This window comes from Acinonyx jubatus, chromosome B4, assembly GCF_027475565.1.
Source record: "Acinonyx jubatus isolate Ajub_Pintada_27869175 chromosome B4, VMU_Ajub_asm_v1.0, whole genome shotgun sequence".
Taxonomy (NCBI): domain Eukaryota; kingdom Metazoa; phylum Chordata; class Mammalia; order Carnivora; family Felidae; genus Acinonyx; species Acinonyx jubatus.
The window spans coordinates 10628672-10699948 of NC_069387.1; the positions used below are offsets into that span (position 1 = coordinate 10628672).

The following is a 71277-nucleotide window of genomic DNA, read 5'->3' on the forward strand; positions in this document are numbered from 1 at the left end:
ATATCCCCGGTCATAGAACACCGCCTAGTATATAGTAGGTGCTCAGTAGATATTCACTGAGTGGATGATCTTTGCAATCACTTACTGCTCACAGTGGGAAAGAAAACGACCTCAAGGAGGGGGATAGAAGCAGCAGAATCTCACTCTGGTGAACAGATAGAGGCTTTTCAGGAACGGAAGAGATGTTCACCGTGAGATGAGTTCCGGAAGCATGGCCCACTCCTAACAGAGACCCTTGGAGGTCTGCAGTCAATACCCTCCCCTTTTCTTCAGGGACGAGGGGTAGTAAGTAGGAGGGATCCTGAGACCCCAAGGAAGAAAGGCAAGGGCTGGGTGGGAGGGGCTGCCGTGCAAGCACACACCTGTTCTGGATCACCAGGCTGCATTCTGCACCATGACTGGAGGGACCCTCGAGAACACCTTCGGGACATCTCTGAACATATAAAAACTAGAATCCAGAGTGCACTTTTTAAAAAATGTTGATTTATTTAGTTTGAGAGAGAGAGAGAGAGCATAAACAGGTGAGGGGAAGAGAGGAGGAGGAGGAGGAGAGAGAGAGAGAGAGAGAGAGAGAGAGAGAGAGAGAGAGAGAGAATCCCAAGCAGGCTCCACGCTGTCAGCACAGAGCCCTACGTGGGCTCGATCCCACAATCCCACAAACTGACATCATGACCTGAGCCCAAATCAAGAGTCAGAGGCTAAACCGACGGAACTACCCGGAGACCCTGAGTGCGCTGTCTTCTCGCATCAGGCAGCCAATGGAACCACAGACGCCTGTATAGCCCGAGCAGAATAACCAGCACGCTAAGCTTTCCTCTGGACACCCATTGGTGGTCTATCGATTTCTTGTGCACTTGGTATCACTCCAAGGATATACAGGACACAGTCACGCCTGGGTATTTTTTTCAGTTCACCTCGAGGCATCTCTGGCCTCAAATCACTATAAACAGCTTATATTTTCTCTCCTGGTTAAAAGGCCCCTGAACAATCACAAAACCCTTGCTATATGTGTCCACTTTGAGAATTATCTGCTGTTTCAGGTGTCCCAAGGCGCCCAGCTGCCCTCAGAGACGTTGATTGCTGTGAAGGTGTCTGTGGGCCCAGAACACAAAGTCTGGTAAAGAGCTGGTGCAGGAGCAGGCGTGGAATCTGCATGAAGCCTGAACCAGCATTGAGTTTGTTCCAACTGTTACCCCTCCGGGTGTGCAAACACTAGTGGAGGAAAGCACGGCAGACATGGTGATCCAAATGAAAGGCTGCCCACGCATTCACACACACTAGCAAACACACACACGCCCATGACAGATGGGCAGGGTGTTCTCAAAGGGGGTCGGCGTGGACTAAGGCTTGGGCACCTCCTACCTGCCCCTCACCCTTCCAGACCTTCTGTACCCTCAACTGGAACTTGTTAAAAAAAAAATGTTTACTTATTTTGAGATAGAGGGTGTGGGTGGGGGAGGGGCAGAGAGAGGGAGAGAGAATCCCAAGTAGGCTCCGTGCCATCAGCACAGAGCCTGATGTGGGGCTTGAACCCACAAACCGTGAGATCATGACCTGAGCCGAAACCAAGAGTTGGACACTTAACCGAATGAGCCACCTAGGTGCCCCAACTGGAACGCTTTTTTATTCCTTCCCCACCCCCCCCCCCAGTAAGTTCTACACCCGATGTGGGCTTGAACTCACAACCCCCAGGTCAAGAGTTGCATGCTCTATCAGCTGAGCCAGCCAGGCACCCCTCCCTCATCTGGAACTTTTGTGAGAGTCACAGAATGGAGACATCTGTGTCTCCAATGGTACATCTATCATTGGAGGTGATGGAGAAACAATTTATGATCGCCTTTGAAAGACTTTCAGCTCTTGTTTGGAAAACATTCCCGTTGAGGTTTAAGTGGGAGCAGCTTGGGAGAGGGAGTTTGAGAAGCAAAGAGACAGGAGTGTTGCCACAACTGTGGCCTGTGTCCCAGCATCCGACCGGTATGCACTGATGCTTTCCTCTGACGTTACAACGTGACAGCCTTCTCGGGTATCCCGGGGGGCAGCCCGTGTGCAACACACAGCCGCAGGCCCCGAGGGGCAATGTCAGCCAAGCAGAAACCTGGGCTCTGTCCCTCGTCTCCCCGGCACATTTGCCTTAGATTTCATCGCCGACCACAGAGGTGATTACTTTGCACCACAGACGGGCCCCGGACCAAGAAGCACGGCCGAGGATGGGTGGAGTGGAAGCTGCATTTGGTCCCATGGAAAGAACGGTGCTTTCATAGACGGAGCTGGCATGGCGGGATGTGAGAGAAGGAAGGCCCAGCTGGCGGGCCGGGGAACAAGGAGGGAATGTCTGTGCTCCGGGCACCACCCACCAGAAGCCTGAAGCACTGCCTTTGTGTTGCGCCTCCCCCCCGGGGGCCCCGAACTCCAGTCAGAGCGGGACTGACCTTGTGCCAGATGGCATAGGAGCCAAAAGGAAAAGACTGTCCAGGACCTTGACCCAACCAACCTCACAACGGAAACGCCCTCTTTTCGCTCTGACACAAAGATGAATCAAGTCCTCTGCCTGACGCAGTGTGTCCAATCTCACAGAGAGAAAGGAGGCCAGAAAGAATGGACAAGAAGGGAAAATACACGAAGAGTCACTTTTTTTCTCCAACTGGCGTAGAAAGAGGGTGTTTGGAAGCAATAAACGATGAGTGGAGAGGGAGGCAATGCTAATGGGTGACCGCTGGCACATGAGCCAGGGAAGGACCCGTTGAGACCAAGGTGGGTCTCACTACAGAGGACACTGCAGAGGTCCCATGAGGGTGGAGAAGCCAGGCGGAGGGGTGAAGGGTTAGGTCCAGACCAGCCTGGGCAGCTGAGCTGACCCGAGCTGACCCGGGGGCCCAGCAGGGGCCTGGGGGATGAGGCCACCAGCTCAGAAAAAACAGCAGGATCCAGGATGGGGCTGGGCTTCTCTCTCAGCAGCGTGCCCGTGACCCATCCCACAAAAACCAGGAAAGCGCCTCTGGAGGGGGGAGAGGGAGGGGAGCAGCCTGTATCAGACACTGGAATTCACCCACCGGGCAGATTTTCCTGTTTAGGGAAAGCCACCCCAGGCCCCTGGAGTGCGCACTGCCGATATGTGACTCCTTGCTCTCGCGAGGCTGCAGTCACCTGAACGGGATGCTGTCCACTGAGAAGCTGACTCTTCGGTTTGGTGGCAAAAAATGTGTGTACAGAGTCATCTACGTTGTGGCAAACGGCGGGAGTTCCTTCTTTTACGGCTGAACAATATGCTAAGTGAAATAAGCCAGACACGGAAGGACGAATACTGCACCACGCCGCTTGTAGGAGGAATCTAAAATAGTCCAACGCAGAAGCAGAAGTGGAACGGAGGTTGCCAGGGGCTGGCGGGGGAGGGGATGAAAACGTAAGGCTCAAAGGTAGAAAGCTTCAGGAAGCTTCACATGCAGGAGGGACAAGTCCTGGAGAGCCAGCAGAGTACTGACAGCTGATGACATTGTATTGGGTACTCATTGCTATGAGGGTAGAGATCTTATGTTAAGTGTTTTTATCACCAAAAAAAAAAAAAAAAGAAAGAAAGAAAGAAAAAAGAGGGTAGGAGAGAATTTTGGAGATAGGGCCATGTTTACAGCATTGATTGTGGTGACAGTTTCACAGGTATACACTTATCTCCAAACTCAGCACGTTCTAGGCATTAAAAACGTTTACGTGTGGGGGCACCTGGGTGCCTCAGTCCGTGAAGTGTCTTGACTCTTGGTTTTGGCTCAAGTCATGATCTCACACTTCGTGGGTTCAAGCCCTGCGTCGAGCTCTGGGCTGACAGTGTGGAGCCTGCTTAGGATTCTTTCTCTCTCCCTCTCTCTCTGCCTCCCCTTCTCTCTTTCCTCTCTCTCTCTCTCTCTCTCTCCCAAAGTAAATAAATAAACATCTAAAAACAATGTTTACATTTGTGTGTACAACTTTTTGTATGTGAACCGTACCTCAATAAAGTGACTTTTCAAGAAATATGTATACACTTCACGGAAAGGCTTCAAGACCCTGAGACACCGCACGTCTTTGAGAGAAATGCTCCTTTTCTCTGCCTGGATTTAGAGGATGCTTTGCAGGAACTGTTGCTTATTCTTTTGGTTTGAATGTGGGGTGTCCTGTTGTTACCATGTTCTGTGAGTTGTTTCTTCTTAGATGTCCCCCTCCTATCTGAGAAGAGGCTGTGAAAGCCACCAGGTTGTCCAAGATTAAAGGATCTGGAAGGGCCTGGTTTGGACCACTGAGTCCCGGTGGAGATCGCTGGGCAAGACCACGCCCCCATGAGGGAGGGGTGGGCGTTCCCATCATCCATCTCCCTGGAAGGGGTCCGTCCTGGAGTGAGGAAACAAGGAGCAAGGAGAGGGCTGGGGTTACAGCTTCCTTCTGTTGGTCCCCTCAAGGCTGAAGTTGGGCTCGGCCTGCAAGGCTGGGATTGCTTCAAGTGTAAGTTGGTTCCCGCCTCATGGAACCTCACAGGCAAGGAGTCAACACGGTATAGGCCTGCGGGCTGTGGGCGAAGTTCATTTCTTCAGGGGATACGTATTCGGCACCTACCCTGGGCCCGTCACCACTGTGGTATTATTCTGTTTTGTATCCTCCTGAAAATAGAGTCTGGCCAAATTTACAACCTGACCTGAGCTGTCACATTGGGGGAGGGGAGCAAGGGAAGAGTCTGTGCCCACCTTGGGTGAAGGTGCCAGAACTAGGGGAGGTACCCCCACAGAAAGGGGAGGGAGCCACAGAAAGGGGAAGGACGGTGGCTAAGATCCCTCCTCAGGGTGCTGGCGAGGCTAGGGGTGGGGGGTGGGGAGTGGGGCGGGGGGGAAGCAACAGCCAGCCCACTGGCCCCCATGGGAAAGCCCCGGAAATGCTCAGGAGGAGACCCTAGCAAAGAAGCTGTTCTAGGAAAGCAAGATGAAAACGCGCCCATATTGCAGGGTAGGTATGAGCATATATATATGTAGGAGACCTTGCCAGGGGTGATGTTTGGGGCGTACAGGTTACAACAGGAAAAGGGCAGTCTGTTTCAGAAGGAATGTGAAAGAACAGCAGCACACACACACACACACACACACACACACACACACACACACACTCATTATGCCCTGACAAAGTTCACAAAATCTAAAACCTCCTATGAAGACCGATCACAGAGACGTCTGCCGCTCTCGAACCCATGAAAATGGGAAAGGGGTCTTCCCACGTGAGTGACGCAGATTCTAATGTGCACTGGGCCCCTTTCTGCAAGTCTCCTCTGCCGAGGAAGTGAGTCTGGGAAAGACCACGTAAAGAGAAGGAAGTGACAGCACCGTTACACTTGCAGGCAGATGGCTGAGCGCTCGGGGGCAACCCAGAAGCGGCACTATTTTGTTCTGGCAACATGTTCCCCTGTTTTCCTCTGGAGTGGGAGTCGTATGGCCACCGCCTCCAGTGTGCAGGTGGGGGTTGGCTACATTTTTCTATAACATCCTTTCTGTCTCCATAGCAGAAATTAATCTAGTCACTTCCACATCCATTCATTGATTTCCCAGTCATTCTGAGTCAGTCGGATGGGGCTTTCCTTGCCCTGCGCCTCTCCAGAGGGGAAGTCCACTGGCCAAGAGAGGTAGGAGGGGGAGGGACGGGGCCACGTCCTCTCTGCAGGCTTTGTAGAGATGTCACATGCTCTACCAGAGGTGAAATCTCTCCACAAGGCTTGCTGCCTCCTGGGGCTTTTCTAGAAAATCAAGGTGCAAGTCCTTTCTTGCCCGAGAGCCTTCCAAACCTATCTTTAGTTTTGTTTTACCTACTTGCTGAATTTTTTTAAATTGTCGTGAGATACAGGTAACATCAAAAATACCATCTTAACCATTTATTTTAGTAACTTCACTCTTTTTTAAATTTGTTTTTAATGTTTTTTTTTTTTTTTTTTTTGAGAAAGAGAGAGAGACAGAGAACAAGTGGAGGAGGGGCAGAGAGAGAGAAACACAGAATCTGAAGCAGGCTCCAGGCTCTGAGGTGTCAGCACAGGGCCCGACGTGGGGCTCGAACTCACAAACCGTGAGATCATGACCTGAGCCGAAGTCAGAGGCTTAACCGACTGAGCCATGCAAGCATCTTGACCATTTTCAAGCATACGGTTCAGTGGCACAAGGTACATTCACATGGTTGTGAAACCATCATGGCCATCTACCTCCAGAACCCTTTTCATTTTTTTTTTATTTTTTTTTAATGTTTATTTATTTTTGAGACAGAGAAAGACAGAGCATGAATGGGGGAGGGTCAGAGAGAGAGGGAGACACAGAATCTGAAACAGGCTCTGGACTCTGAGCTGTCAGCACAGAGCCTGACGTAGGGCTCGAACTCACGGACCGCGAGATCGTGACCTGGCTGAAGTCGGACGCTTAACCGACTGCGCCACCCAGGCGCCCCAACATTTCCTTCCTTTTTAAGGCTGAATAATATTCCATTGTATGGATAGACCACATTTTGTTTACCCATTCATCTGCTGACGGACGCCTGGTTTATCACCACCTTTTGGCTACTGCAAATCGTGCTGCTGTGAACATGGGCACACAAATATCTTTTCAAGTCCCTGCTTGCGATTCTTTTGGGCACACACCCCGAAGGGCAATTGTTGGGTTATATGGTAACTCATTGCTTCCTGTATGCGCTGTCCCATTTTTACAGTCCCACCCATAGCACACGGTTTCCAGTACATCCGATCCTCGCCAGCTCTGGACGGTAGCCATCCTAATGGGTATGCAGTGGTGTCTCACTGTGGTATTACCTTGAATTTTTAATTTTTTTTAATGTTTATTTATTTTTGAGAGAGAGAGGGGACGAGCAATCAGGAGAGGGGCAGAGAGAGAGGGCTCCGGGCTGTGAGCTGTCCGTCCAGGGCCTGATTCGGGACTTGAACTCGTGAACCGCAAGAGATCATGACCTGAGCCCAAGTCGGGTGCTTAACCGACTGAGCCACCCAGGGCCTCTTGAATTTTCAAATCTGCGCTTCTGATCCCCTCAAGACTCCACCAGGGGAGGTCAGGGTGTCCATATCAGAGTCACGGTCTCTTCTCCGATGTTGACACATCATTCTTGTCTCTTTCTGGGAAATTCACTCTGGCGTCATCGGGCTCCGTCCCAGCTCTCGTTTACTTGGCAGATCTGCCTGATGTCAGGCAGCAGCCAGAATGAGCGGGGTAAGAACGCCGATCCCTTCACCCCTCAGGTGGCCAGGGCGGCTGAGGCAGACAGTCACCCTGGGTTGCTGCCGGTGGTGTTGCCAATACTAATCCAGCTTTATCGTTTTCTGTGAAGGCCACGAGATGGATGGGCGGGAGAGCTCCGCCTTACGATGTAACCTCTGTTTGTTGTTCTTTGAGCTTTGCCTCCTAGTGTTCAACGTTACACTTTTGGAACTCTAGAATCCTTTCCCTTTCAAAAAAAGTCTCAGTCCTTGCAGATGAAGTGAGCCTGGGCTTTAAGTCCAGAACTACCGTGTTGAGTTGAAATGTTATTTGAAACTCAATTGACTGCTTCCTCGTCTCTGGGTTATTCTGTGAGGTCCCTTTTCAACGAAAGGCACTAGACTCTGTCAGGTGCTGTGGGTCAATAAGGGCAACCCTCCCTGACTGGCTCACCCTCCCGGGAGCCTGAGAAGGTGTGTCTTTTGACTGTGGCTCCGCCTTTCCAAGCCCAGAGGCTGCCTCGCTGGGCCCTGCAGCCAAACTGTACTGGCTGGTTTCCCAGAAGAAGATAAAAAGAGAGAAGCTCTCCGGGTGCCATCAAGAGATCAGAAAAGAGAAATGAGTCCCCTCACAGCAGGGTAGCGTTTAGCAAAAAGGGAACTGTTTTTAGGAAGCTCTGGTCCTTATTCACTCCCTCTGCTACACAGTGCGTGCTATTTGAGGTCAGTTGCTTATGCCTTCTGTGTTCCAGTTTCCTCTGCGGCAGAACAGGCACTAATCATACTACAGCATGTGTTGTGGAAATGGATGAATAATCAGGGCCTCCCACAGAGGATGAATGCCCTAAAATGCGAAGTCAGGAGCGGGGATGAATACTTATCCCTGAGAAGTGCGAGAGACGCGCTCAAATCCGCATCAATTTCAGCGTTGGCTATGAAAATGTGCTGAAAGGAAGGGTCTGTCCTTGAAGGGTATGCCTCTCACGAAAGGCAGACTGAGCATAGCAAGTTTCTGTAATTCATAAAAAGCCTCTGTCCCTCATGCAGAGTTCCTGAGACATCGGTTACGAAGAAAATTAAGCCCTTAGATTGCTGCAGGCTGGCTCAAAATCCTAAAATGCATCTGGAACTGTCTTCACACGTTTTCTGGTGTAATAGTCTTCATAGGTTGGGAAAAAAAGGTGCTTTTAAGTTTTTAAATTTATTTTTGGGAGCGTGCAAGAGGGGAAGGGGCAGAGAGAGGGGGACAGAGGACCCAAAGCAGCCTCTGCACTGACAGCATTGAGCCTGATGCTGGGCTTGAACTCACGGACTGCGAGATCATACCTGAGCCGAAGTCCGATGTTTAACCGACTGAGCCATCCAGGTGCCCCAGAACAAGAGGGTTCTACTGATTTAAAACAACCAACAAATTTTGGATAGAACCCAATATATCAGGCAGATAAGAGTGCAACTGTTAGGCTGGTGGTCAGGTTGGGGCCATTCATAGCCCCATGGTCCTCTGAGCACCACACCCTGGCCATCCGCAGTCCTAAGTCCCCTCCTTGAACCCCCAGGGCTTCTCACGACACAGTGTGAAAACATCCTGACAAATAGTCTCTCCTCAACCCCTCTCCCACCTGGCTTTAACTTTTGGAACCTTGTGTTTGTCTCTGCATTGTCCAGTTTTAACAAGCATCCTGCTAATTTGGTTCCGCCAGCATCCCTGTCCTTCATATCTAATCCCCCTCAGTGTCAGATCAGGTTCTGCATCCTCCAGCATGCCCCAGGTGACATCTGATCACCCTGGCCTGCCTTCAGCAAGAATCCAGTTAGGCCAGTTCACCCCTGATGTCTCTTCTTAGTAATTTTCCACCCACTGACCCTCACCCTGCTCCTTGGCTATCCCCCCTCCTTGTGCACGCTGTAGTCAGAATTGAGCACGGCCCCGAACTGAGGTCTCTCTCCCCCTATTGCAGTAGCCCCGAATGAAATGTGTTCTTCCTGTTTTAACAACGGTCCAGCTCTGACTATTCTTGAACCACCTCAATTAACATACTTCTCCCATTTGATAGATGAGTAGACAAGTCTACAGAGGTTAGGTTCCTAGAACCTGGATGTCTTTTTTTTTTTTTAATTTTTAAAAAATGCCTATTTATTTCTGAAGGAGAGTGAGACAGAATGTGAGCAGGGGAGGGGCAGAGAGAGAGGGAGACACAGAATCCAAAGCAGGCTCCAGGTTCTGAGCTGTCAGCACAGAGCCTGATGTGGGGCTCAAACTCATGAATGGTGAGACCATGACCTGAGCCAAAGTCAGATGCTTAACCAACTGAGCCACCCAGGCACCCCCAGAACCTAGATGTCTTGATTTCAGGCCCAGTTCGTGTCCCTTTATGCCACGCTGAGAATGGTGGAAGCCATTGCTAATGGTGTAATGGCATTGGTGATGGCGGCCACCAACTCATAGCAGAGAGGCAGAGGGAAGGGAGACAAAATGCAAAAGACAGATATGAGCAACATTTTTGCAACAACAGGAACAACAAAAATCAAGACGGCATATCTGATTGAAGGAGGTCAAAAGCAGTATCTTCATATGTAAAAGACAATGCCAAAAAAAAAAAAAAAAAAAGAAAAGAAAAGGAAAAGAGACCCCTTTCCCATGAAGTGGGGAGAGGGGAGATGATGATGCTTTGCTGTTTGTATCTGTCCCTTGGGCAAGACCATATCTCATATGACAAAGGGGCACAAATGACAGAAACTGCCAAATGACTGAAATAAGCATTTTGTAAAACACGGTTTCTTAAATCACTGATAATCTAATCTCAAAGTTACAACATTTGAGTCTTTTCCTGCAGTTTTTGCTGATCACTCTGTGAACTGTCTGGGATGGTCAAACAATACGGCAAAGTTGTAGTGATTCTTGATTTACCTGTTTGCCCTCTGCCCGTCCCATCATCTGCCCACTAAGCCATAATTTTCTGAGTTGTTATCAATGCGGAGGAAGTCTTTAAAATACCTACAAAACTGTTCATTCTGCAAAGCCATATGTACACGTCAGTGGAAGGCAAATGTGTATTTTATCATTGCGGAGCCAATTCAACCACATAGATAGGTGATTTCTAAGTCTAACCCAAGATCACACACTTTCTTTATAAAAACACCCAAGAGAAGAAGAACAATGTTTCTGGAGACACCATTAAATATGTTCATATCCTTTGATCCAACAAGTCAGCTTCTAGGAACTCATTCTAGAGAAATATCAGAGATGTGCAGAGAGAATATGCAAAAAGGTGTTCACTGTGATGTTACTTATAATATTAAAAATTGGGAACAATTTAAACACAGGTCAAGACAGATTGGTTCAATAAATTATGGTAAAACTACATGATAAAGTAGCATGGTGCTACTTAAGTCATTTCTAGGAGGATATTGTGCCACAGAAGTATTTATAATTTATTCAAGAAAAAAGTAAGTGGTAAAACACCACCCCGTTTTATGCCAAGTTTATGTTCTATGTTACAGAATATACACATTTTTTTATTTTTTAGTATTTTAAATTCTTTCATTTTTAAAGTTTATTTTATTTATTCTGAGAGAGACAGAGACAGCATGAGTGGGGTGGGGGTGGTGTCAGAGAGAAAGAGAGAGAGAGAAGGAGAGAATCCCAAGCAGGTTCCACACTGTCAGCACAAAGCCTGATGCGGGGCTCGAACTCATGAAGCCATGAGATCATGACCTGAGCCGAAACCAAGAGTCAGACACTTAACTGACTGAACCCCCAGGCACCCCAGAATATACACATTAAAAATATATATATAATATTACATATATATTACATATATCATATATATAAATATATATATGATATATATATATATATTTTTTATTTTAGAGGGGGTGGGGAACAGAGAAAAAGGGAGAGAGAGAATCCCAAGCAGGCTCCACCCTATCAGCTCCACCCTATCAGGCTCCACCCTATCAGACAGAGTCTGATAAGGGGGGGCTCCATCTCACAAACCATGAGATCATGACCTGAGCTGAAATCAAGAGTCGGATGCTTAACCACCTGAGCCATGCAGGTGCCCCTAGAATATACACATTAAGGAAAAACGTGTAACTTAGACGTTCCACTGGGACTTCTCTACTTCTCAGGATGCAGGTATAATTGGTTTGGTGCCTCCTCGTGAATTCTGTGGATTGTGAATGTTCGAAGGCTTCCCCGAGATCCCTCCAGTTTCCAAGTAGGAGGTGAGGGAGAAGACACGTGCTTTCATGGCTACATCATATTGACCCAGATGTGAAACTCAGCCCTATCCTTAATGTATGTACACGTACAATTCCACACAGACACCCCCACGCACACAGATATGCACACAGTAGCATGAAGCATGTGTGTGGGTGGAGGGAGGGAGGGAAGAAGAATGAAGGACAGGAAAGGAGAGGTTTCTGTTTCGGCTTGTAAACGCTTTAAATTCCACCTGAGACTTTTTTTTTTTTCTTAAGAGAACACGAGCTGGGGAGGAGCAGAGGAAGAGAGAGAGAATCGTAAGCAGGCTCCATGCCCAGCACAGAGCCTGACCTGGGGCTTGATCCCACAACCCTGGGATCATGACCTGAGCTGAAATCAAGAGTCAGACGTTCAACTGACTGAGCCACCCATGCCCCCTTGCACCTGAGACTTCTGTTCACTACATGCCTCTGAATTCTGCCAATGTTTTCAGCTTAGTCAGTTCAGTTTATCTAAATAAATAAACATGTAAAATTTAAAATGTAAAGGTCTTGGGGCGCCGGGATGGCCCAGTCAGTTAAGTGTTCAGCTTTGGCTCAAGTTATAATCTCGCGGTCCATGGGTTTGAGCCCCGTATCCGGCTCTGTTCTGACAGCTCAGAGCCTGGAGCCTGCTTCAGATTCTGTGTCTCCCTCTCTCTCTGCCCCTCCCCTGCTTGCTTTCTGTCTTTTTTAAAAATGAATAAACGTTAAAAAAAATTTTTTTTAAATAATAAAAATGTAAAGGTCTTTTTTTTAAATTTTTTTAACGTTTATTTATTGTTGAGACAGAGAGAGACAGAGCATGAATGGGGGAGGGTCAGAGAGAGGGAGACACAGAATCTGAAACAGGCTCCAGGCTCTGAGCTGTCAGCACAGAGCCCGATGCGGGGCTCGAACTCACGGACCGCAAGATCATGACCTGAGCCGAAGTCGGACCCTCAACCGACTGAGCCACCCAGGCGCCCCAACGTTCATTTATTGTTGAGACAGAGAGAGACAGAGCATGAACGGGGGAGGGTCAGAGAGAGGGAGACACAGAATCTGAAACGGGCTCCAGGCTCTGAGCTGTCAGCACAGAGCCCGACGCGGGGCTCGAACTCACGGACAATGAGATAGATCATGACCTGAGCCAAAGTCAGACGCTTAATCGACTGAGCCATTAGGTGCCCCCAAAATGTAAAGTTCTTACAGTAGAGGATAGTGATGAGAAATCAGGAAGACAATAGCTTGACACTTGTAAATCTAGGCATGACAAAGTGGCCCAGGTAGCAGTGAGGTGCTATTGAACTGACATTCCTGGATTAATTACGGTTGACCTTCCTATAGTATAGAAGTTAGGGGCACCGAGGCATTGTGCAGTCAAAAATCCACCTACTACTTTTGACTCCCCCCAAAACTTCGCTACTAATAGCCCACTGTTGACCGGAAGACTTACCAATACCATAAACGGTTCATGGACATATTTTGTATGCTATATGTATTACCTACTGTATTCTCACAGTAAAGTAAGCTAGAGAAGAGAAAACGGTATTAGGAAAATCATAAGGAAGAGAAAATACATTTATTTACAGTCCGGTGCTGTAAAAAATCCACACTCAAGTGAAGCCACACAATTCAAACTCGCATCGTTCAAGGGTCAACTGCATACTTAATGCTTTGCACATTTAGACCAACAGTGAGAGTGGGGAGCCAATTAGCCTGGGTGACGGAGCTCCCACCACCTATTTCCAATATAACATTCTGACATTAAGAATGAAAAAGATTACATTCAAAAATGGAAATAAAAGTCTGGTCCAAACAATCTAACAAAAGCGATCGGCCACTGACCTACTGTTATGAAAGAAGAGAAGACTGGTCCTTCTTTATAACATGGAAAATAGGTCTTCAAAGCATCACATATACAGTAAGGGAACAAAATCAGAGGCTCTGATAGGGGATTGAAAGCCTGTTGTCTGTTCCTAACAAATGTTTCAGCATTTTCTTTTTATTTCCTTTTTTTTTAAGATTATTTATTTATTTTGAGAGAGAGAGAGAGAGCATGAGCACGGGAGGGGCAGAGGGAGAGTGAGAGAGAGAGAATCCCCAGCAGACTCTGTGCTGTCTGCACAGAGCCCAACATGGGGCTCAAACTAACAAACTGTGAGATCATGACCTGAGCTGAAATCAAGAGTCTGATGCTTAACTGACTGAACCACCCAGGTGCCCCAGGATATACACATTTTTCTAAAACTTTTTATTTTTTATTTTAGAGGGGGTGGGAACAGAGAGAAAGGGAGAGAGAATCCCAAGCAGACTCCACGATATCAGCCCGTCGCTAGGCTCAAACTCACAAACCATGAGATAATGACCTGAGCCGAAATCAACAGTCCAATGCTTAACACCTGAGCCACGCAGGCGCGCTCAGCATTTCCTTACCTAAATACCAACCTCTTGGTTGAAAAGGCAAAGGGCATGGAAGTCAGCCCCTTCTGCACGCGGCCTCTGATAACCTGCTTGGGTTGTCCTAACGACCCGCCCCAGACTGGATGGCTTCAACCACAGAGATACATTTCTCACGGTCTGGAAGCTGGAAGTTGGAGACCAGGGTGCCAGCAGGGCCAGGCTCTTGGTGAGAGTTTCCCACCCCCCTCCAGTTTGCAGATGGCCACCTTCTCACTGTATTGCACATGGCACAGACCAGGTGCTGGTCTCTCTTCTTCTTGTAAGGACACCAATTCCACCATGCCTCATCTAAACCTAGTATCTCCTGGGGCGCCTGGGGGGGGGGGGGGGTTCAGTCGGTTAAGCCTCCGACTTCAGCTCAGGTCATGATCTCGCCATTCGTGAGTTCTAGCCCTGAGTTGGGCTCTGTGCTGACAGCTCAGAGCCCGGAGCCTGCTTCAGATTCTGTGTCTCCCTCTCTCTCTGCCCCTCCCCTGCTCTTGCTCTGTCTCTGTCTCTGTCTCTCTCTCTTAAAAATAAACAAACAAACATTAAAAAAAAATTTAAACCTAGTATCTCCCAAAGTCTCCAAATACCACCACACTTTGGGGTTAGGGCTTGAACTTATCTATTTTGAGGGGACACAGCACAACCCTCAGCCATTCCTTATTTGGAGGACAACCATATAATGTTATAGCCATAGTCTGTGATCATAGGACCCTTCACTCAGAGAAAGCAGATGTGTCCTGCCTTGTCTCTCTGACCAGATGTGGTCTTTGGATTTGATTTACTAACTCTTACTTGGCCCACTAAGTTGTCCGTTACCTTTCCTTCCTGTCCTCCACAGCTGATCAATATGACCCATGAGACAAAATTCAAAAGAAGCCCCATTGTTTTTAAAATAATTTAGAAATGAATCTGTCTTGAGCAGCATATAGTTTTGCTTGGCTAGGGCACCCCCACGTGTCTCCATAGGGAACTACCTGTAGAAGAATCTACCTTAGAAAAACTACTGTAGGAAAATCATCCTCCCTTTGACTCAATAATCCATAATAATTTTTTGTCTTCACTTACACTGAGCCCCTGCCACAGGCGAAGCATGACGGTGGCAGGTGCGAAAATGATTAGAACATGGACCTTGCCCTCAAGAAACTCACCGTGTAGTAGAAAATCAGACACGCAGAAAGAACCCGAAAGGAGAGATGCAATGTGACCAATTTCTTTAATGGCCACAGAGAAAGTGCCGTGGAGGGCTGGAAGAAGGAAAACTTCATTCCAGCAGGGGGTGTCTGAAAGGCTTCACGGCAGATGTGACATTTGATACCCTTGAAGACTGGGTATGATTTGGGGCCAGTCATTCATTCGTTCACTCATGAAATATTTTAAGTGGTGGTGAAATAAAGCCCCCAAGGCAGAAACGTGCAGGACTCGTGGAAGATTATAGCAAGGAGTTTTATGTTCCTGGCGTATGGACTCATGAAGGGTAATGATGTGAATTAGGACTAAACCAACTTGGGCTTCTCTGGGTGGTGTTGTGGGAGCCAGAGAAGGTTTTTGAGCAGAGGAGAGACACTCAGTTATTCTTTGATTTATCCGGTGGTCTCATTCAACAAATATTAGTGTGCCTATCTGCGCCAGGCACGAGGCGTTCGGTACCCGGAGGTAATAAAAGCACACATGGGCTCTGCTCTCACACAGCTTAGAGCAGACAGGTGACAAGGAGCATTCCCACAAGACACCCCTGAGTCAAGATCATGATAAGGCAGATAAAGAAGAACAAGCCCTTATTAGAGAATAATGAGGGTGGCTGGAAGCTTGATGACATGAAGGATGTTCAGGTGCCGGCCAGGTGAAGACTCAGGAAATGAACCTTCCAGACTCACGTAAAGGCCCTGAAGAAGTAAGGAGTCTGCTGAGCTCAGGAGACCGGGAACAGGCTGATATGAGTGGAGGGTCATAGCATATGAGGAGGGTGGCCTCAGGTGGCCGAGGAAAATGGGCGTTAGTCTGTGCTGACCTTGTAAGTCATGGCAGTGAGCCTGGATTTTAAGTGCCATGGACAGCTGAGGAGGACTCAAGCCCATCTGCATTTATAAACATCACTCTGGTACAGTGCGAAGAACGCACCAGAAGGGGGGTGTGGTCGGCTCTGGGACGGCAGCTGTAAGGCTTCTGCAGTTGCCCGTGTGTTGGCTGTGTCCAAGCGGCTGTCAATGGGGATGGGGAGAAGGGCTCCCGGAAGGCTGATCTGGCCCCAGGATGCATGTCGAGTGGAAAGGCAAGAGGCAGGGAGGCCATCACGGTTGTCTTACTGGGGAATAGGAGTGAGGCATGAGAGGGAGGATGGTCAGTGTGTGGTTTGGGAAAACCTCACCCAAACTTCCAGGGTGAGGAAGCCCCGGCCTAGGGGGAGAGCAGGGTACGAAAGGCCTTCAAGGAGGTGTGAAAGCTTTGAGTCTGCGCAGGAACAAAAGGAAGAAGTGGGGTCGGATGGGGCAGAGGATGAGTTTGAACCGGCATAGATGGTTCAGATATCCCAACTTGGGGGCAAGGATGACACCCAGTGGAGGTATCCAAGAAGCGGTGACAGATGAGGCAGAAGTGGTGGTTTAAAGGACTGTGGTTCTCTAACTTCTGACCCAGCTAAGTTTCCCTTGGGGACTAGGAGAGAAAATACCTGTTTGGGGATTGGGAGGGTGCAGTGGAAGGACTGTGAGGGCATCACTGTGGGGAGCGTCAGGGGCTCCGAGAAACACCACGTAAAGGCACCTGCAACGAAGAAATACTAGTGGAAGTTGCCTAAAATAATTCCCACCTATTGTGAAATTGTATTACATTGTTACATAAAAGCAATAGCAGCTAACCATCTACTGAGTTTCCCAAGCTCATACTACATCTACATGTACATAAACCCATGACATACGTATCACTTCACATAAAAATAGCAAACATTTAATATAGAGCTTGCCATGTGCCTGACGCCGGTCCAAACATTTTACCTGTATTCACTCCCGGGTGAGGCAGGGGGTATTGTCAGCACCGGGTTGCAGGCGGAGACACTGAGGCACAGAGGTTCAGTAAAATGCTCCAGGTCACCTAGCAAGCAGTGGCGAAGCCAGGATCTGAACCCAGGCCGTGTGGCTCCGAGTCCAGGCTCATCGACAATACTCCACACCACTTTTCATGTTGTGGGACACTCATGGCAGCTTTAGGCATAAGATGAGTTGTCCAGGGCAAAACACTCAGAGTCGTCCCTGACGTCTCTCTTTCTCTCACACCCATGCTGACGCATCAGCAAATCCTGTCCACTCCACCTTCAAAATACATCCAGACGCCACTGCTCACTTTCCCCACCACCGGCGCCCTGTCCAGGACCATCACTTCCTGTGTGGATTAGCGCCATTTCCTTCCAGCCTGTGACTTTCCACCTTGCTCAGAGTGAGAAAGCCAAGGGTTCACTGTCACCTAAATCAAAGGCCACTACGACCTGGTCCCGCCAGAGGTCCCACCTCTGCCTCTGCTTCCCTCCAAGCACCCCTGCCCCTGCCCCCAGCCTCTATGCTTGTCTCCCTCTTTGACACCTGCATAACTCACTCCCTCACTTCCTTCTGGGGTCTCTGCTCCAACATCATCTTGTCAAATGCTCCCTGACACACACATCCTCTTATAATGAACTAGCACCCCCTCTCTCTGCCTTCACCCTGCTTTATCTTGCCTCATGGCATTCATCACCACCTGCCACACTACCCATTAATCTGCTTATCTTCTGCTCGCCTGCACTGGAATTCAAGCCCTCTAGGAGTAAGGACTTAGATTTGTTCACTGCCCTCTCCCTGGAGCCCAGATCAATACCTGGCACACAGTAGGCTCAACGAATATTCTTTGAAAAGGATGAAAATTTTGTTTCCCCCGTTTTACAGATGAGGACGCAGGCTCCATGGTGATTTGCCAAACATCATCAAACTAGTAATCTAGTAACTACCAAAAAGCAGAACCTGCCCCATCCCTCCCCCAGGTAGGAAATCATCCCTCTTCTTCCAGCCAAGCAAACCCCCTCCTCCTCCCTGATCCCCCTCACCACCGCCCTGACTCTCTGCTGGGGCTATCTGGAATATTCAAACCATAGATCACTCCACACAGTGCCGTGTTCCCTTTGGCTGGAGGTTACCCTGTTTAATGCCAGGATGTCCACTGCCTTTCCTTTTTCTTTTTAAAGAACTGAAACATAAGGGCGCCTGGGTGGTGCAGTCGCTTGAGCTTCTAACTCTTGATTTCAGCTCTCTGAGTTCTTGAGTTCGAGCCCCGAGTCAGGCTCTGCCCTGACAGTGCAGAGCCTGCTTGGGATCCTCTCTCCCTCTCTCTCTCTCTGCCCCTCCCTTCTCTCTCTCAAAAATAAGTAAATAAACTTAAAAAAAAAATACTGAAACATAATGAAATGCAGGAGGTGCAGAAGACAGGAACCAAGGGCTCTCTCTAGCGATGGTTCGGTCTCCACATGGCTGTCTTTCTCTGGCACCATTTAATGAATCCAATGTTGAACATTCCTCTCCCAAATGACCTTGTGCCCTCCAGAAAGGTGCTATTTATGTGCTACCAGGATCCTTCAATTTAGCAAGCTCATTCAAAATGTTGCCTCTAGCCCGGAGGCCATGAAACATACCCATCTCCAGCAATCCATCCCAAGCTTCCATATCCCTCACCGGAAGTTACTGAGCTCGTCTGGTTTAAGGCACGTGAGCAAACTCAAGAATTTGTGCTGAGTGGGGATAAAAGGAACTTAATTTCATCCACGCGCTCCTCCTCACCTCCTATTTAGTTTCTAAATTAATTCTCACCCAACTTGTCTGGGTTTTTCACAAAGAAGTTTCAGGTTTGCAAAAGGCATCAGGATAATGACCGGTGGATTTTAAATGAAATACAAAATAGTAAGAACTGAGGCGTTTTGGACAGCATCTGTAGCTGTGTGAAACAAGGGAAGTCTGAGACATTTCTGGTTTGTGGGGGACTGGCCCCCTATGGCTTCTGCAGGGGTGCAGGTGTGTGGAGAATTGGGGGGGGAGGCAGCTGGGCCTGGGGAGTCAGCCGGGTGCCAGAGGGACCTTCACTGAAACTCGGCCCCGCTCTCGCATCATACCTCTGAACTGTGTCATTACATGCCTGCCTTAGAAGGGCCTGAAATCAATAAAAAGAAGAAGTTCAAAAACCACTCCATAAGCAGCAGAAAATCTGCCCTTCACTTTTCTTTCTCTGCACCCGGAGGAGTTCTAAATCTTCCTTCATTCCGACATCAAGTCTGAGACACCAGGCTCCCTAGAACTGTCTTTTATTCTGCATTATTTCTGCAGCATTCTGCCAAGCATCTGCGGGCCTTTAAAGGAAATGTGAAAAGGTAGCAAAGACACATCTGTGCAGCAAAGACATGTGGTGCGGAGAAGGAGCACACAAATCAAAGCCAGAGCTCTCTCTGCTAGCAACCTGGAAATCAAATCGTGTCAGGGAGAAGTCCCGTGTGGAAAATAGATTAGAAGGGCACCGAACAAGAGAGAAGAAAGACAAGCAGGCCCTACCAAAATTAATGAGAGGCAGAGGAGGCCTGGAGAAACAGCCTGAGCCAAAAGACGCTCGCGCTGCTTAAGGACGGGTGAGCGGTTCGGCAACTGTTCGAGTCCCACTTGGATAATACGATGGCCGTTCATCTCCCCTTCCCTGGGAGTGCCTCGCCACTCTCAACCTGGGGCTGCGGGGCTCTGCAGGAAATGGGGGGGGGGCAGGGGGAAGGACATGTGGAAAGGATGGGAGACCAGGCAGAGGAATTTAGATGAGCAGCACCACCCTTAAGGTGACCTTCAGCGTCCAGCCCCAACTTTGCAACCACTGCACTGAGTGAGAGTGAGGCCGGCGAAACCCCTCTGACCTGGGATGGTGATACCTGCCCTCACAAGTTATCCTGAGATGGTAGAAGGAGAGCAACAAGGGTAGGCATAGGCACCAAGTGGGAGGCTTCTCGAAGAGCCACTATTATTATTAAGTAAAATCTAGAAGAGCGGATGTTGGCTCTGGAAACTTCCATTTGCAGCTGTGACTCTTAGGCTCTGGGTGCCTTCCCAGTTCCTTCTTTTTCTCAGAACCCTAAACTCCAGATTGCTTCCTCTATTCCAACTCCTGTGTTAGGATACAGCCATCTCTTTGTCTCCCAACCAAACCTCCCATCCTGCCAGCAAAACCAACCTCAGGAAGAAGATGAGAAATGTCCTCCAGGGGTGGAATATGGTTTGTGGTGGTGACCATTCTGAGCTGGCTTTTTGATCCTGCGTGACCCACAGCCTCAGATAGCATTGCTCTGCCTTTTCTCCAGGACTTGGCAAGACTAAGGTGATAGGTACAAACCCCAGGGCACAAACTCAGTGTTCTAGAAATTTAACTTCACTTTATATCAGAGCTTAATTTCTATTTCAAACCTCCATTCTGCCTTGAGGGCAGAAATCTAATCTAAGCCAATTTGAAATTCTATCACGAATCCCTGAATAATAAGCATAAGTTAGGTTGTTTTTCTTAACGTTTATTAATTTTTCAGAGAGACAGAATGCAAGTGGGGGAGGGGCAGAGAGAGGGAGGCACAGAATCTGAAGCAGGCTCCAGGCTCTGAGCTGTCAGCACAGAGCCCGATGCAGGGTTCAAACTCATGAACTGTGAGATCGTGACCGGAGCTAAAGTCAGACACTTAACCAACTGAGCCACCCAGGTGCCCCATGCATAAGTTAGTTTATAACACCAAAGCTCTGTGCTTGGGCAGTCATTAGGCAGCTGGTGCTGGAGAAGATTCCAGCTCCTTTCTTTTCCCCTTAAGTTAAGGGTGGCCATGTGACTTGCTTTGGCAAATGAAACACGAGAGCAAGTGTCATTTCCAGAAGGAAGTCTGAAGTGCCAGTTCATGCTTCTCTCTATACAACCCCCCCCCCCCCCACCTCCCGCCACAGAAACTGGCAACTTTCCCCATAAAGACTGCTCCAGGAGATCCTGGGGTGAGGACAGTGCTGACCCAGCACCGAGCTTTCACCTGATCTTCCTTGGTCCTGTAGTGTGAGTGAGAAATGAGTCTTTGTGGTTTGAGCCACTTAGACTCGTTTTTGTTGTTGCTGTTTTTATTAACCTGGGCCTACCCTAGCCTACCTGAAGGGTACAGGTAGGGCATCCATCTGAGATGTCCTCATTCCCACCTTCAACTTGGCAGTCCCGCTTCCGGACCACCCTCCATCCCCCCACTCAGGGCCTCCTGGGGTCCAGACCTCTGTCAGCTGTTTCTGAGCCTTTCTCCGAGGGCAGGGACCCATCTGTTGTCACAGCATCAAACTGGGACGTGGGAAATTCCGTGAGTTGTTCAGGCCCATCTGCCCAGACATTCAGTGCCGCATGGAATCTCAGGACTCCCCAGGGGGGTTCTACCAGGGAAATAGAGCAAGCCCACCTCTGCCCCTGCTGGGGCTTCCGGCCATTCCCACTTCTCCTCCAGGAGGCTTCCACCCAACCCAACCCCGTCCCCAAATTCCACATTAGTTGCTTCTTCTGGCTTTGCTTACAAGTCCTGTGATCTAATCCAGCCTTGGGCTAGGGCTAGCGGCCTTATCTTACTCACCAGCACCACCCTCCCAAATCTATCAGGCCAATTTGGTGTTCTTTCCACCCCCCAAGTGCCGGCCTTTTATGACGCCGGAGCCAAAAATTGCTCCCTGTTTGTCTCTTGAGTTCTGCCAGGCCCCCTCTTCCTTCGAGACAATGAATGAGGAATATGCCAGCTGCCTCAGTGGATCAAGGACCAAGGAAATGGGGTGAGTGGGGGTACTGGAAATCTCAACTGATACTTCAGAATATTGTTCTGCACAATAAGAGTCCTGTGCAATTATGAGGCTGAGAGGTAAACCCGGTGTGTGACTAGTTGAAGCCACAGTACGGTCTCCAGGGCCTCATTTAAATATGCCTTCGTATAATTGTTATTCTTGCAAAACTTTCCACTGCAAAGGGTGTGGATGGTCCCGAGCACGGTGTCTCCCCTAGAGACTGTAAGATCCTTGAGGCTAAGACCATTTCTCCCGTGTGTCCTGCAAATCTCCAGACTTTGATCTGTTGTGTGCCTGGAGCGCGGAGAACAGCACGAGACAGGCTGAAGGAGCAGGGGCCCATGTTGCAGCAGGATGCAGGGAAGCGGCATGATCAGACGTATTTTGAAAAGATGATTTGGTTGACTAAAATACTTGGAACTGAACAATAATGGAAGACAGAATGTGTCCTAAGACCAGAGCAATCCCTGCAGAGGGTACCTACTGCTGAGAATGAGCATGTAGTCAATAAAAACAAAGTGTGTGAGAACATTTCTTAAAACCTACAGACCTTGCGGGGTGCATGGGTAGCTCAGACAGCCCTTGATTTCAGCTCAGGTCATACCTGGCAGCGTTGAGTGGGTGGGTACAAGCCCCGCATCCCAGAGCCTGCTTGGGATTCTCTCTCTCTGCCCCTCCCCTGCTCTTGTAGGCATACTCTCTCTCTCTCTCTCTCTCAAAAATAAATAAACTTAAAAAATTAAAAAAGAAAACCCTCCAGACTTTGAGAATTTAGCTAACAAATGACAGTGAGGATATTCTCATTATACTAAAGCTTTCGGCGACAGGGTAAGCTGTCTTCTCTAGTGCCACTCATTTAGACCCTGAGAAGGATCTCCCTTTCCCTCCCGGGTGCATTGGAAAATCCCAAGAGACAAATGTAAGGTTTTTGAGGAGAGGACACAAAGTCCTTCAAAAGTCAGTGCCTGTGTGGAATACACCTCAGGTTGTGGCCCGAGCGGGTTTGCAGTGGGTGGGGTGAAGTAACAAAGTGGCGTCCATATCGTACCACTTGCCACCTGTTGACACTCATTTTTCTAATCTAGGCAAACCAACACATTGGTGTCGGTGCAGAAGGGAACAAGCCAACCCTCTCCTTGCTTCCCCAGAACTCTTTATCTGGCCTTGCTAAAACAAACAATCCGCTGAATCCGCCTGTAGGGTTAGCGCACTACACCTCAGACTCCACTGCTCGGCCAGTCGGCGGAGGGGAGGAGGGAGCGGGAAACGGTGGCGGCGGGGGCGGGGCGGCGGCGGAGGGGAGGAGCCGGTGGTGGAGGGGCGGGGCGATGGCGCAGGGGCGGGGTCGGTGGCGGCGGGGGCGGGGCTGTGGCGGGGGGCGGGGTACGTGGTGGAGGGGCGGGGCGGGCCTGTGAGAGGAGGCAGATCTGGGCCCAGGCCTGAGGGTCCGATCCAGTTTTGCCCGCGGCTGGGGGCGGTCGAGGCGCCGCGGTCCGGCGGCTTGCACAGCGGCTCTCAGGGCGTCCGGCCCTCCGGGGTGTATTTCTGGCTGCCATGGCCGCCCTCGGCTTGCGGGCCTTCGGGACAAAGGGGCTCGGCTGGCTCCGGCGCAACCCGTGGGCCCCGCTCTCCGCCGGCTTCTGCAACAGGGGTCCCGGGCCGCGACCCACCAGCGCGCGGCAGCGGGAAGGCATCAGGTCAGCGGCGGGGCCACCGGGCGCCCAAGCCCTCCCGGACCGGCCCGCGGGCCGAGCGGGGCGGTTCCCAGGTGGGGGTGGGCGGCAGGGACACTGGCGTGGGCAGTCACCCCACACGGAGGCCAACGAGGGCTCGGCCTGGGGTCAGCTCCGCCCGCTAGGGACCGCAGTTTCTCCGTTACGGCTACATCTGGCCGGCGGTCCCGAAGGAACCCGCGGACACGGTGTTTCCTGAAGTCCCTTGCCTGGGCACGGTAGCATTTGGGACCCTGCAGGACACCGGAGAATTTCAAGTGCGACAGCCTCCAAAGGTCCCAGCGCTCAAACTCCCTAAACCGCCATGGCAACGGAGCCCAGTCTTCGTTGGACTTTAGGCGCGGGGTGGGCCGCTCGCCAGGTGGCCTTTGAGAAAGAGGGTTTTGTGCTTCTCACAAACTTGACCTAGTTCCGAGGCCAGGTTAGGCTTAGCGGAGCTGCTCCTTGGCCCTCCCCCAGAAGTGCCCGCGGCGGGGCAGGTAAATATGTAGGATGAAGGACACACTGTACTGAGCTCTGCCCTTTGGCTAAACAAACCTAAAACCGGTGCACAAACTGGAACCGGATGAAGTAGCAGCAGTAAAAGGTGAAGGGCCCCTAGCCCCATCCAGGCCTCACCCTGATGTTTGCCTGGCCAGGGCAAGGGTGCAAAGAGAGGCCTACCCAGCATGCTAAGCAGTTAGAAGTTACAAACCAAACTAACAGCTAAATGTTTTTTTCCTACCCTGACAAGTGTTATCTTTGTAAGACCTGGAAGACCATGCTTGAATGTGTAATCCTCCGGCTCCTAGGAGTTCCCCTGAAGCAGTGGAGAGCCAGCTGGTGGGCAGCTTTTTTCTTTTCTTCCCACCCGGTGCTTACCCCCTCTCACCTGTCCACCCCTCCTTCCTGCTGCTCTGCCTGGAGCTTGGTACACAGGTGTGCAGACACCCACCCAGCATGCCTGTATTCTCTCTATCCTGTCAACCCCTGTAAATAATTGCTCTTGGCCACCCGATGGGCTTAAGGGTGCCCACTGCAAAGCCAGAGAATTTCAGAGTCTCAGATAACTGCAGCAGGGTTTGGAAGGGGGTGGTGATTTCCAGGCAGGCACATCATACTGACTCCTTGCTCACCTGGCGGGCCACAGCTGGAAGAGGGCCAGAACAGGGTGCTCTAAAGGGCAGGGCCCAGGCAGGGGTCCTTCCTGCCCATTTTCAAGGGTGGTTCTGCTTCTGCAAATCTGGTTCCACCTGATCAGCAGCCTAACTTCTGGCATGGCAGCCAGTTGACCAAAGAAGGTCTGACTGAGTTCCCCGGAGCTAAACATGAATCAGAAAGGGAGATAATGGGGAGAACCAATCTATCATAAAATGCCTGACATTGTTTGGTAATTAGGAACTTCCAGATCCAGCACTAAAGCAGTAGTATGTTAAGCACTAAGTAGGTGAGATTGAACAACTCAAGTCACACTAAGCATTCCTTTTCAAAGCTGTTTCCCTCAGCAGTAGTACTGTCATGGAGTGAAACCAGCCAGGCATCGGGTACTGTGCTAGGTACTGTACGATCCTTACCCCTAATACCTAACAGCCTGTGAGGCAGATTATGTCGTCCCCACCCTACAGTGAGGACACAATTTCAGAGAGGTGGCAGCCTGTTCAAGGCCACACAGCCAGGAGGAAAGAAAGTTAAGGAGGCAGGAAAAGGTCCATGTGCCTCCAGTTGTTTCCACTCTGCTGTGTACCCCAGTGTACTCGCCACTGAGGTTTAAAAGAGGTGACAAGGGGCGTCTGGGTTGCTCTGTTGGTTAAGTGTCTGACTGTTGAATTTGGCACAGGTCATGATCCCCAGGTCGTGCGAGCCTGCTTAAGAGTCTCTCTCTCTCTCTCTCTCTCTCTCTCTCTCTCTCTCTCTCTCTCTCTCTCCCCGCCCCCGTTTAAAAAAAAAAAAAAAAAAAGGCAGCCAAACACTAGGCGAGGTGAAAATTTACAGGAATTTGGTGCAATTGGCTGTGAGAAATCGAAGTGCTCCTTGGGGTCATTAATTCAGTGAGCAGGTACCTGCAGAGTGTCTCCTCTGTGTGTAAACATGACCATGCCTCATCTCATGGACCTTCTGTTGGTTTACAATGATGTGATGGTCTCTAGACAGTTGCCGGGGGCATCTGCAGGGCCCATCACTTGCCTTGCACACACAAATAATTACACTTTTTGTCACATGCTGTGGCGGTGACCTCACTCTTAGTGATTCCCTCCCTCTTTCGAGCGGCGGCATTGGTGAAGCCGTAGGTGCAAGGCATCACGCGTTTTGACCCAAGAGAGCCATTGGGAGAATTCAGACTGGTAAAATTTTTAAGAGGGATTATCAACTAGGTTTGATGACCAGTTGAATAGGGAAGCAACAGCATGGCTATCAGTTTCTGGCTTGAGCAACCGAGTAGCAGCACTGAGATCAGGAAAGGAGGAGAGAGGAAGATGCCCAAGGGTACCTCAGTCCGGGAGACCCTGGACTGGATGTGCAGACCTGGAGCTCAGGAGGGAGGTCTGAGTGAGAGCAAAGATCGGGACTCATCGGCACAGAGGTACCAGTAGAAGCCACGGCCATGGTGAAGTGGACTCGGAAGCACATGGAACAAGGAGAGAGCAGGGGAGGGAGCTCTGAGGATCAGTTAGGGCATAGCAGAAGGCTAGGTGCCCCTCGAAGAAGTGGAGGGCAGGCTAGGGAAGCACTAAAGAGATGTGCTTCCAGAAGGAGAGCATGAGCCAAACGGCCATTGGATTCGGTTCTGGCAATTGGGAGATTCTCGGTGAGAACGGTTGCAGGGGAGTAGCAGGAACAGAGGCCTGGTTACACCGGGTTGAAAAGCGAACTCAGCAGTTTAGAGCACCCTGACAGGGCGTGGGACGTGCCAGCCAAAGGGTTAATGGCCACATAGGAACCGATGCTGCCACGCAGCCAGGGCATCTAGGGGCTGGCATCTCTGCACAATTTTGCCAGAGGCCTCAGAATTTAATTTAAGGCATATGTCACCTATGGGATGGCAGCGCTTAGCTTTGCTACAGAAAGCACGCTCATGATTTTACCGGAAGGTTCGTCAGCACTTGTTACCACACCCCAAGACGTGGGTGTCCTAGTCTACCAGCATTATCGGCTGCAAGTCCCTTGGTACTTCGGAGGGAATGTGTTCGTGAGAAACAGAACGGGTGAGTGTCACAGGCACCTGCAGATGGCAGCAAAGCTGGCATGGGGTTCCAAAGAAACCGGTTCTTCTTAACGCGCTGAAATAAAGTCCGTCACCAAAGTGGTTTTCCAGAAAACAGTGGCAGCAGAAGGCTATTACAGGAGGATCCAGGCTGACACACGGCAGTAGGAATATAAGATTCCAAAAAAGGACAAGAAAGGCAGAAAACATGTAGGTGGGGACCGATGGGAAACACGTCTTACATATAGGACAAATAGTCTGGTGCTTGGCTCCCTGCCCAGTCCTTATAACAGTAAAAATGAGACATTTTCTGTGTACGGGAAGCCAGATGACAATACCACTCATTTTAATCAGCATGTGGGATGCCTGAAAATAGCGGGAAGACCTTTGCGTGCCAGCTCTTTGTCGGATGACACGTGCAGAAGAGCCTTCTTGCTGCAAGCGCCTGCCCTTTTCTTCTTCACATATTGCCCATTCTCAGCATAAATTATTTTGCAGAATTACAGGATGCCACTGTAAGGAACAAAAAACAACAGGAAAATGCTGTCCCATACGCATATCGATAGCTATAACTGCACTGCTTCCTCTACGGGGTGGACGGGAGGAGACTTGGGGCCGTGTTTTCATTCTGGGCTCCTTCCCCGGCCTCATTCTTTTGAAGAAACAAGCCGAAGGTCACCACAATGTGGCAATTTCCCCTGGCGCCCACCCCTGTTATCTCACAAACCTCACCGCCTCTCAGTATGGGCAGTGGTTTGGGAACTGTCGCAACTGCCCTTTCTGTGGCGGCGACAGTCATGGGTCTGACAGCGAACGTAGAGAAAAAGAGAAACCAATCCAGGGAAGGAGGGAGAAAACCCGGCCCACATTTCAGCTGGTCTCCTTGTTTTGGCTTAGCTGTAACTCTAGAGGGCAGAGCCTCTCAATTGCCACCCATGGTTCTTTTACCTGGTGTTTTAAAAATAGCTCCCAGGTTAGAAAGGGATCACGGAGGTCCTCATTTGTTCTGACTCATGCTTGACCCAGTAAGTATAAAACGTTCTTCCCAGGAACATTGTCTTGAGTGATCCAAAGAAGAGGAACGCGCTGTCATTAGCGATGCTGAAATCTCTCCAAAGTGACCTTCTTCACGAAGCGGACAGCAAAGACCTCAAAGTCGTTATCATCTCAGGTATTTATCTGATATCCAACCTCAGTGCTCTGCAGTACCCAGAAGAGGTTTCTCAAAATTCTTTGGTTATCTGGGGCGTTCCCTCACTTAACGGGGTGATTGTTTTTGAAGCTCCTTTCAAGAACGTTGATTGTGGAAGACTCATGTGCAGTGGGGGCCTTGATCCTGACACTGTCAACCGTGGGAATTATAGCAAACATTACCGCGCAGTGAGAATGTGTGCCTTTTCCTTTTTGTCGGATACAAAACACCACTGCCACCATCCTTGGCTGTGCTGGTCTTCCCGTCAAAGTCAGAGAACGGATTTCTTCATGGACCTGATGAGATGGGTTTAATCACTGATCCTTTCGGTAGACAACCTAGTTGGCTAGGACAGGCTGCTTGGGGCACTTGGTTGGTTTGTCTTTTGGGTTCTTAACTAAGCTTTCAACCGAGATCTGTGGTCTTCTTCAGTGGTGCCAGAAAGCATGCTATATTGTGCTCATTTCTTTCCTTGCTCTTTTTCCAGGAAGAATTTTTGCCAGATCATCTAGTGAGGATGACAGTGGTATAAATAACAGCAATGCCAGCGTTTTAAAGCAACCACAGAAAAATAAAACACATGATGCCCTATGAGGCACTATTTTTTAAAAATTAAGAGTTGGTGTTTCTGGAGGCAGACACTCAGAACGTTACCTCCCTGTCTGTGGTTGAATATAAATTTTCAACGTTTTATACGACGAAGGGAAATTGTCCTGCAGCCATGGGGGTGTAACCTGGATGCAGCAAGGCAGCAAACTCTGAACCACACAATTTTTTCACTTGTTTAAAGGGAATAATGTCGTCTGTCCCAGCAGCCACAGCAAAAGGAAAATATAAGAAAGTGTTAGCAGCTTATCAGTGAGATTACACGTCACCATTGTTCCTAATGACAACAGTAAAATAAAACCACGTCCTCAGATCCCTCATAAAAATAAGGGGGTTCTCCTCACACTCTGCCCTTCCTGGATTCGAACCTGTGTGGGTGGCCATTGTCTGTAGACAAAGGACAGGGACACGTGGGAGGCATGCTGGATTTGACGGGCCTATATGAGTCTATACACTCAGGCCAGACCGAGTCTAGCAACAAAAGTGTGAAACCAGAGGGATAAATCTGGAAAGAGTACGTATACTCGCCTTGGTTCCTGAGCCTTCTCCTTGCTGGAATTACATGTTTCCGCTGGTCCCTCCAGAGACCTTTAGGAACAGATGCCTCACCTTACTCGGTTACTTTTCAAGCTAAATAGAATTATTCTTATCAAAATTGAGCCATTAACTTTCTCTGAGTGTCCACAGCATCCATACTATTGCTAGTTACCCGGTAGACAAGTAAGTCCCAGAGCTGGCCATTTACGTCTTCTTTTTCTTTTCTCAACTGGAAACATTTGTAGCGGAGGGGCCTGTATTTTCTTCTGGGCATGACTTAAAGGAGCTGACGGATGAGCAGAGCCCGGATTATCATGCCGAAGTATTTCAGACCTGTTCTGAGGTAAGCCAGGAGGACGGTTGGTCGGCATTGCAAGCCCGGAGATGTTAATTACGTGAACGATTGAATTAGGCTTCCAAGTTACAGATGAGGTTTTATCTGTGAGACCTAATCACTGCAAACCGGTCACTGGTGAATCCTTCATCCAAGCCACCGTTTGGTTTAGATTTTTAAGAAGGGACCATGGTTTGCGATTGATCTTGTTAGATGCCAGAGAAAGTAAAATACATCCTGGCACTGGAGGGTTCCACCTCTGGGTGGAACTCTGGGATTATGGGGTGTGTCCTGGTACACATGTCTTATGGAGGAGATACAGGGTGGGAATGTACATCTTTAGAGGGGAAGAACCTGAGAGGAGTATCATTTTTAAAAATTTTAAACTAAAACAACCCTGTTAATGGGAAAGAGGGAATATAGGTAAATGGAACAGCCATAACGATTTTAAAGATTCTTTTCAAACCCTTCTTCCAACTAACCTTTGTGATCCACTCCTCCAAGTGGGAAAATTAGCTCCTTCACGTTGATGTCTCTTTAACCATATGAAGGAGAGGAATTGCAGACAGAGAGGAGGAAGAGGAACAGAAAGTTTGGGATGATTTGTAAATATATTAAATCGGCCCCTGGATAATAACAAATTGAATACAGAATCCAACTTTAAGTAATACATTGTTCATTTCATGGCTATTTATTGAGCACTACTGTGTGCATAAGACTTATAAGGCACTGAGGGAAATAGAAGGAAAAACAAGTTTCCTGCCAAACTGAAACTGGAAATGTAGGTGAGAAGCAAGACACAAAACCGTTTCATAACCCCATCCTAAGATTACTTAACCTAATTTTTCATGCATTCGTTGACTTGTTCATTTATTTGGCCATTAATGATTCCACAAATATTTAATGATACCTTCTATACAGACAAAACAGAGGTGAGCAACAGGGAAGCAGACAGAGGTGATTGAGATACCTTCTCGACCACCATTTTTTTTCCCTGCCCTTCCAGAACGCCACAAGGAAATCCAATTATAGTTTTCTCCTGTCAAGGAGGGACAAGACAGAAAAGCAATTGATTTGAGGCTTCATAGAGAGGCAGAAGTGAGCCAGAGCGAAGTCTTAGGTCTTTTGTTTCACATTAATGATGTTTATGTAACATTCGAGCTCTTGTGTTCACCCAGGCTTGGTGCTTTAAAAGTTATTTTTCGACTAATATCCAGTGTGTTTCGCTAAAACAAAATCATCAAAGAGAACCACTAGACCCCTTCCATCCCCCCTAAAGGGCCTGCTTTTATCACTCTGCCGTGGTGTCTTCACGAACTAAGATCTAAACAGGTTGGCAAAAGGGCCACAGGGGGACCAGGGCTCCTTCAGAGGATAAAGGCCAGATTTCGTGGACGCTTGCAACCCATGGATGCCTCAGGCTTACCTTTCAGAACACAGTGCATAGCAGGACCTTGTCCTAACATAGGGAGATACAAGTGAAAGCGCACTGATTAACACTTTTTCTAAGAAAATCACAATGTCCTGGGTAAATACGAGCATCATGAACTTGGGCAAGGTTTCAATCTCCACATGTAATCAACAGACAGATTGGGACAGAGTGAGCTACATATTTCACTGTTTGGTTCATGCATGAGAAGACGTGGTTTTAGAGAGGAAGGCAGAGATTCCTGAACTGGCTCAGCATCTAAACTACAGCAGGTTCATTACAGAGCACAAGTACCACCCGATAGTTAATTATTTCCAAATCAGGAATAGGAGAAATCGAGAATGAGAAGGAGCGCTTGGCTCTGAGAGACCAAAAGTAACCCTCTGTGGAGCTGATTGGCAGATTTCACTGGACACCTATCCCTGCGTCTTTCCTGTTGAAGTTTGAAGGTGGAAACCCCAGTCCAGGAAGAGAATCTTCTATTCCTTATCACATCCTCACACTGAAATGGCAATGGAACAAGGCCTCTCACTTTTGGGCAGTAACACAGGGCCCTTGGCAGTGCTATTGAGTGAGGCTAAGGTAGAGTCAAGTTTATGTCACATTTTGGAGCAGGCACAGCCAGGAAAAATACTTGGTTCAAGAAAGTAAAGTAGGAGGGATAACCAAGTCCTGACTACCAAGGGATTCAATATCCCAGCTGATTTATTATCTAGCTTGTCTTTGTCTTTCCCGAATTTGCTCTCTAACTGTACTTAAAATACTTTTCAATTATAAAAATAATAAATGCTTATTATGGAAAAATTTGAAAATCTAGGAAAATGAGAGGAAGGAAAATAAACGATTGATACTAGACCATAATCATACCACCCAGAGTGAATGCTAATATTTGGTATATTTCTTCTGAATCTTTTCCCATGTGATCCTATTTGTCTGAGTAATCATACATACGTGCAATTATACCATATAATTGTATAACATGACTGTATCGTTGAATGCTTACCATGTGCCAGGTAATGTTTTGAGTACTTTAGACATAGTAATGTATGTAATTCTTGTGTTCTCTGAGATTGGTACTATTATAGGGCTCTTGGGTAGCTCAGTTGAGCATCTGACTCTTGATTTTGGCTCAGGTCATGATCTCGGAGTCATGGGATTGAGCCCGTGTTGGGCTCCATGCTGAGCATGGAACCTGCTTGGGATTCTCTCCCTCTTTCGCTCTGTCCCTTCTCCCCCCTGCCCCCCGCTCACACACACTCTAGAATAGAATAGAATACAATACAATGAAATATTGGTACTATTGTTATGCCCATTATTATCCCCAGATGTGAAGACTGAGGGATAAGCAGTGGCTAAGTGGTCAACTGGGCACCAAACCCCAGCAGCCTGCCTCCAGACCACTACACAGGGCCCAGCCCATCAGGCTAATGTGTCTTGTGGAAACTCTCATAATGAGAACACAGCATTCCTTTCAATGGACATTTAGTTTACATAGCCATTTTTCATTATTGATTGGTGTATATTTATGTTATTTATTAATTTTTTACAACATGTTATAAAATAATTTGTGAGCATCATTGTCCAGACAGCTTTTTACCCTATTTCAGGATTACTCCTTGGAAGTAATCCCTAGGGGTTCCTGGGTGGCTCAATCTGTTAAGCGCCAACTCTGGATTTTGGTTCAGGTCATGATCTCACAGTCTGTGAGTTTGAGCCCTGTCTCGGGCTCTGTGTTGACATTGCTCTCTCTCTCTCTGTCCCTCCACTGCTCACTTTCTCTCTCTCTCTCTCTCAAAATAAATAATTAACATTAAAAAAAAAGAGGTAATCCCTAGATGAAAGGCATGAATATTTTTAATACTGTCGGTACCTACTGTAAGTATTTTCCGACCAGGCTGTAGAAAATCTTAGCACATTGTAGATGGCAGGCAGGAGACACAGACTATTCTGTGCTAATCAGAGCCAAATAACTTTTCATAAGGAACCAGTTCTTAGGTGACAGATGACACTCAGCCAAAAAAAAAAAGTCTGTCTTTGCACAAGACATTGGAAGTTCTCACGCGTTTTTCTCCTTGCTACTGCATTTCACTGGGAACGAGTTTCATCCCCAACCATCCTAACCCTCACCGAGAGCACACGAATTCCACCATGAGCAGTCTGGGGTGCAGATGTAGATATGTGCATTCTTGTGAGGAGAGGATCATTAGCATTGATCAGGTTCTCAAAAGGTGACTCCCCCCTCAAAAAAAAGTCCAGAACGAGTACTATAGAATATATCATATACTTAAATATCCAATTGGTTATTTTATAATAAAACTGGCAAATATCAAATGTTTGTGAATGCAGAAGGCTAGGTTCCTTGGGCAGAATCTTCAAATCAATGAAGGTCATTTTTTCTGGGATGCCGCCATGGGAAACAAGTCCAGATGTGGTCCTTCCTTCCCGCCTGCCCTCCTTCCTGCCAAGGTTCAAAGTGCGACCATTTATACATTGAAGTCACCATAGCAACGCAGTCTGTTTAGAGCAGCAAGAAAAAATGGAGAAATAAGCCAAGTTATTTTGTAAGCTGCAAAAATAAGTTAAAGTTCTGGAGATTTATGAGGGGTGGGGTGTCACATGAGCAAGTTTTCGGCTCCTCTCTGTGCCAGTGGCCCTGTTTGGGGAATTTTATTTTGATGACAGCAGGGTGTCCCCTACCACTTTAGTAGAATTGAGAGAGTGTTCATAGTGGTAATTTGGGAAGTAATTACTAAGGAAATTGCCTTCCAGTTCCTTTCCACCTTAATTTTTCAAGGATGTACCAAATACCAGTTTCAGACTCAGGAGGAGGGCTCCACGCAGACACGGTTCCCTCCGGAGATCAAAATTGCTCTGTTCTTCAGCGGGGCTGCCGGGAGAGCAGTGGGGACTGTGGCCTCGCAGAGGCGCCCTGCCTGGGAGGGAAGACCCGGACCGTGGGGTCCGCCAGACGCGGGTTCAGACCCCTCTGCCCCTCGTGAGCATCTCCAGTGTTGGCCGCTTACTTCCCCCTAAGCTTTCACATCCTGGTTGTGGAACAGGGGCTCTTCCTTCTGTGGGTCTCGGGAAGACCAAATAGTACGGTCTGATTCACAGTCGGTATTTAATGCCAAGGTAGTTTTTGCGCCGCCTTTCACCCTTTTTTCCAGAGCCTGATACAATGATGCATCCGGAAAATGCTCTGAAAATGGTGCAGTCACATAACGTGATACACGCATTCACGTTGGACCTCACTCCTGGATGGAAATGATGTGGTGTGTCTGCTCCTTCAGGTCATGATGCTGATCCAGAACCACCCGGTCCCCGTCATCGCCATGGTGAACGGCTTGGCCACCGCCGCCGGCTGTCAGCTGGTTGCCAGCTGTGACATTGCCGTGGCGAGCGACAAGTCCTCTTTTGCCACTCCAGGTGTGAACATTGGGCTCTTCTGCTCCACCCCTGCGGTTGCCTTGGGGAGAACAGTGCCGAGAAAGGTAATGTAGCTCCCGGCATCCCCTCCAGCTGCGGTCCTCCCGTGCGTGTGATGGGTAGTTCGAGAATTCGCTTGTTATAAATACCGTTTGAGTCACAACATTCTGCCCAGCATGTAGCTGGCTGGATGTGCCACGATGTCCCTTCTGATGCCTTGTGCAGCGAGGGAGTGTCCCTTCTAATTAGTGCCTCTTCCTCTGAAGCTTCTCCCCGTGGGCTTGTCTGTGGGTCACCCCATTCCAATCTTGCCTGTCTCTCAGTACAACTAGTTAGGATTCTTATTTGTTTTCATAAAGGCACACATTTTTGCAATCTTTTTTTTTCAACGTTTATTTACTTTTGAGAGACAGAGAGACAGAGCGTGAGCAAGGGAACGGCAGAGAGAGAGGGAGACCCAGAATCCAAAGCAGGCTCCGGGTTCCGAGCTGTCAGCACAGAGCCCGACGCGGGGCTCAAACTCATGAACCACGAGATCATGACCTCAGCCGAAGTCAGATGCTTAACCGACTGAGCCACGCAGGCGCCCCTGCATTTTTGTAATCTTATTGGCAATGCAGTTGACGCTGAGTTTTGTTGTACCGTAAGGTTGCCCACGAGACGTAATGGCATGGTGACATACGCCAGTACCAAAAGGCTAGGATACTGGCATCACTGGCTTATTGTTTGCCAATAATCCGTCTTGTTCCAGAAAGGATGGAAAATCGCCGATAGATGGGGTGTGTCAGGTTTACGATGGTTACATTTCAGGAGCACGATTAGCCTGTGCTTGGTGTATTGGATCCGCCCCCGGAGGAGCCATGTTACAAGAGCGGTTTTGTTGGTGCTGACCATGGTGAAGTTCATTTTCTTCACAAAGCTTTCTTCCTTCCTATTACATGATAAACTAATATTTACTACACATCTCCCAAATGTAGACCAGTGGCTTCCTTGTTCTAGAAAAAAATACATCCTCATGCTCCACTGGAAATTGGTTTTTATTCTTTTAATTGATTTTTGAGAGGAAAGAGAGTGTGCGTGAGTAGGGGAGGGGCAGAGGTAGGGAGAGAGATTCCCAAACAGGCTCCACGCTGCCGGTGCGGAGCCTGACCCAGGACTTGAACCCACCAACCATAGGATCTTGACCTGAGCTGAGATCAAGAGTCAGGTGCTTAACCAACTGAACCACCCAGGCGCCCCTGGAAATCTGTTCTTAAAGAGGGAAGAGGGGGTGCGCCTGGGTGGCTCATTCAGTTGGGTGTCCAACTTTGGCTCAGGTTATGATCTCACAGCTAGTGAGTTCAAGCCCCACACAGGGCTCTGTGCTGACAGCTCAGAGCCTGGAGCCTGCTTCGGATTCTGTGTCTCCCTCTTGCTCTGCCCCTCCCCTGCTCTCTCTTTCGCTCGCTCTCTCTCCCTCTCTCTGAAAAATAAAAACTTTTTTTTTAATTTGGAAAAAAAAAGGGGGGAAGGGGGGCAAAGTCATATACCACAGCAGGCAGGGAACATAAATTGCTTCGATGTACACATACAGTAACTCAGCAAATACTTCTTAAGCCCCTACTCTGTGCCAGTGCATTAAAGTGTGTTTCAAATATCTCATCAGAGCTCGTTGATAAGCTCCCTTACAGTTGTGCAAATCAAATCATGAGGCTGGTGCATAGTAAAAGGCCATTGTACTGATTACCCTACCTGCAACTTTTTATCTCTTTAACACCTCATGTTCTAGAAGGGTCCACAGTGAGGCATTTGAGCCTTTGTGTCAGCCACACTGTCAGGATAAGAATCCATTCTTTCTTAACACAAACTTCTCATTTTTTAAAAAAATTCAGTCTTTAATTTAAAGGCTGGGATCTCCCCCCGACCCCCATTTTATTTATTTTAGAGTGAGAAAGCATGAACACAAGACAGGGACAGGGAGAAAGAATCTTAAGCAGGCTCCACACTCAGTGCAGAGCCCGACGTGGGGTTCAGTCCCACAGCCCTGGGATCATGTCCTAAGCTGAAATCGAGAGTCTGCTGCTCAACTGACTGAGCCACCCAGGAGCCCCCACCACAAGTAAACTTTTCAAATCAAGGCTTATAAGTGAGTCCTGAAAACTTAAACATTGTATCATAGTTGCTAAATTTTAAATTAGTTTTTGAGAAAAGAAAAATGTGGTAAATACAGGCTTTAAGTTTCCAGGAGGCAAGAAACCAAAATAGCTTTTACCTCCCAGAGACAGTTTTGGGAAGGGCCAGGCCTGCTCAGAAGATGAAGGCAGAGTCTCCGAAACTGTCCCACTCAGCTCCCTGGTCTGTGCTCCTTGTGATCTGACCCCCCGAGTTTCTTCCTTGTCAGCAGTCTGAAAGTGTAACGTTAAGAGCTGTCAGTAGACGTCCCTGCCCCATCGGGTTCATCACGACATGGAGGCCTGAAGCAGATACATGGCTTGGGGCCAACACTAATGAGCTGCAGTCACAGTACCGATAAAGGGAATTTAGTAGGAAAAAAAGTCGGTCAGACCTTAGGGCCTTTGCCAGGATTCTGGATCTGCAGGTCTCATCTGAGGGGTCCCCTTTAGGAGGCAACTAGGAATCCATAAAAATCTAAACCTAACCAAAAACTGTCCTTCCTCCCTGTCGTCGGTGCTTGAGTGCGCCCCTACGGACACATCCATACCCGGGCCTTAGGCTGTCGTGGGTGGTGGGCACACGCGCTCCCCCCCCCCCCCCCCCCCCCCCCCCCCCCCGTACCTGTCCACAGGGAAGCAAGCGTTTTTGCAAACCGGCCTGGCAGGGAAGCTCTACCCTTTTCCGCACCGCCAGGGCCACGTGTGTGGGTCGCCAGTGCCCTCTGCTGGTCGCTGTGGGAAACTGCTCGGTTGTGCCGGAAAATGGAGGGCTGCGGTTTGTCCGCTGGGAGCAGAAACGATGGAACGCAGCCCTTGTGTTCGAGCCAGACCGAAGCCGGGCATGAATAATTTCCTACGTTTGTAAAACGTTTCTCTCCTCTGGCAGGAGTTAAATAATGCATCTTCATTGCACCATATAAACAACCTGCTTGGTGCAGCTGCTCCCTTCCCCAGAGCTGGCCTCCTTCAGAAAAGCACGGCCAGTGCCTCCGGCAGTTGCTATCACAGGAGAGCAGAGGAAAGATCCGAACCCCCTCTCCCCCCGCCAGGCACTTCTCTGTGGTGGAAACGCTTGCTTCCTCCTATTTTTCCAGGGTAACTTGCTGTATCTGTGGAATCTGATTTCCTAATCGTCTAATTAGATCAGAGCAGAACTTCCAAGCCAGAAAGAGTGTTAATGCCTTGCTATCAGCCTGGTATGAAGACCACCAGAGGGTCTGAGAGATGCAGGGTCTCAGGCCTGCCCCAGACAGACCTCATCAGAATCTGCACTTTAACAAGGATTTGCACAGCCATCGGCCTTGGTGCCTTTGAGAAAATGTAGTTTAACCGCCACAATTTACAGGAGGGCTTGTGGGGAGGGGGGCGTGTCAGGGCCTTACCTGAAATTATACTAGCCCTGTGACCCTCTGTCAGCTCCCTTCTCCTCTGAGTTCTCTCTGCATTGCCAGCCCGTAATGCCGACAGCTGCAGGCCGGTTCTTGTCACAGATGTGACTTGGGGCCACCCAAAGAGCCCTCTGCTTTCAAGAGCCACCCCCTTTCAGGGCTGTGACACCTAAAAGCCAATTAGAGATTCATACAAACCTACAGTTGGGATGGGCATATTAATAGTGGTCAGTGCATTTATTAGGTGCCCGCTGAGTGCCTGGCACTGTAGCATAAGCTTTACACTTACTGTCTCTAATCTTCATAATTCCACAGGATGGAAGGCTTCTTCCCATTTTCAGATGAGGAAACAGACTCAGAGGGCTTATGTTGCATCCTAAGGTCCTGTGGTTAGTAAGTGGCCGATCTGGGAATGGACCTTGAGGGACCAGCTCCAGACCCAAGTCCTGCTGCTTCTGAGATTAGCTTTGGCCTCAAGTGCTTGTTGTTGTTTTTAATGCAAGTTCCCCAGGAAGAGGAAGTATTAAACCACCAGCTTGCTAGGGTGACCCAAGATGTGCCATCCTAAAAGGCAGCTTGAATTGACAAGAGACAAGGATAAGAGAATGTGTCTCCTCTCTCATCTAAAGTTCTGGGGGGCCCAACAGAGTCACTTCAATCATAAGCAAAGATTGTGCTGATTAGCTAGAAAATAAACAGACTTTTTTTTTCCTTAGAGAATACCACTTCTGTTACCCAACCTGCCTGGGTAAAATCCCTATAAATCAATACATGCTAACAGTATTACCCCAATGGGCAGATAAGGACACTGAGGCCCAAAGGAGAGGATGAACCAGGCAGGGCTGAGTTAGGAAGCCAAGACCTCTGGCTGCTGACCTCACTCCCACCGAGTGGTGTTAATCGCATTAAGACCTTCCTGGTCTTCTGGGATGAAAGAATCTCTAGGGCAGTGGCAGCGGGAGGGAGAGTGTGCTCCTCCTGGTCCAGGGTGACGCCGGCGTGCCAGTCTCTGGGCTGACCCAGGCCAGTGGTTTGCCTCCATCACTAAGAGCCGTGGGGCTGCTCTCCACCACACCTAGTCGGACGCGTCTGTGATTCACGGGGACAAAGCCACTCAGCCAGCCTCCTCGCCGCCATCCCGGTCCTTCGCCTTTTCTCTTGACTTCTTTGCTTTTAAAAACTGGTGTTCCTGGGAGGTGACGTGTCTGTGCTGCTGCCTGGGTTTGAGAGGATACTGAGAAGCGGAGCCCGTGTGCCACTGACTGCAAACCCGTGACCAAGCAGAGGCCACCCAAACCGCGTTCCCAAGCCTGACGAGACTCGGTGCGCCACGCCCCCTGGTGACCCCTCATTATCCCTTTTCACAGGAGAGTCGGTCACTTTATGTGAAGGCGGGACATGAGTAAACCTCCCACCACTTAACAATTTGGATTTTTAAAAAACTGTTAGTGAATCTGTATAAGCGATGAAAGAAGTTTGCGCCAACAATAAGCGGTGATGAATCCAAGAGTCGCAGGGACTGGTCCGGGGGGTGTGGTCCCTTCACCTATCTGCAGGCAAGGCCCCATTTAGAGTATCCCAGAAAGAGGAGTACCTCGTGTCTTCGAAAATGTTTCCACGTGAGGTGATTTCTGAATCGGGCGGTTCTCACACCCGCTACATAGCAGGCAGGAGGAGAGGCCGGGATGGTGTGTGCCCCATTTTGTTTCTGAGTGTGCCAGGAACAGAGCCCAGGACTTAGTAGCGGTCTCTTCAGATAGCTGTAAGTTCTGTCTCTCAAGGGTGTTCTGACCGTCTGTCTATCTGTGTCTTTCTCTGCTTGGCTGACTGACTCACTGACTGAAAGGGGAAATATCTTTTCTGTCCAATTAAAATGCTTCATGTTGTAGCTCAAGGTCACTTCCTTTTTGTTTATGAGTAGAGATCCTGAAATAACGTCAGGAACTGCTTGTCTGCAAGGGAACGTAAGAGGTCATTTATTCTCCTGTGGGCAGAACCGCCTGTGACCGACAGGCCCCCGCCCCCATTCACACATCCCCAGGGGTGAGGATTCCGCATTCTCCCAGAGTGATTCAGTTCAGGGACTGGGTGGTTTTGGAGGTGCTCCAGAATTAACACGTTACAAACACCCAGACTCTTCCTGGGCGTGGGTTAGTCGTCTGCGGCTGCCGTAGTGCATACGCGTGACTGAGCGGCTTAAACGACAGAAATCTATTTTCTCAGTTTTCGAGGCTGGGAGTCTCAGCTTCAGATGCCGGCAGATTTGACTCCTGGCCACCTTCCTACTGTGTCCTCATACGGCAGGGAGAGACAGACACAGAGACAGAGGTCTCTAACTGCTAAGGCCACCAATCCTAGCAAATCAGGGCCCCACTCTCCGACCTCATTTAATCTTAACTGCCACCCTAAAAGCCCCATCTCCCGATACACTTACATCGAAGCTTAGGGCTTCAACACCGGCATTTTGGGGCGATGTGATTCAGTGCCTGGCACTGCTCTGGGTGAATATACAAGAAAGTGAGTGAATATATAAGAAAAAGTCGTGCTCTGCTTTGAGTTCCTCCTTTGCGGAACCTGGTTACCATCCTCATTAAACACAAACTCCTGCCAGGTCCCTTGAGCAAGCAAAACCCTCACAGTTAACCCCCCTGCATCAGATGGACCGTTTCCCTGGCATCCCTGTTGCACTGGCTGTGACAGTGTGCCCTGCACTCATTGGGCAGCTGTCCGTCCCGCATCTCTGAGTCATCTGTGCCCAGGGGGCAGGGGGCAGGGGGCGGGGATGAGAGGCGATCCGGGAGGCCGGGGTCCTCGGGAGGAGCCACGTTCAGCAGGTGGGACAAGGCCGCCGCCCGCTCCCTGGCCTGTGCCCTGGCCTGCAGGAGCTTGGACTCTGAAGGACTCGCCTTGAGAACTTCTTGGAGCACTCGGGTCCTGTGCAGCGGCAGCTCCTGAGCCGGACGGGTGCTTTGCAGTCGTGTGATGGAAGCAGGGGAAGGAGGACGGAGACAAGGAGGCTCAGGAAGAGAAAGGGAGAAGGACGTGAGGGCCACAGAGATGCCGAAGAAGGCGTTCCCAAGGGGACTGTCCCGCGGACAGATCATGAGCTCGGATGGCAGGTGCTGACTGCAATGGACGAGTAAATGCCGGTCTGCTGAGCCGGCCGCGGGAGCACCCGCTGCTTTGACTGTGGGATGGCCTCCTCCGGACTCTGCTGCCATTCCTAACTACTCTTTGAAAGTCACATGAGGTCTTGACTGTTGCAAGTTGGGAAGGGAGTGATGGGCTTGTCCTCGGTGCATTTGGTTTTTAAGGTTGCTTTCGGGACTGGCCGCTTTCTGGTCTGTGGTCCGCATGGAATTCTGGAGAGCCGCCCACACGAACGGAGGGAACAACAGGCTGGAAGGCGCCGCCTCCACCTGGCTTCTGACCTGGGTCCCCGCTGACACGCGCTTCTCAGGCAGAGACAGAGCGGACACCGTCCCGGCCCTTTCGGGTGACTCACTGGGCGTCTTTGGCTGGGTCTTAGCGGCAGCCCTTAATCAGCAGGACCTGGTTCTCCGCTCCATGTTCAATCAGGGCTTCAAACCCACTTTGGAGCGATGACATTGTTCCCGGTCAACCAACACATGGTCTCCGGAGCAACCCACAGGCCTCGCCTTCCTGCTGCCTCCAACATGGAGCATTGCATTCCCCAAACTGGACAGCGCTGCAATCTAGTCCATCCCCTAAAGAGTTAGGGAAATCGGGGCCTGGCACCACTTGCCCCCGACTGCCAGTCCACTGTGTATTCCACTTGTACCCGTAGGCAGGAGTCCTCAAAGCTAGCCTTGTGACCCCTCCTCCCTTATCAAAGTTCCATCCCTCCCTGATACAATCCAGTGTCCTGATTTCAAAAACCTTCTAAATCGGTGGCTGTAAGCTGGGAGCAGTAGTGGCTCCAGGGGACATTTGGTGGTGCCTGGAGACATGTTTGATTGTCACAGTTGTTGGGGTGGGACCTGTAACTACCGGCACCTAGCAGACAGAGACCGGGGATGCTCTAAACATCCTACCGTGCGCAGGACAGCCCCACATAACAACATGTTATCCGGCCCAAAATACACAATGGCACCAAGGTTGAAAAACCTAGTCAGTAGCATGATCTAAATGCTAACGACTCCCAAATTTATATCTCAAGCTCGTCCAATTATCTATTACTGCACCGTGAACCACCCATAACTTAGTGGCTCAAAGCAACAACAGTAATTTGTCGAGCTCATGAATCTGCAATCTGGACAGGGCTCAGCGAGGAAGCTTATCTCTGCTCTGCAATGTGTGTGGCCTCAGCTGGGAAGAACTGACTCCAGGGGAGAGTGACGGCTGGGGGCGGTCATCCGAGTGGCTGTTAGGCTGCCTTGCCGCAGGGGCCCCAGCCGGGCAGGTCACTGGAACACTTCGCATGGCCACTCGTATGTCCTAGACTTTCCCACGCCATGGCAGGCCGGCTCCGAGACTCAGCAGCCCGAGCAAAAAAGCCAGGTGAGAGCTGGGTCACCTCTGGCCAAACCTCTAAAAGAATTGGAACATCATTTCTGCTGTGCTGTCTGCCTTCCTCCATCCATCCCTCAAGTCACTCATCAGCGAATATTTAGTAAGCTGCCTACTAGATGCAAAGTGCCCTTTCTGGTGCTGGCAGTACAGAAATAAACAGAGCAGCTAAAAAACAAACAAACAAACAAACAAAAAACCCTCAGGGGCACTTGGGTGGCTCAGTCTGTTGGGCGTCCGGCTCAGGTCACGATCTCACTCACAGTTTGTGAGTTTGAGCCCCATGGAGGCTCTGTGCTGACAGCTCAGAGCCCGGAGCTGTTTCAGATTCTGTGTCTCCCTCTCTCTCTGCCCCTCCCCTGCTCACGCTCTGTCTCTCAAAAAAAAATAAACATTAAAAAAAAACAAAAAAAAAAACTCTCACCTGGAGTTTCCACGCTAGGAAAGGAGATAATACAATAAACAAAACAAATGTGTCAAAATGTATAGTGTGTTAGATAGCAGAAGTACAAAGGATAAAAATACAGCCGGAAAGGGGGTCGGTGCTGGGGTCTGATTTGCAGTTTCGATAGCATGGTCATGGGGGACCTGCTGGATGAGATGTCATGTAAGCAGAGGCCCGAAGGGGACGAGGGCACCAGTCGTAAGGATACGTGGGGACAGAGCACTGCAGGCCAAGGGAACCGCACCCTGAGGTGACAGCATGCCTGGCAGGTTCAAGAAACAGCAGGGCCTCGGGGAGTGAGAGGAGGGACAGAAAAGGCACCTCCCTACCTGCGTAAAACCCTCTTTTAAATGGTCAATTTGAATTTCAAGAGGCCAGGCTTTGTCAGGCACAATAGCCACAGGCCTCAGAAGGGAGGAAGCCACAGAGAGTAAGGAGCTTAGGTCCCTTGGTCCCTTTTTCTGGGGGGTGGGGGGTGGGAAGGGGGGGCGGCGGCTCCAGGAAGGAAGGGGCGTCTTGCCAGTGCGGGGGCCTCACCTATTGGTAAAAGCCGCCTCATACAAGGCTCTTGCACCCCTGCCCTGGAAGGTGTCCCCTTTCCATCCCTCCTGCTGTGGTTCTGGGAGGCTGCTCTTTCAATCAGACCGAGGTGATGGATCCCTGAACATCTTTCTCCTTCTGGAAAGCAGCCACCACGTTGGTCTGCGGGAGGCCTGGGCCTCACCGGTTCAGTAGTGTCACCTTCCTCGCATCAGATGTGGCCGCTGCCCCATGCCTGGCCCTTGAATGAGGCAGAGGGAAGCTCCTGGCTCAGCAGGGGCCGGGAGATCCAATCTAGGGAAGGAGCAAGAGAACACGGAGAGTCCCCCCCCTTTCCCAGGCACCTGTATTCTCCTTGCTCCCGGAAAGACGCTGGGTGACCTGGCAGACGTCAGGTCTATGGACGACGTGTGATTTGAGGAAGCAGAAAACGGGGCTGAGGTTGTAGGGAAGTAGGGTGGGACGGAGAGGGTCACAAGCGGCGTGCCTTAATAACGCACACGTCTCCTCCCTCAGGTTGCCTTAGAAATGCTTTTTACTGGGGAGCCCATTTCCGCTCAGGAGGCCTTGCTGCACGGGCTGCTCAGCAAAGTAGTGCCAGAAGAGCAGCTGGAGGAAGAGACCATGAGAATCGCAAAGAAGATTGCCTCCTTGAGCCGTCCTGTGGTGTCTTTGGGCAAGGCCACCTTCTACAAGCAGCTGCCCCAGGACCTTAGAACAGCCTACTACCTCACCTCCCAGACCATGGTGGACAACGTGGCCCTGAGGGATGGGCAGGAGGGAATCAAGGCCTTCATCCAGAAGAGAAAACCCATCTGGTCACAGTAAGTGAAACGGAGGAGGAGTCCTGCACCCCTCACCCCCCCCCACCCCCCACCTTCTGAGGCCCAGACACCGCTGCTGCCTGGTGACCGTAGAAGAGACAGCCTGCTGTATCTTATAATGGTTTTGTCGCTTGTGGTCTGTGTGAAAAGCCGTGATTCCGCGGGGGAAGGGATGCGGTGGGGAATCGAATGGAGCGGAGGTTGGGACCTGTGCCGGCCAGCTCTGGCGGAAAGCTCATACTTGACGTACTCCTTCATGGGGACCACAGGTGAGGGGTCACCGGATGCAGGAGAAAGCGAGGACACGCAAGGCGTGAAAGAAGGATGCCAACCTAATTCCGCTTCCAGAAGCGTCCCCTGAGGCGGAGGCCCTTCTGTCCGCCCGAGAGCAGCGAGACATTTCAAATCTCCCCAAGATTCTCCACACTGAAAACCTTCTTGATTCCACTGAGAAATAATCACGCCTATGGCTTTGAACTAATCTTCTATGATTTAGAAAGATTACATATTTAGAGAGACTGGTAATTTTATCTTCCCAACCAGACTGTAAGCCATCTGAGAAAAGAAAGGAAAAAAAAAAATCCCTGACCTCTTTCTTTGGATGCCCACACTCGTGGGCGTACATCAGAGGCCTGGTGTTCCTGTAACGCACGTCCTGGCTATCCAACACCCTGAAACCAGGGTCCTGGGCTAGAGCTGGGGATAAAACCCCCGGGGAGACGCGGGAGGGATACAGAGCACATGGCCTGCCCACCAGACAACACCCACTCTGGACACGTTTCCAAACCCTGCCCAACCTCTGGTAGGCAATAAAACCAGCCCCAGGCGTTTGAGCCCCCCAGCTGAGCATTCAAATTAGGACTCAAACGTATTTCGTTTCTGGCTTCTGGTCCAACACCGCCTAAGAAACGCTCTAAGTCTCTTGTCCTCAAGCTTTTACCAAGGATCTTATCTTTTTTAAAAAGCCAGCTTATCTTCCCTAGGAGTGGAAGGTGGCCATAAATGCGGTCGGTGCTGTGACAGAAATAGAGAACCATGTGGCTCAAACCCGAGGCTCTCATTCAGGCTCGAGTGTGTTGGGAAGGATGCCCCCTCACGCTTTCACAGATTCCTACTGAGATTGACATCTTTGTTTTTGCTTTGCCTGAGTTTAGAAAGGTTAAAAAAAAAAAAAAAAGCGTTTTCTTGGAAAGGAGGAACTTGTTAGTAAGATGGTCCTCATGAGCAGAGGTCCCCGCGTCCTGGCCACCTGGGATGTGCTAAGTGCCATCCGCACATTCGTGTTCCGTCCTCATTCGGAACCCAGTAGAGCAGGTGCTACAGTTATTCCCATCCCACAGATGTGTTGTCAAGGCCCGCTTCATGCCAGGTCAGACAGTGGGCACGGGGTAGGGTGAGGGTTCCAGACTCTGCCTGCCTGAAGAAACACCGGAGGCCCTTTCCCTCTGGCCGCACCACCTCCTGTGGAGCGCCCGGGCTGGTGTGAGGCCGGCCAGAGAGAGGACTTCCCTGCCCCATGGCAGCTTTCTGAAACAAGGGAACGGGCCACACACTCCCTGCTATGCAACTTGCCCGTGCACAACAGACATCAGATGCGAATTTTGGCAGACCCCTGATGGAGTTTTCCCTACGAAGCTAATACAGAACTGGCTGAAGTTCTGGACTAGATTGTGAAGGACCAGACTGTCACCGTCTGCTCAAAAACAGTGCTGTCGACGGGGCCCCTCCGCTACCTTCCTGCCCAGGTGGCCTGCCGTGGAAGTCATTATTTCACAGTTACTGGATCACACAGTGTAGGGGACAGGGTGTGAGAAAGGTTCTGGGCCTCAGAGAAAGTGACAAGGCCTCCCCTCACACACCCGTCTGGCCAATGCAAATCCAAAGTTAAGTTTCCAGGGTCTGTATGAACATGCACCATCCTCCAAAACTGTGAGATCCCCAGGGCTCTCGGCTGGCTTCCCAGTGCACTCAGGGACCAGCTATAAATCTTAACACTCGCCTGTGGAGAAAATAACCCAGAAGGAAGATCTGCCTCCACCCTCTGGAGTCATAGAATTCATCCCCAGGAAAATCTAAATCTGGGGTTAGTTTGCATCTCTGCTTCCCTCCACTGGGACGCTGAATGAGATTGTTCTGATAGCCACACGTGATGTTCGCTTTTGGAAAGCCTAGTGTGTGTCGTCTTTCCCTCTGTACCGTGCACTTCTCAGGGAGCCCTGCTGGGCTCAGCCCAGCCAACCGCGCCCCTACAGTTCAGGCACGGGAACCGGTATCCACTCCAGCTCGGGGTGAGCGAGCCCTCCAGAGGCCGGCTTGAGCCCCAGAGAATACAAGCACATGAGGGACACCGTTTGCTCTACTCCAGTGAACTCGGGGTAGCTGCCGTTCGGGAACCAGTGCTGATTTCATGAGCCTCAATTCCTCAGTTCCTGCGAGCAGCCCAGTGAGGCAGTTCTTACCAGCCCCCTGGTGTGCAGGAGGCTCTGGGAAGTTCCGGCATTTGCCAAAGTCAGGCCTGTGTGTGGGTTTGGGTCTGTGGGCTTCTGAAGGCTGTGCTCCTGACCACCGCACTGTGTTCCTCCCGACATCCTGGAAAGGTTCCTGTTCCAGCCCGCACACACTGACTACCAGTCGGAAATGCCACCGCCAAGGCAACGAAGTTTCGCTTCCAGGAGGAGATACGGGAAAAGCAGGGATCTGAACGCAAACAGCATCCTGGCCCTAGGTCTGCCACGGAACTAGCTGTGTGGCAGGTGCAGGTGACAAAACTGCTTTCGCCGCTCAAGAGGGCGTGTCTGTAACAATGACACCATTGGACACTCTTGTCCTCTTCCTTGTGACATTCTGGATTCTACAATGCCAGGATTTGGGAACTTGCTACGAAATTTGAAACAGGCCGCTTTTGCTCAAAGAAAATGCTCTTTTACAAATGGAGAAGATGGGCATTTTACCTGGAGGAGTAGTAAACACTGGAAACACCTGAGCACATCTGAGACCAACAACTCCATTACAGATATTCAGAGCTGTGGGGGCCACATCCAAACCTTCTGAAGATGTGATCAACTAGGAAGACCTGCCCTGAGGCACATCTCCTCAAAATTGGCTCTTACCCTGAATTTTGTCTGGATGCCTTATTCAGCCAGCGCCGCCCTCCGCTTTCTTCTCCTTCTCAAAACCCACAGCACTAAGAGTCGCGTTTCCAAAGTGTGGCCTGTGGATGACCTGGGTCTTCAAATGCAGATTCCCGGGCTCCTCATCAGAGCTACTGAATCACAAATGCAGACTCCCGGGGCCCAAAAATATGTATTAAAAGGAAAAAAAAAAAGGGGGTTTCCAAGTGATTCTGCTGTGCAGTAAAATGTATGAGCTGACTGCATGCAGGTGGAGGTGACCCATCTGTCTCCAGCTGTATCTGTATTTTAACGGTCAAAGCAGTGCAGGTGCTGTGGTGAAGTTCCGGGCAGTCACCGCTGGCTCCGAGAGGGATGTCAACAGCCTCTTCCAGGAGCCTCTCGAAACCAGCCAGGCAGGCAGGTTTTTGGGCCTTTGTAGGCCCTCGGTGCTCATGACTTTGGGAGCCCCACCCCACATTACATTAAACATCAGAAATAGGGGCGCCTGGGCGGCTCAGTTACGCATCTGAACTACGGCTCAGGTCGTGATCTCACGGTTCATGAATTCGAGCCCCACATTGGGCTTTCTGCTGTCAGCTCAGAGCCTGCTTCGGATCCTCTGTGTCCCTCTCTCTCCACCCCTCCCCTGCTCACGTGCTTGTTCTCAAAAATAAAACATTAAAAAAAAATCTGAAATATATCCATATTCCACACTAAATATAATGCTTCTGTTTAGGGAAAGGAGCTGAACGATTTGCTTTATAAATTATTTTTAAATATTTGACTAACGATGATTATTTCTTGGCAGTCATCAAGTATCTGCAAGTTAAACATTCTTGAAGTTGACGTGTTACAGCTAATAAAATATTAAATTTTGATCTTGCAGGGGTTTGTCTTTTATATTTTGGAGCCCCAAATTTATTTTTCAGGTCCCAAAGAGAGGCCTATGGAAAGCTGGCAGGCTACCTATTCTGTGCCTACAGGGTCTCCTGGATGAGCTGGCCCAGCTCCCTCTGGTTCCTTGGTGTAGGGGAGGTGGCCCTTCCACACGGAAAGGGGGAGCGAGGGAAGGAAGGTGTGGGTTGGCAAATCCAGCGTTATGAGGTTTATACTCCCCGTGTGGCAGTCTTCTGACATCCTTAGTGATTTACAGTCCCTTCGGGTCTCCCTGTCACGACCAGGAATGTTTAAGCACAGACTCTAAAACCAATTTGCACATTTTTTTTTTCATATTTAAGACCTCTTTCTTTTTTATGTTGTTTGTTTCCAATATTCACCTAACCAAAACACGGTAACTGCCAGTTTTAGAAACTTCTAGAAATTCAGAAAAGGAAAAAAAAAATGTATCAGCCTGAGGGGAATGCGATCTAGAGCCCATCAACACTTAAATTTATGTAGTGATTGCTCTGCACCAGGCACCGTCTTAAGCATTTTGCAGATGTTAGCACATGAATTCTCACAAAAATCTCTAGGAAGTAGGCCGTATGAATGCCATTAGACAGACAAGAAACCAAAATACGAAGTTATTAAGTGACTTGCCCACTATCACCCAGCTAGGAAGGGGCAGGTTCTGGTCAAAACTTCCACTTCGTAAAACTGATTAAGGAAATGTGGTCTGAGAATTTCAAAGACCTCTCTGCATCATGTGTCACATCATCAGGTGTCACAACCCAGGGCACTGCATCACTCAGCAGATAACTTCTGTTGGGTGGGAACCACGTTAAATTATTTCTTCTTCTTTTTTTTAATGTTTATTTTTGAGAACTCAAGTGCATGAGTGGGGGAGGGGCAGAGAGAGAGGGAGACACAGAATCCAAAGCAGGCTTCAGGCTCTGAGCTGTCAGCACAGAGCCCCATGTGGGGCTCAAACCCACGAACTGTGAGATCGTGACCTGAGCTGAAGCTGGACACTTAACCGATTGAGCCACCCAGGCACCCCTAAATTATTTGTTGTTAATTCCTAGTTGAGTGTCCCACCCTCTCCAACACCCCCCCCCCCCCACCCCCCGCAAAGGTGTGCATTCCCGCAGGAGCACAGTTAGTCTCTACTGGGCATTTGGATCATCAGAGGCTAGGCACTGCTCAGCACAGAGCAGGCCTTCAGGAAGATCTGCTAGGTCTAGTTAAATGTTACCAGGGGTACAGTTCCCCCGCACAGGCTACATGATACAGACGGGCTTTTAAAAAATCCTCAGTTCACATTTTCTCCATCAGTTTTGGGAAGTGAAATAACTGAGCAGAACACGAACTAAATCACTGTTTTCTTTGTAGATCCGGCAAAGCCGGTAAGCATCTCTTTGTAAATGTAGGTCGGTACTCGGGCATCGTGTTGCTCTGCTTCGATGCAATCAGTCCCAGGGGTTCTGTAAAGCCTGTTTTCTTTCTTTAAAGGCATTGCTGAAGCATGTTTTAGTCTCCAAATGCTAACACTTCTGGTGATAAAACATTCCAGAGAGGCATATACCATATGTGGTTGGTTGGCAAGGGGTGAAGATATCTAATAGATCGGCACTTGATAGAATCTATCAGATTGGTTAATATGCGGATTTGAACCTTAAGCCAAAATTGTCTCATTTGTTACTGTCGTCGAAGTTTTTACTCTAATCATTTGATAATTATCCTTTCAGATAGCCAGTCTGTCCAGTTTTTACCAATGACATTTCCCCAAGGCCCCTCGGTTCCTGTATCAGCAACCCCTCCCCATTCCAATGGGGGTGGACAGTTGCCAGGCTCAATGGTTGTGCCCCTCCCCCTCCCCACACAAGGACCATCACACCCCTCCTCAGGGTGGGTGTGACCAGTCTCCCCAAGGTTACCACGTTCCCATGAAAACAGATTTAACTTCCTTTTAGTTGCATTGATTTTCTTTTTTTTCTGGATCTATTTCCAAAAGAAACAGGCAAGAGGTGATTTTTAAAGCATCAATGCTTGTATTTATGAAGTGTCTACTTAATTGCAAAGCCCTATGTTAGGCACTATGGGATGGGTTTGTTTTGTTCTAAGCACAAGACAATTGCGACCCTCCATGAACTTAGTCTAAATCATGAACACGTTAGCATTCAAATACGAAACAGTTATCACGGGACAAGAATCAGAGAGCTGAGTTACCTCTGAGCTCACCCCTATCACTAGCTGTTCAACCTCTTTGAGTCTGAAGGTCTTGGTGGTTATGAGGGGTGACAGTAACACCCAGCTCCTAACTGGTTAGGAGGGTTCAATTAATGTATGCATAGCAATACTGTTGACCACTTGCCCCATAACTCCACATCCCCCTGTCCCACCCCCATTACGTCTGCAGGTGCAGTGGGCAGTTTCCACAGGTAAGTGCTTCCCCCTGTCATGGACTGAATTCTGTTCCCACCAACTTCCTCTGTTGAAGGCCTGCTCCCCAACACGACTGCATTTGGAGGAAGGGCCTCTGAAGAGTAAGGTTAAAGGAGGTCGCTGGGATGGAACCCTACTCCCATAAGACCAGTGTCCTTAGGAGACGAGAGAGACATACCAGGGATGTGCACGCATAGAGGAAAAGCCATACGTAGATACAGCAAGAAGGCAGTCGCCCGCCAGCAGCAGATAGAGACCTCCAGAGAAACCAAACCTGCCGACACCTGATTGTGGACTGTCAGCCCCCAGAACTGTAAGGAAATAAATCTCTTCCCTTAGGCCCCCCAGTCTGTGGTCTTTTGTTATAGCGGCCTGAGCTAAGACACACCCTCAGGCACTTCTCTCTGCCTCTCTGGGAGTGATTTTTGGCATTCCACCAGCTGGCTCGGCCTTCAGCAGGCCAACCAGGGACACCCCTGGAGCAGCAGGAGACAGGAGCCTATGGATAAATGCCACCCCCCCCCCCCACAGTTGACTGAGGAAACAACGCTGAGATATGGGTCTGTGTTTTCTCAGAAGGGCCCGGCAGGGCTGAACCCCATCATCCGTAGCACCGACCTGTCGGTTCACGAAGACTTTACCAGCTCTCTCCTTCCCTGCCTTCCCTTGTCCCACACCCTCACTTGGGATCCTGCCATCACTCTCCAAATAAACAACCTTCACATAAGTCCTTGATTCGGGGTCTGCCTTTGGGAGAATACTGAACTAAGTCAAGAGGCAGATTGACACTGGCCTCTCAGTGAGCGTCCCCTTCCCCTAACAAAAAAGTGAGACCAAGATTTAGCAACAGAACACATGTTACAATGAAGCAATGGGGGAGGCTGCTGAATGAGCCCCATTGGCAATGCCGATTATAGGAATCAAGAGGAGAAATCCATTTTGATAGGATCATCCGCATAAAGCTTTGACTTTTCAAGCTGGAAGGGATCTCAGTTCTCAGTTACCTCACAAGTTGTGACATCACACACACGGTGTCTACATGACTGAAGAGGAACAGACCTACCCAGTACTGGTACCAAAAGCAGGATCCTCTGACTAAGAGTGGGATGGCCTCCCTATTGACGTCCCCTCGAAACGATGAGGGTAAGCCCCCATAAATGTTCCAAGCTCTCTGGAAGTTTCTTTAGCAATGTTCAGGAAAAAGGCAGAGCAGGGGTGTTGTCCCCAAAGTCCCCTCCAGAGGTCCCTCGAGAAAGAATTTATGAGCTGCTCCTCTCCAGTCCCTTCCTTGACATTTATTGGCTTTTTGATGAACATTAGAATAATTCTTTTGTCAACTGCTTCTCATTAGAGACCTGGTGATGTTCTTTCTGACCGTTATTTTACTCAATATCATGCCTGGTTACTGTGAGAAGAGGTTCCACTTAGAAACCATCCATCTTTGCAGCAGGAAAGAGCTCAGGTAGGCCCACTGAGATACCCCTCCTGCATTGACAGCCGCCCCGGGGCACGTGCAGAGAACTTAGACAAATGTCCAGGCTTTAATGAATGGCTCACCCTCCAGCATCATGCTCCTCCATTTCCTTAAAGACATATTTCAGGTTTGATTCTGTTTCTTTTTAAAATAAATCATGGAGACCTTGTGGGTGAAATAATCACCAGGACTTAGTCCTTAGGGGCGACACAGTCTCACCATGAATGACAGGTCTGCCTTGGAAAAGTCTAGAACTAGCAAGTGTTGAAAGCAGGCGTCCAGTTTCCTTGATGGACTGTTTATTTCTCCCCTCACATGCACTGTCTTAACATGATGATGGCATAGGGAAGCACTTGGAGACGTCTGAAGTTCCCACCACTCATGTCAACAATGTCAAGGTCCACATGCCCTCCTTCACCTTCCCTACCACCAGATATGTGAATCTAACCAGGAAGGGCACACTTTTTAAAAAGGTTTTTAGTTATGAACAATCTCAAACACATGGAAAAGTTGAGAGAAAAGTGTCACACACTACCACGTACTCAGCTTTAACAATTATTACCCAGATTTCTAACAATTACCGGGGCACCCAGGTGGCTCAGTCGGTTAAACATCCGACTTTGGCTCAGATCATGATATCACAGTTTGTGGGTTTGAGCCCTGCATGGGACTGTGTGCTGAGAACTCAGAGCCTGCTTCAGATTCTGTGTCTCCCTCTCTCTCTCTCTCTCAAAAATAAACATTAAAAATATCTTTATAACAATTATCAATGGATAACATATCCATGGCCAATCTTGTATGCTCTATCCCATACTCACTACCCCCATCCGCAGACTATTTTGAAGTGAACCCCAGAGTGGCCTCATTCAAACAAAATACACTGCTATCATCCAGGACATTCCAGGGGATTTAGGAGCTCTGTGTCAGGAACCAGGCTCTAACACCAAATATTAGAACAAAAGATGCTCCTAGTGCTGTTATCGGGAAATTACAAGGGTCTTGGGAGCTATGCGCCAGGAACAAGGGCAGAGACCAACATACGTGCTTTCTTTGATCTCACAACAACATACTTCATACCTTCCCTCCTCTGTTTCATGCCTCTACCCCTCCTCCCAGGATCACTTTCCAAAGCAAATCACCTGCTTGCCAAGCTGGGGCTTGGGCACTGCTTTCTACAGGAAGCCCAGGCTAAGATACCAACCTAGGAGAGGGGCCAAGGGAGATCTAAGAATGACAGCAAAGGGGAGTCCCAATGTGACGGCCGGGCAGGAGGCCTGGAGAGGAACCAGCCCCAACCGAAGGAGAACAGAAGCCTCTGGAGGGATGTGTCCAAGAGATTCATTGAAACTCCTATGTCTGACATCGGACATCACTGACATGTGGAATGCTGTCCTGAGAGGCCAGAGGGCACCGGAGCAGCGTGAATCTGTTTAGGTCATCACTGCTGACCAAAGGGCAGTGCAAAGGGTGCATTGATGTGCTCTTAGGGTAAGAGAAATTTAGTGTGACATGAAACTTTAGAAAATGGCCACCCCCGTACCCTCAGGAAAGAATGAGAAATTCAGAAAAAGCTTTATGAACAACGGTGAGCCAGGGTGTTATTTATGCTGGAACAGAATGTAAGGAGCAGAACTGGCTGGAGTCCACCACAAGTGTGGTCATTCCAGGACCTCTGCTGGAAGAGAGAACGAAAGCTACAAAGTCTGGTGGGCGCAAAGTGGAACCCGCGTCGTCCAGGACAAGGACAGGAGTAGAAAACTGGCGTCATCGGGCTTTGATCTGTAGTTGGGCCAACAGTATACACCCCTGTTAATTTCCCAGCTGTGGTGGATGTGGTGGTGTAAGATGTGAACATGAGAGGAAGCTGCTGGAAGGAGCCCCGCGCTATCTTTGAAACTCTCAGGTAAATCTGGAATTATTTTCAAAATAAAAAGTTCTCTCTCTTTTTTTTTTTTACAGTGATAACGCAGCTGCATTAGGGTTCTCTGAGAATCAGAACAAGTAGGACAGTTGGACAGACAGAGATCTTTAGAAAGAGATGAATCATGAGGAACTGGCTCATGCCCTTGTGGCATCTGAGGGGGTCCCACTGTCTGCAGTGGGCAAACTGAAGAGCCGGCAGGCCTAGAGCTGGTGATGAAGTTCACGGGCGGAGAGCCACGTCCGAAGGCCTGAAGCAGGAGCTTCTCAGGGCAGGAGAAGACGGACTGTCCAGGTTCCTGCAGTCACGCAGGACGTGAGAGAACCTTCCCTGCCTCCTGCTTTTTGTTCCGCTCACGCCCTCAACTGATTGGATGAGTTCCGCCCATCTGGGGAGGGCAGTCCACTTTACTCAGTCTACCAATTCACATGCTGAGGTCTTCCCGGAACCCTCACAGCCGCCCTCCAGAATTAATGTTTAACCAGCTACTTGGGCATCCTGTGGTCCAGTCGGGTGGACACATAAAATTAACCCTCACGGTATCTGTGTTTGTATATGTGCAGCCCAGCCCTGGAAAGGTACACTCAAAACGGATAATGGTGTTTGCCTCTGGGGAGAACACCCGCGGGGAGGGGGACTGGGGTCAGGGTGAGAGAGAGACTCACTTTTGCACTGCGTACCCTTTTGCACTGTTCACATGTGTTGCTGTTTTTAAACACGTGTACATAGTACCACATTCAAAAAATTAGAATAGTCACAGGCACCCAGGACATGCTCTGTGGGAGGCAGACTGTGAGGGGAATGTCGTGTGCATGAGGTATTCAGGAAAAGCCTTGAGATGAACAGCTGTGGGAGACAAGCAGGAACAGGCAGAGGCAGAAGTCCAGGGGCAGCAGACCTCCTGGGAAGCTCCGCAGCCAACACAGCCACCAGCGTTCTTCCCCCTGGGCCAGAATGGCAGGAACCATCACACCTGTCTCTGCTGGGCCCTGGGTGCAGGCTGTGGTGGGAAGGGCATGAACCCGGTCCAGGTGACTACTCATAGCCAAGGTACCCTCTGCAGGGTGGCGGCCAAAGGCAGAAGTTGGGACAGCACATCCTTCCCCAGAAACGGAATCTAGGTGACATGTCTGCACGTCCCCCACAGGAACAATATATGCTCATTATAACATGGAAACGGTTATGATGTAGTCAGAGGGGGAAAAAGGACACACATTTGTATCTATAGCATGTAACAATTAGGCAAAGCAAACAATAAAAATAATTCTGGGGGCACCTGGGTGGCTCAGTCGGTTGAGCATCTGACTCTTGATCTTAGCTCAGGTCACAATCTCACAGTTCATGGGATCAAGTCCCACATCAGGCTCTGCACTAACAGCGTGGAACCTGCTCGGGATTCTCGCTCTCTCCCTCTTTCTCTGTCTCTCTCAAAATAAATAAATGAACTTAAAAAAAATTAAAATAACTTTTTAAAAGCTCATTATGGGGCACCTGGGTGGCTCAGTTGGTTGAACCTCCGACTTCGGCTCAGGTCATGATCTCACGGTTCGTGGGTTCAAGCCCCACGTTGGGCTCTGTGCTGACAGCTCACAGCCTGGAGCCTGCTTCGGATTCTGTGTGTCCCTCTCTCACTGCCCCTCCCCCATTCACACTCTATCTCTTTCTCTCAAAAATAAGTATTAAAATTTTTTTAAATAAATAAAATAAACAAAAGGTCATTATATTCCTAGAAACTGGAACTGGGAGAAATATTCCAAAATGTAAAAATTTTTTTCTGGAAGTGGGACTGCCAAAAGTTTTCCTCTTCTTCTTACTTTTCTCTATTTTATATTTTTTTCCCAAATTTCCTATAATTTTTAAAAAATTTTAAGAAGCACCCTGGGATCTGCTTCTGTTATTTCTATCATTAAACTCTGACACTGTTTCATGAGTTAATTCTGTGCTTATACAGAAGGATGAGGAATATTTGATCATTATCAAATAATGTCTAAACTTTCGGGTATGATATAAGAAACAAATGGATCCTATAAACCAATGTAAACCCCACCCTTCTAGGCAATCACAAGTTCAAAACAAGGTGAGTGGCCCCAGACGCTTGCTCAGTTAGAATGAGGGGCATCAGGGGCGCCTGGGTGGCTCAGTCGGTTGAATGTCCGACTTCGGCTCAGGTCATGATCTCACAGCTTGTGGGCTCGAGCCCCACGTCGGGCTCTGTGCTGACAGTTCAGAGCCTGGAGCCTGCTTTGGATTCTGTGTCTCCCTCTCTCTCTGCCACTCCCCCTCTCACACTCTCTCACTCTCAAAAATTTTTAAAAACTAAAAAAAAAAAGAATAACAGGCGTCAACTCGTTCTTGTCCTGCGCACAAAGCAGCAGTTATAAACTTTTCCAGCAGAGGGCATTGGTGCTTTACCTCTGGACAGAAATCTCGGCTGCCTAACTTGCTTGGTTACTGTGAACGGAAAGTCACATTTGCTTCTCAGTCCTGAGAATAAATGGAACTTATTTAGCAGGTTATATGGTGAACTTAGTCAGATGTTAGTTCAGGCCAGGCAGTGGAGAGGAAGAAGTTCATAAATTATTTAAAAAATAATAATCCTGATACAATTGGCTGACCTCACAGTGTGCTATAAAGATTGCTTGGGAGCTTTTATTCCTGGGCACCCCTTAGCGGAAGGGCTGTATATCAGGGTTTTTCAAGCCAGGCACTATGGACGCCCTGAGCCAGGTGATCCCTGTTTCGGGGCCCTCCTGTGCACGGAAGGACGTCTGGCAGCAGTCCAGCCTCCACGCACTGGACACCAGTGGCACCCTTCCCTGCAGTTACAACAGCAAAAATTGTCTCCAGACATTGCCAAATGTGCGGAGGAGGAGGAGGAGGAGGAGGAGGAGGAGGAGGAATAAAGCCACGCCCAGTTGAGAACCACTGTCCTGATAATCATCGTCAGTGCATCAATCCTGGGATAGACGGATGCAAATGAGGCCTGCACGGCGCTTGGAGCCCTGCCCAGGGCTGCCCATGTGAAGAGGCAGCAGGGTGTCTGTGCGGAGTTTCAGGCACCGTAAGTTGGGGCAGCTGCTTCTGCTCCAGACCCAACCCCACCTCCAAGCAGGACGCAGCACCTTCAGCTTTGCCCAAATAGATTGAACTCCCAGAAAACTTTACAGAAAAAACGGAAAGATCACTGGAGACATCCAAAGGAGAAGAGATGCCTCTTCACAGGATTCTCCCTTTGACATTTCTGCCCTTGACCTGTGGCCCCAAAATTTCTCAGTGGGGGGCACAGAGTCTGCCTTCAGCTTCCACTCACCCAGCACTCTTGCAAGACAAGGCAGTACCTTTCCAGCACATTCCACCCTAAGACACCTGAGTACCCCCAACCAAATCTCCTGCTAACAAGGGAAGACTTTCCCCCTTCTTGTGAAACCTTCATCCATCTCAGTTTACAGATGATGATACCATGTGATTGTCCCCAAATCTCACAGCCAGGAAGTGATGGCAGCAGGGCTCAGACCCCCATCACATGGCCCAAGCCCGTCAGGGCATAGAGGAGCAGTGCCGAGGACTCACGACACTCTCACAACTCACAAAAATGTTTTCATGTTCATTTCCTTTAAAATCAGAAAAAAAAAACATGACGCTGTAAAATAGGATTTCTAATTTTTCTTTGGAGAAAGGGTCCCGTAAAGACAAATGTGCCTCGAGTCCCCTAAAGTCACCCTATACCCTCGATGTTGTGCTGGCGTTTTTAGTGAGGGTGTCACTGGCACACACCCACTGGATCTAGGCCCAGTCTTGGTCAAACATAAAGCTAAATCTCAATGCTAGGGCAAAAATGTAGAAGTATAGGTCTTTTCTATTATGGGGTCAATGGTATCCTTCTCAAATGTTCATTTATTCATTCAGCAAACATTTCCAATGGCCTGCTATAAATGAAAAAATAATGCATTTAAAAATATGAATAAACTTGGGTTCTACTCCTGAACCCAAGACTACTCTCTATATTAATTCACTTGAATTTAAATGTAAAAAATATATATTAATAAACTTTTGGTTTAAAAAATACATGAATTCCAAGTTATAAAAAACAGAAAATTTTGGGGATGCCCGGGTGTGTCAGTGGGTTAAGCATCCAACTCTTGATTTCAACTCTAGTCATGATCTCACGGTTTGTGAGTGTGAGAAATAAGCCCACTGACCCAGTCAAAGGAGAGACACGGAGACTCAGAGCACAGGAAAGCGAGGTTTTAGTCAATGATCTTGCAAGAGCAGGTGTCTGACTCGGAGCAGTTACAGCAGACAATTTATCTCCCAGCATGCAAGTCCCTCCTCTGCTTCCTCATTGGCTCCTAACACGCAAACCCCTCCCCTGGTTCCTCATTGGCTCCTAGCACACAAGTTCCTCCCCTGGCTCATTGGCTGATACTACAGAGGTTACAGCATTACCCGGAAGTTACCTATGCCCACATTAAGGCCAAATAGTAGTCTGATTGGAACAAATGTACCTTCCCTGAGGTGACGCAGAGACTTTCAGTTCTTTGACCCAAGCTTATTGCAAAGCCTGTGAAAAATAAACCCATAAAATGGAGAGGGGAGAAGAACCAGGAAGGAAAGTGTCTAAGGGTTTGGGACTCCATGGTGGGGATGGGGTGGGGGTGGTTCCATACATATTTCCAGTAGGTTACAAACCAATGTTAATTAGACAGCACAGCTTTTATTTGGTATTTCTGAAAACGAATCATCTCACTTACTTCTCACAGTGAGTTCGGTTCAAGCCCCATGTCTGGGTTCACATGGACAGTGCAGAACCTGACTGGGATTCTCTGTCTCTCTGCCCCTCCCCTGCTCTCTCTCTCAAAATAAATAAACCTTAAAAAACGAGAGAGAATTTATTTTAAGCTTATTTATTCTGAGACAGACAAAGCTAGCAAGTGCAAGCAGGGAGGGGCAGAGAGAGAGGGAAAGAGAAAGAATCCCAAGCAGGCTCTGCACTGGCAGCGCAGAGCCCAACGTGGGGCTCAAACTCACGAACCAAGAGATCATGACCTGAGCCAAAGCGGACGTTCAACCAACTAAGTCATCCAGGTGCCCTGAGAATTTTTGTTTTTATTCTACCCTAAATCCTTGAGTTACCACAATCTTATTAGCTACTTTTCCAACACTGGGTCCAGGGTGGGGAAGTGGGGGTGGTGAGGTCATGTTCCACTCATTTTACTGCACCCTCTCTGTGCCAGCTAGAGGTAAGGTGATATCTTAGTCTGTTTGGGCTGCCAGAACACAGCGTCACGGGTAGCTTAAACAACAGAAATTTAGTTTCTCACCGTTCTGGAGGCTGGAAGTCCAATTTCAAGGTGCCAGCATGATCGGATTCTAGTGACAGCGTTCTTCCTGACTTACAGGTAGCTGCCTTCTCAGGGTGTCCTCGGAAGACAGAGAGAGAGAGAGAGAGATATCTCGGCCTCTTCCTCTTCCTGTAAGGAAACCAGTTGTAACAGATCAGGGCTTCACCCTTATGAATTCATTTACTCTCAATCACCTCCTGCAAGTCCCTTAAACCTCCAATATAGTCACACGAGGGGGCTGAGGTTTCAACATTTACATTTGGGAGTGAGTTTAGTCCATAGCAGGTGGGTTAGTTAAACAATTTAGAGCTGGTGTATTTTTAGTATTTTAATCGCAAGGCTGTTCTCAACAATCAAGGAGGAAATGTGTCGTTCTTTGAGCCTACTTTTTATTAGTTTTGGGGGTGGGGGAGAGAGTTTGAGCAGGGGAGGGGCAGAGAAAGAGGGAGAGAGAATCCTAAGCAGGCTCCGCAGTCTCAGCACACAGCCCAACTCAGGGCTCGATCCCATGAACCGTGAGATCATGACCAGAGTCAAAAATCAAGAGTCAGACACCAAACCAACTGAGCCACCCAGGTGCCCCATCTTTTTAAAACCTCTCCTCTGCCCCTTTTGCTCCAAATGGCGCAGAATATCAGGACAGCGTATCTGATGGCCATCCCTTCTCTCATTGCTAGAGTTGTGAGAAACGGGAGTTACTTCTGTTTAGGGGGAAGTGAGATGTTGGGCTTGGGTTTGGCTTCTCGGCTTGGGTCTGATTGGTTTGGCTTGCTTTCTTCTTCTTCTCTCCTACTCGGAGAGCAAGAAGAGGGTGGTAGGATTCCCGCCCAGGAAAGGTGGCACATTTCTTGCCTTGGAAAGAAATTCTATCAGAACTGACTAGGCCACCTGGCAGTTAACATTTGTCAGTGTCTGCGTGTTTGCTGCAAAGCTGTTTTGCTCCACAGGTGACTAGAATTCTGAATAGTCCATTCCAATGGAGCTAAGAATAAGGGAATTAAGGTGTTTCTTTTTTTAATGGTGGGGTGCATGCAACTGCACTGCTAATTAGGTTTTGTTTGGTCTGATCTTAAGTTTACACTCTCTGAGCACATAGCCCCTCTTGCCTACGTGCCCCTCCTACTACAATTAGCATTTGTGGTTTCTCCACTGGCTCCATGTGTAACCTGAGACCCCGTCGCCACCCCCCCGCCCCCCCCCCCCCCCCCCCCCCCCCCCCCCCGCCTCCAGCCACCAATCTAGAGCCACTGGGTCATGCCATCTACCATATTATTCTTAGCGCCTACAACTCTGATTCTTTTTCTTTTTCTTTCCTTCCTCCTCCCTCTCTCTCTTGTCTATTTTCTCACACTACCACATAAGCTGCCTGAGGGCAGGGACCTTGTCCATCTTGTTCATCCCTGTATCCCTCATCACAAGGACACGCCTGGCACAAAGGAGGTGCCCAACAATTATTTGGGGAGCGAACAAATGAATGAGTGAAAGTGAATGAATGAATGAATGAGCTCTCTGAGGAGAAGGCTTTTTATCAGCGGCTTTCTGTCTTTGCATGGAGAGCTCTTCAAGGTCAGTAAGAGGACTGCAAAAGGAATCAAGTCCAATGAGAAAGAATTTTTTTTTAGTTTATTTGAGAGAGAGAGAGAATGCCCACCCACACGCAAGCGGGGAAGAGGCAGAGAGAGGTAGAGAAAGAGTTCCACGCTAATGGCTCAGAGGCTTGAACCCATGAACCCCCATTAACCATGAGATCTTTAGTTTATTTGAGAGAGAGAGAGAATGCCCACCCACACGCAAGCGGGGAAGAGGCAGAGAGAGGTAGAGAAAGAGTTCCACGCTAATGGCTCAGAGGCTTGAACCCATGAACCCCCATTAACCATGAGATCATGACCTGAGCTGAACTCAAGAGTTGGACGCTTAACCGACTGAGCCACCCAGGTGCCCTAAGAATTCTTAACACAAGAAAGAGAATAAAGAAACAGAGAAACAAGGATTCCCTTTGACAAAAATCCAGAGATTTTCTCCAGGAATAGTTTCATCTGTTTGTGGCAAGGACTTTTATCATATTTGTACATTCACATACCTTGCACAACTGGGTGTGTAATTAAGTGTTGGAGCATACAGGCAGAATTTACAAATCCAGTAAGAGTGAAAGCAGGCTGCCGCGGAGTCCAGGGCTGGGGTGTGAGTGGGCGGGGGCTCCCCAGGACAGGTGCAAGGCATGTGTCTGGTAAGAGTCATTGCAAGATCAATCAGGGGTTCGGGCTGAGCACGAAAGGCAGAAAGTCCAGATTGCAAGCTAATGTGTCACAAGAAATCGGAACAACCTGGGCCCTGGCATTTTCCGTGAGGTCAAAGACCAAATGCATTAAGCCTGAGAGCCAGACTGATAAAACCGTAGGGTGTGCTTGAAGGTCTCAAAGGTGGAGAAGGGTAGGAGATCACAGGACCCCGCAGGTGGGGCACATGTGAAGGAGGCAAGGAGGTCGGGATCACGGGGACAGTGTACTGCCAGGCTGTCTTTACAGACACTGCAGGACCTTGGGAGTAGATGTGGACCTGGACTGTAAAGCAGGTCCCAAGGGAGAGGACAGCTGGGCAGGAGGAGGAGGAGAGTGTGACAGGACCAGGAAGCAGCAGCCTCAGGGGAGCACGAGCACACACACACGGGAGGAGAGTCAGTCTGGCAGGGCCGCAAAGTGTATTTATTGAATTGAGGTCTTTGCAAAAGATAGCAATGAAGAAGAGAGTTCTAATTCTTGAATGAGCCGCTCCGTATCTCGAAACCTCCTTATCACATACCAAAACTAGAGGTTACAGAGAAAAGGGTTTTGCTTTTTCTTTAAAAAAGGACTAGGTAGGGGCGCCTGGGTGGCTCAGTCGGTTAAGTGTCCGACTTGGACTCATGATCTCGCAGTTCAGGAGTTCAAGCCCCATATCGGGCTCCGGGCTGACAGCTCGGAGCCTGGAGCCTGCTTCAGATTCTGTGTCTCCCTCTCTCTCTTCCCCTCCCCCACTCACATTCCGTCTCTCTCAAAAATGAATAAACTTAAAAAAAAAAAAAAAGGACTAGGTAATGCTCTAGAAGCAGCACTGAAGAAGATGGGGAAGCCCAGTTCCCATCCCCAGACCCCAGGTGGGGAACAGAAGGCACCCTCTTCTGAGAGGACTGCCCAGGAAGCACCATCCTTGGGAAAGAATGGAATTTCCTCCCCACCAGGAAGGTGCTGAGAGGCCAAAACCAGAGTGGACATGTAGGGAGGGCTGCAGAGGGAGGTACAGAGCAGGCTGGAGGGGCGCCCGGGGGCTCAGCTGGTTAAGCCTCTGACTCCTGATTTCGGCTCAGGTCGTGATCTCACGGTTTGTGAGATGGATCCCCACGTCAGGTTCCGTGCAGACAGCACGGAACCTGCTTGGGTCTTTCTCCCTCTCTCTCTCCACGCCCCCCACCCCCAGCACTCTCTCTCTCAAAATAAATAAACATTAAAAAAAATAAATAAAAACAGGCTGGAAAGCAGGGGCTATGCAGTGTGTGTGTCATGTGAGAGAGAGACAGAAAGAGAGACACAGAGAGACAGAGAGACACAGACGCAGCCTGTGCCCCGCACAGAGCTGCATCCGCTCAGATGGAGTGGCAAGTGCCAGGGCCCTGCCCACAAGCAGTCCCACCTGTAACACCCAAATGCCCCCACCCGCACGGGCCAGCACACGTCTTAGAGACGAAGACTGAAGGGTAGCAGAAATATGCTGCCCAAAATAGGACCAGAAGTTCAGGACGCGGCACCTCAAAACCTGCCGCCTCGGTATATTGATTATTTTAAGCCCTAGACACTTGAAAAACAGCATATGTAGGGAGAGGCTTTCTCTCAGCTCCTCTTATCTGCCTACGAACGGATTCTCCAAAAGGAACTCAGTGTCCTAGATCCCCTCCCTGGGAGTTTCATCAACCGGGAAGAGTGGCTCTCATCACAGCAGGGGACACACCCAGACTTTGTCACAAACTGTCACACTCCCATCTGTTCTTCTAAAACCCCTCATCCTTTCCGATAATCACTTCCTCTCCCCTAAGGGGCCTACCTCCTCCCCAATTTCCCTATTAGGATGGCATCTGGAGAGATACCCCAGGGTGTCTCCCACGTATACATGAGGTCTACATGTTAATAAACCGGGTTTTCTCGTTAACCTTTATTATAGGGGTCTCAGCCACAAACACAGGGACAATTATTTTTTCCTCCCCTAGAAGGCCAGTTATGCAGGAAACCAGAAAGAGGAGGTGCAGAGGGAAAACAGCCGCCGGACAGGAGAGCACAGAGGACGCAGGCGGGGGGGGGGGGGGGGGGGGGGGGGCTGGCCTGCTCTCCTTGCAGTGACGAGGTTTATTTCCAGGATGCGAGAGGCCGGAGTCCTGCTGATGTCCAGAGTGACCGAGAAGAGCCCAGACCTGGAAAGGCAGGCTCGCCCCGGTGCACTGAGGTCCGAATAAGGCAAAGGGCTGAGGCGGGAGCCTGACCTATGAACTATGACCTAAGAAAGGAAGTCCCCTAGGATACTCAGAAGAGTTGTGAATGAATTCAGTGGTTCTCCTGGCCTTCCCAAACCTCACATCTTCTGATGTGTAAACCTTTGGCTCTTCAAGTGATTTTAAATGAGCAGAGAGAACAGAAAGCTTATTAATTTCAGAAAGAAGAATCTAATGGTTGATTGGACTGCAATGTGTTTCGCGTTACCATTACCCGGCATGATACTGTACAACACTAACAACAACAGATACTTTTGCTTTTACTAGACGACTACTTAGTCACCTGATAAAATATCTTCGAAGGAACGCAGCGCGGGAAACAAAAAGAAGTACGCGTGAGGGTCCTTGCTAACGCATTTCCAAGAGTGGACTCTAATCTCTGGACTGAGCACTTTGGTGGCCCAGATACAGTCGCTGGGGATTGTCAAAAGCTCCGCCTGGGACGGTCCATTTAGAATCACCAGGAGTGTTTCACTCCAGTCCTGCTGAAGCAGAATCGCTGCGTCTGGAGGAACGCAGGAGTTCCCGATTTTAACAAGGCCCTCCACCGATTAATAGGCATTATGTCAACACTAAGAAAATACATACTCCATGTAACATATTCTCCTTTTATCTCGCTCTGTGTGTTTCTTCATGAAGCAACCAAGTAGAACATTTTCCTGTACAGCACAGTCAAGTTCACATTCAAGAACCCTCCTCCAATTTAGTGTTTGTTTTTTTGAGTCCTGAAGTTGCTTTTCATAAGGGAGTAGTAATCCTAGCCTTTTGAGCTTGTTTATTTTTTAAATGATGCTTTGATTTCACAGGCTGTGTTTATATTGCCTTTGGTGTCCTCCCAGAGCATTTTAGTGCCAATAAGAAAACGTCTCTGCTTCTCTCCTTACTTACCCTTTCCATTTTTAAATTTTTATTTTTATTAATTTTTATTTTATTCAGAGAGAGGAGGAGAGGGGAAGAGGGGGAGAGAGTCTTAAGCAGGCTCCATACTCAGCATGGAGCTGGATCCCATGACCCTGGGATCATGACCTAAGCTGAAACCAAGAGTCAGATGCTCAACCAACTGAGCCACCCAAGTGCCTACTCATTCCATTTTCTGAGCACAATGTCCTAGGATGTCCCCAACATTAAGCATCTGAAACCAAGAGCCACAGAAAGGTGCACGAGATCCTGGCTAGCCTCCAAGAGCAACAGAAGAAAGTCAAAAGGAAACATCCAGGGAAAAGGATCTTCTCCAAGAACACTTTGAGGATGCTGGCAGGCTACGGAAGTCCATCTCGGTAACAATGAAAAACTAGTGTGATTCTTTCTAGATGTGTTGCATTAATGGATATTCATAGGAGAGGGATGGGCACGATCTCCCTGCTTAAGTTCCTGGAGGGGTAGGGATTTAAAATGAGCACCTTTGAAGAATTGGAAATGCCTTGAACAAGAGCTCTATTCTTATGAGTTGTATATAACACCCAAGATAAAATACAGGTGTAAGCCTTACTAATATCAACAGTAAGTTTAAATTCTACTTAATTCCAATAAGTTTGTTTTTAATGTTTATTTATTTTGAGAAAGACACAGGGAGACAGAGAATCTCAAGCAGGCTCTGCGCTCTCAGAGCAGAGCCTAGCACGGGACTCAAACCCATGAACTAGGAGATCATGCCCTGAGCCAGAATCAAGAGTCGGATGTTTAACCAACTGAGCCACCCAGGTGCCCCTCCAATGTTTTTTGTTGTTTTTTTTTTTTGATGTGTGTGTGTCAAGGGTTGTCAACCAATTGAGTCCACAGAGTGCCCAGGCTCCCCACCAGGGAAAGTCAATAGCACTAGATAGCCTGAGACCCAACGCCCTTCTGTCTGCACTACCCAGTGGGTCCGTAACTTTGCCAAGAAGCTGCACCTATCTGACTCACACTGACCTTCCACATATGATTTCAATCAATAAGAGCATCCTGCTCCTTTAAATTTTCTATTAAATGTTTGTGCCTAAAATACGGTATCTGGGACCGAGGAAAAGGAATTACCTTCCCAAGAATCAAATAGCTCACTAATGGCAAATGTAGGGTATAGTCCCTTCCTGTTCTGCTGTAACAAGTTACAGCTACCCTAGTGATTAAAAAAAAAACCTCAAATGCATTACCTCACAATTCTAGAGGTCAGAAGTCCAAATGGGTTCCACTGCAGTAAAATCAAGGTGCTGGCAAACTGCATTTCTTCTGGAAGCTCTAGGGGAGAACCTGTTTCCTTGCCTTTTCCCACTTGTAGGGGCCACCCATGTTTTTTGGCTTGTGACTCCAGGCAGCAACCACAACCCTGCTTCAACTTCTTCCTTCTTCATATCTCCTTCCCTGGCTCTTACCCTCCTACCTCCCCACCCCTTATAAAGACAGTTGTGATTATACTGGGCCCACCTGGGTAACCCAGGCGTCTCTTCCCATCTCACAACCCTTTATCACCTATGCAAAGACGCTTTTGCCACATGAGGTAACATTCACAGGTTTGGGGAATTGAATATCTTCGGGTGACCATTATTCTGCCTACCTCACGGGACCAGAACTCAGGTGTGTTGACTTCTGGCCCAGGGATCCCCTACAGATCTCGGGTCCTCACTGCCCCAACCGTCTGCTTGGGCCCCTCAGAGTCCACGTCATCTCTGAGACAGCAGAGACAGCAGCTGGGTTACACAGAGCAGAGGATTTCCTCTTGAAGTGGTGGTTTACCATTGTGCACACGCCATATATCCCTGGTACCACATACCCCCCACCATATTCCCTAACTCCGCAGAAAGAAGGGGGGTGCCCCTTGGATCAAGATGTATCTTGGTGGTTCACTGAAAAGGGTTGGGGATTACACTCCTCCTCCAGGACTGAAGATAGTTCTGCTTCGCTTCTGGTGTAGCTCGTGGGAGCCTGAGTACGATGGAATGAAACCCCTCGGTGTCTACAAGTCCCCGGGAGCAACCCCGGGACTAATGCAACTGTGTACTGCCCATATTGATCAGAAACCAACAGACAAGGGAATTAGGAGGAGAAGTAGGCTGAACTGACAGCATGGGGAGGTCCATGTGAGGCCAGGACAAGAGAGGCAGTGTCCACAGGGACGGGGGAGGGCTGGCACCTGTCTCACTCAGAACCCCTTAGCCAAGAAGTCTTGACTAGAGAAGAAACAGAAGGGCACTATGACCAGAAAACACACACCAGGCATCCTGCGAGCCTCAGGGGTCTTGTCCGGGGCTCCTCCCCCTTCTTCTGCAGGAGTGACAGAATCCCAGTGATGTTACAACTTTGCTCCTAGACAAGCTGCGGACCTCTGAGAGGAGGAGCCAGGCAGCAGAAGGAGACAGAAGGGCGTTAGCTATGATCAGGAATCCAAACCTCACCCCCAGCGCCCCAGCATCAAGCAAAATAAGAGTAGTAACCATGGAGCCAAAGGCCAGATTTTCCTGATAGTGTGGCGTCTTCTGAGAAATCCAGCTGAGAAAGGTTTAATGGCAACCTGAAGTGAATGATGCAGATTCTCCAAATGAAGATAGACGATCTTCTAATCTAGGAGGGGGATAATAATCAACTGAAAGGTCCTCCTCGATAATACTCAGGATCAAAAAGAATGAAATCTTGCCATTTGCAACAGCGTGGATGGAACTAGAGGGTATTATGCTGAGTGAAATAAGTCAGTCAGAGAAAGATAAATATATGTTTTCACTCATATGTGGAATTTAAGAAACAAAACAGATGAACACAGGGGAAGGGAAAGAAAAATAAGATAAAATCAGAGGGAGGCAAAGCATGAGAGACTCTTAAATACAGAGAATAAACTGAAGGTTGCTGGAGGGGTTTGGGGCTAAATGGACGATGGGCATTAAGGAGGGCACTTGTTGGGATGAGCACTGGGTTATATGTAAGTGACAAATCACTAAATTCTACTCCCGAGATCATTATTACACTATATGTTAACTAACTTGCATTTAAATAAAATTTAAAAATTAAAACAACAGAAAAAAGAAAAGTCCTTCTCCTTACACGGGCTGGCTTCACAAACGTGTAATGGGGGCAGTCCCCCAGGGCCCACGCTCAGAAGGACCTCACATTTGCTGTAACACTCTGCCGCCCCTTATCTCCCATCGGGCCCTGCAAATCAGGTAGCTGGTCCCACAGGCATGTCATACTTGTGTCTGTGTAGGACTAAGGGTTAAGGCAGCAACTAAATGCTCGGGGTCTCAACTTACAAGGCAGATGCCTGATCTGTTCACTACATCAGACAAAACTCGGCAGAGAATTCTCCCCCCTCCCTCCCAGCCCCCCAGCACACGCACAAGCACAACCCCGGGCTTCCCCCTTGCACAACTGCCAGTCCCAAACTGTAGCTCCATCACATCCGGGCGGGACCACGCCATCAGTTGGAGAAGCTAAAGAGTATTCCATTGCATTTCAGGGAAATAAATTAGGACTCAGCAGACAGGCTTATATGCATTTTTACCACGGTTCAGTGAATGCAAGAGAAAACCTCAAAATGAGAGTGAACAAGTGTAAGTTACGTTCTTTAACAGACTCAACGACCACCATCAGAATAAAACAGAAAAGTCAAAAAGGAAAGGGAAACGACACTACACAAGAAGATGAAAAACTGCCTTGTAAGGTGGCTGTTTAAGTGAGGGTTAAGGAGGTTTCAGTGAGGTCTCATTAAGCAGAGCCTCTAGGACATTTCCTGCACATAATCCTCCTTTTCTCCTCAAAAACCCTCTTTTGTACACTCTTCTAGTCTTGCCCAGTAAGTTACAACCTTAAGTGGCATCGACCCCTCTGTTTACTTCAATGTCCCAAATCCATATGTTGGAGTCCTAACTCCCAGTGCTTCACAATGTGACTGTATTTGGAGACAGAGCTTTAATGAGGTAATTATGATAAAATGAGGCCATATGGCGGCCCCTACTCCAACATGATTGGTGTCCTTACAAGAACAGGAGATTTGGACATAGACGGGTACAGAGGGAAGGCCATGTGAGAATACAGGGAGAAGCTGTCTAAAGCCAAGGAGAAAAAGAGTCCTGAGTTTTATTTATTTATTTATTTATTTATTTATTTATTTATTTATTTATTTTTGAGAGAGAGAGGCAGAGAGAGAGAGGGAGAGAGAGAATCCCAAGCAGGCTCCACACTGTCAGCACGGAGCCTGATGTGGGGCTCTAACTCACAAACTGTGAGATCATGACCTGAGCCAAAACCAAGAGTTGGATGCGTAACTGACTGAGCCACCCAGGTGCCCCCCAAAAAAGAGTCCTCAGAAGACACAAAACCTGCCAACACTTTGACCTTGGACTTCCAGCCTTCGGAATTGTGGGAAAATAAACTTCTGTTGGTTAAGACACCCAGTGTGAGGTACTTTGTTACGGCAGCCCGAGTGGAATAATGCAGCTAACATCCTCAGAATTCTGGTTCTTGCACAGAGGCAAGCCTGGGCCTCCCACTGAAAAGTCTTTTATCAGAAGACACCTGAAAGAGGCATCTCTTCAGGAATCTGGTGCTTAGAAGCTTTCCACAGGCATTCAGCCAGGTGTCTCTTCTGGGGATTCGCTGCCTGTGTGTAGACAGAAGCCACTGTACTCTGTGGAAAGAAGGAGGGTATATATTTGGATGTCATCAGTCACTCAGGCCAGCCCAACGTACCGAACGGCTCACATACTTCTGGGCCCTGTTCCAACCTCAAGAAAAGGCTTTTCTTAGTTGTTTTCTTAGTCCTTGCCCTGAGCAGCAAAGCCCACGCAAAGTCGGTCTTCTGCCCAATGTCCAGGCTGAATTAGCACCCCAAGTTCGCATAAACTGCTGGTCTACTTGTATTCCCTAAGGAAGTTCCAAGCAAAGAGTTGGAGATAGAGGATGTGTCTTACCATCTGGGTATTTCTAATTCCTGGAAGAATTATGTGGTGTCATGCAATTGGGCTCAAGGTAGGACTGACCAGAAGACCTTATTAGATCATTCCTAATAACATTTCCACAGAGTTCTCGCATTGCCAACACTGTGTTAAGCACATCACATACATTTTTTTTTCTCCCAAGAAAGATTTCTGTAACACAGAGGACCCAGACTGCATCGAGAAAAGCAGCAAGAATCAGATCCATGTCAGGGAAAGAGCTTTGCCAGGTGATCAAATGCTTTTTCCATCACATATCAACTGCTTCTCACTGGATATGCACCTGTGTACCTGGACCATCAGGTACATAATAACTCCTATCTCCTGAACCCACCCTCTCTAACATGTATTATTCAAGAGTAGTAGTTTTTAATGAATTTAATTACTTATACCCTGTCTTGTGAAAAGTATTTAAGACAACTCCTAGATGGATATGTTGCATATGGCAGGATAGCATTCACTGATTCAGTATGCACTGAGTACGTCCTATGTCCCAGGCACTGTGCCAGGTCTGGAGAAACAGCAAGAAACAAAGACATGAAGTCTTTTTATCTATGCACCTACACAATTTCTGGAGCTCCTCATGTCTTCGTGTGGATTCAAGTTACTACCTGGTGTAATTTAATTCTAGCCTAAAAAACATCATTTACTTACTCATACAGGGAATATCTGTTAGCAACACATTCCATCAGGGTCTTTGGGTAATATCCAGGGATATGTTTATTTCACCTTCATTTTCATTAATAGTTTTGCCAGATAAAGAGATCTTGGCTTACATCTGTTTTCTGTTTGAGTATTCTGAAGCTTTCCCTCCAGGGCCTCCGGTCTCCTTTGAATGAGAAGTCAGCCATTCATAGTTTTGTACTGTATTTGATGAGTTGTTTTCCTCTTGCTGTCTTCAGGATTACTTCGTTTTTGTCTTTTTTTACAAGTTTATTTATTTTGACAGAGAGAGAGAGAGAGAGAGAGAACCAGCAGGGGAGGGGCAGAGAGAGAGAGGAGCAGAGGATCTGAAGCAGGCTCTGTGCTGACAGCAGTGAGCCCGATGTGGGGCTTGAACTTATGAACCATGAGATCATGACCTGAGCCAAAGTCAGACATTTAACCAACTGAGCCACCCAGGCACCCCTCTGTCTTTGCCTTTAAGCGGTTTGTTTATAATGTGTCTAGGTGTAGTTCTTTTTGTATTTATGATATGGGAATTCATTGAGCTTTTGGGCCTGTGGGTTAATGCTATTCATCAGATTTGGGAATCTTCAGTCATTATTTATTCAGATATTTTCCACTCTTTTCTCATCTCTTTCTGAGACTCCCATTACATGTATTTTGGTGTGCTTAATATTGTCCCATGTCTCTAAAGCTCTGTTTTTCTTCTATCTTTTTTCTCTGTTTTGCAGATTATATCCTTTCTACTGCTTTATCTTCAGGTTCACTGATTCTATCTTCTGCCATCCCACATCTGCTCCTGGGCCCACTAGTGAATTTTTCGTTTTGATTATTGGTACTTTTCAGTAATCCAGTATTTCTGTGTGGTTCCCTTTTATAGTTTTTATTTCCCTGTTGAGATTCCATATTTGTTTAGTATCAGATTTTCCTTTAATATTTAAAATATGGCTTCCTTTAGTTTCTCGAACCTATTTTAAATAGCTGTTTTGAAGTCTTCATCTGCTAAATTCAAC

The 71277-nt window shown here is 48.8% G+C and overlaps 1 protein-coding gene across 4 annotated transcripts; it reads left to right on the forward strand.

Annotated features, from left to right (window-relative positions):
- The first annotated feature begins 23095 nt into the window (after positions 1–23095).
- Positions 23096–54383, forward strand: ECHDC3 (enoyl-CoA hydratase domain containing 3). 4 transcript variants are annotated; one of them, XM_027073402.2, is made up of 7 exons: positions 23096–23390; positions 27657–27778; positions 29188–29285; positions 33996–34196; positions 43704–44011; positions 51800–51910; positions 53882–54383. In XM_027073402.2, the coding sequence occupies exons 1-7, from the start codon at positions 23248–23250 to the stop codon at positions 53925–53927; spliced, it is 1029 nt and encodes a 342-aa protein (XP_026929203.1). In that variant the 5' UTR covers positions 23096–23247; the 3' UTR covers positions 53928–54383. The 4 variants fall into 4 exon arrangements, with proteins under 4 accessions (XP_026929203.1, XP_026929205.1, XP_026929206.1 ...); XM_027073404.2 differs by lacking the exon at positions 51800–51910; XM_027073405.2 differs by lacking the exons at positions 51800–51910; positions 53882–54383 and adding an exon at positions 50504–50787.
- The last annotated feature ends 16894 nt before the right edge of the window (positions 54384–71277 follow it).

Bases quoted from the DNA above. Each gene is read 5' to 3' on its own strand.
- ECHDC3 (XM_027073402.2), top strand. From the start codon at position 23,248: ATGGCCGCCCTCGGCTTGCGGGCCTTCGGGACAAAGGGGCTCGGCTGG. The intron at 23,391-27,656 runs GTCAGCGGCGGG...CGTTCTTCCCAG, and splicing joins CGGCAGCGGGAAGGCATCAG to GAACATTGTCTTGAGTGATC. The intron at 51,911-53,881 runs GTAGGCCCACTG...TTTTTTTTACAG, and splicing joins TGCAGCAGGAAAGAGCTCAG to TGATAACGCAGCTGCATTAG.